This window comes from Mobula hypostoma, chromosome 1 (genome assembly GCF_963921235.1).
Source record: "Mobula hypostoma chromosome 1, sMobHyp1.1, whole genome shotgun sequence".
In the NCBI taxonomy this organism is placed as follows: Eukaryota; Metazoa; Chordata; class Chondrichthyes; order Myliobatiformes; family Myliobatidae; genus Mobula; species Mobula hypostoma.
In genome coordinates, this window is record NC_086097.1 from 113691715 (window position 1) to 113763803 (window position 72089).

The 72089-nt window shown below is 42.3% G+C and overlaps 1 protein-coding gene across 1 annotated transcript; it reads right to left on the bottom strand.

The window, feature by feature from the left end:
• Positions 1 to 6563: 6563 nt before the first annotated feature.
• On the bottom strand, positions 6564 to 42678 carry LOC134350073 (brain and acute leukemia cytoplasmic protein-like). Its single transcript, XM_063055002.1, has 3 exons — positions 42335 to 42678; positions 22342 to 22523; positions 6564 to 6973 (listed from the first exon to the last, which is right to left on the bottom strand). Exons 1-3 carry the CDS (start codon positions 42519 to 42521, stop codon positions 6860 to 6862), a joined length of 483 nt encoding a protein of 160 aa, XP_062911072.1. The 5' UTR covers positions 42522 to 42678; the 3' UTR covers positions 6564 to 6859.
• Positions 42679 to 72089: the final 29411 nt, after the last annotated feature.

A 72089-nucleotide genomic window follows, 5' to 3' on the forward strand; every position in this document is an offset into this window, starting at 1 on the left:
GAGTCTAGGACCAGAGTGCACAGCCTCAGAATAGAGGACTATCCTGTTAGAACAGAGATCAGGAGGAATTTATTTAGCCAGATGGTGGCGAACCTGTGAAATTCGTTGTCACGGATAGCTGTGGAGGTCAATTCATTGGCATATCTAAAGCAGAGGTTGATAGGTCCATGATTTGTAAGGGCATCAAAGGTTATGAGGAGAAAGCAAGAGAACGGGGTTGAAAGGGAAAAAGAATTGGCCATAATGGAATGGTGCAGCAAACTCAATGGGCCGAATAATACTGCTCGTATGCATTATGGCCTTCTGGTCTAAACTGGAAAGCAGATGATAATGAGGGGTTCAGATGGATGACATACATGTAGATGATGGGAAATCATTGCTGTTTGACAGATTGATTAATGAGCTGACTGGCTCCATTAAATGGAGTCATATCTGTCTTGCATAGTAGGAACAGAAAATAGTTTCATAAAGCTGTACAGTGTCATTGATCTTTATAGAGTTCGTAATCAACTCAAACATCATTTTGATTAGAGTGTTCTGACATTTTAACAGTACTTTGTAAAAGCATTAAATGATTTATTTTATTCAGTTGCAGACTCCTTAAGTGAGAGGCTTAGCAGACTGAAACATTCTTATTTATAGCTGTCTCTCAGTATTGGGTGGATGGAGTGTGAGTCTAGTTCCTTGTCACTGTGGGTGATATATTGCCTTTTTTTTGCATTTTAATTTACAAACCACCTCTATCTCTTAAGTTAGTTGCTGCAGTGATGTTTTCCACCCTACAAATCTTTTATGTAACTTATTGCATTCAATGTTGACAAAAGAATACCTTGCAATTCCATTTTTCCCTTGTCAATCATCATTTTGAAACCATTTCAGTAAACACCTGGCAGCCTGAATTGGCATAACAGAAGCACGAAAGGGACCTGCCGCTCCATCTACCAAAAGTGGAACTTTCCAGTGCCAATCATTTTAATTCCCATTCCCATTCCTGTTCCGACATGTCGGTCCATGGCCTCCTCCTGTGCCAAGATGAGACCACACCTTGGTGGAGGAGTAACACCTTATATTCTATCTGGGTAGCCTCCAACCTGATGGCATGAATATCAATCTCTCCGTCTGGCAAAAAAAAAATTTCCCTCCTCCTCCTGTCTTCCTCTATTCCCCACTTTGGCCTCTTACCTCTTCTCACCTGCCTAGCCCTTCGCCCAGACTCCATCCTCCTTTCCTTTCTCCTGTGGTCCATCTTCTCCAGCCCTTGACCTTTCCCATCTACCTGGTTTCACCTATCACCTTCCAGGTAACCTCCTTCCCCTCCCCTCACCTCTTTATTATGGCGTCTTCTCCCCTCCATCTCAATCCTGAAGAAGGGACTTGGCCTGAAACGTCGACTGTTCGTTCATTTCCACTGATGCTATCTGACCTGCTGAGTTCCTCTGGTACTCTGAGTGTGTTCATTTGGATTTCCAGCATCTGCAGACTTTGTGTTTATGAAAGGCACATTGATGTCCTGATGAAGGGTCTCGGCCCGAAACATCAACTGTTTATTCCTTTCCATAGATGCTGCCTGATCTGATGAGCAACTGCAGCATTTTGTATGTGTTAGAAGGTATATTGATGTGGTAATTATTGGCCAACTAATTTCAATAATGATTTCTGACATGAATGTCAAACTCAACTTTTAACAAGGAATTTCAAGGTGCAGGAGGGAATAAGCTACCTTGCAGACCCTCACTTCAGTACCTGTGTGATGTTTTTGATATTTTTGAGTTGGTTGCTCAAGCCAGGTTTTGAATAGCCTCCTCATTTTGAAATAATCCACAAAGAAACAAACACACCACTGAACTAAGCAGTTTATTCTGAAGTAAATATCCATGAATTATGGTTGACAATGAAACTATCCTTTGCTGGGGATCAGTGATGAATTTATGCAAAGTCACTCTGCAGTTTAGATGAGTCAATGGGTCAAATGGTTTGCAATCTGTTTTGTTGACATAGCAACTTACACATAAGGAAAAATGCATGGGAAAAAATACTTGGTCATTTCAATTTTATTTACAAATTAAATTTTGTTTTATGCTATCACAGTCAAAGTTGCATTCATAGTCATAAAATTATTCACAATCTTTAAATGTAATATAGCATTATAATCAATGGACAATTCACCATTATGCGTGTTGTGCATAATTTACTTGGGAACATATTAATATAACAGTAACATAAATGTAGGTAGAAAGATCATTAAATAAATGAGACATCCCTTTCCAGGAACAAAGAACAAACTAGATAAACAACCAAAAATCCAAACTTATCTTGTTGATTCCGTACTTTAAATGACCGATCTGCTCTGGAGTGGCTCTAGGAGATCTGTCTGAGAAGCCTCGGGTATTAGCATTATGCTGGATCTGTATTTCTTCTCTTTACCTTCCATTGTTATTGATTGCCTCACTGCAAGGTTCCACTACTGCAGGGCCATTTGAAAACCCTGACTGTCAGATTGTTGAGAAAACAGCCTTCAGAATAAAAAGTTCACAACAAGTTTGTATTCTAATCTTGCTTGGACATGGCCAAAGTGCTGTTTTGCTTTCATAATCAAAATCTCATTTTCTTGCAATTGCAGCTTCTCTAGCAGTTGACGTGTAGTTGTAAAGTTAATGAGTTAGGCTGCAAGATATTAAATTCTCTATCAAATTAGTTTTGATAAAATAAGCATTGTTGTTTCAGTATATTTGGACCTCTTTTGTAGCATATATAACCATAATGCCATCAAGTTACAGGGGGCCTCATATATATTAAAAACAGTTTATCTTCAGAACCAAATATAAAATATGAATAATAAGGTAGAAGCGACACAGAAATATTTCAAAGATCACACTGACCTAAATGTACTCTAAACCATATAACTAAATTACAGAAACTACACACAAAATATCTCAAAGAAAGTGTCCATTACTGAATAGATATTCACTTGAATAAGACTGTTGGATTCTTTTTTAAACATTTGGTACATGACAGGTACACTTGGCAGGTACACTTTTCAAATATCAATATTTTCATCAATCCATAAGGAAATGAGATTGACATCCAAAATTAAACAGTATTATGTATTCCCTCATGAGGCATACCACTTTATGTATTCTCTCAAGTGAAGCATACCATTTTATGTATTCGCTCAAGTGAGGCATACCATTTTTATAGTTTTTTGTGATGTCTTAATACTTTCAATACAGATTAAGCAAATGTAATGAGAATAAATTACCATCATCCTTAGCTGTTACCAAAATAATTTGAAAAATGAAGCATATAGTATACTGAAGTGATAGGTTTTAATACAAACGTTTGTACTTGGCATGTTTCAATATAAAGTTGTGTATAGGCACTGGGACTGACACTGAAAGGTGATCAATAAATATTACAACTTCTGGAGATGAAATTGTATTCAATGCACTCCGAACCAAATCTTGTCTGCATTTATGTTTTCTAACCACCTTAAGGACATCTTAATGCTGTTTTCCAGTTATGTTATGATTCAATAGGCCAATTACATGGCTGTTCTCTTTTTAATAGACATTCTACTTCCATTAAAAATTGAAACAAGTTAATAAAACTACATATGTAGATGATTTAAGTGATCATTTATAGACAACCTTTCCTAACTGAGATTCAAAATTCATCTTCAAATATATGGTCCTTAAACAATGCAGAAAGAAATAGGACAATCTTCTTAATGTATTAAATAAAATATGTCCAATGTATTATCAAAGTGCTCTTGCAAAATTAGGTATTAGCATTCATGGGCACTGCATCAGTGCATATTATAAATGTGTTTGATGATGATAACGGGGAGTTATACCACTGATCTATGCTAATTCATAACACATTCAAAATTACATATACACTCACTGGCAACTTTATTAGGTACACTTGTACACATGCACATTAATGCAAGTATCTAATTTGCCAATCATGTTGCAGCAACTCGGTGCATAAAAGCATGCAGACATGGTCAAGAGGTTCAGTTGTTGTTCAGACCAAACATTAGAATAGGAAGATTGTTGGTGACAGATTTGTGTATCTCAGAAACCGCTAATTTCCTGGGATTTTAGGTCTCTAGAATTTACAAAGAATGGTGCAAAAAACCCCAAAAAAAAACACATCCAGCGAGTAGCAGTTCTGTGGGGGGATTAAAAAACACCTTGTTAATGAGAGAGGTCAGAGGAGATTGCCAGACTGGTTGAAGTTGACAGGAAGGTTACTGTAACTCGAATAACCATGTGTTACAACAGTGGTGTGCAGTGGAGCACCTCTGAAAGCACAACACATTAAATCTTGAAATGAATCTGCTACAGTGGCAGAAAACCACAAACATGCACTCAATGGCTACTTTATTGGGTACAGGAGGAACCTAATAAGGTAGCCACAGATTGTGTATTTCTTTCAAATAAAATATTGATTATTTTTCCACATTGGGTTTAATGTACAATTCAACACATGTTCAAAATAGTGCAAGTGTACAGTCCAAATGTATGAATTTTGTCGCATGATTTAAAATAAACTTCATTTCCTAGCACGTTGAGCTAGTATTTTAAAAAACATGACTGGTTATATTTTTCTTGTGTTCAAAAGTATGGGAATGGCATAGTTTCTTAATACAGCTGAAAGATGATTTCTAATAAAAATGAACATTTTTGGTAAGAATTTATAATTAATCTCCTCTGAGTAAACATATTTTGAATTGCTCAAATCAATTTAGCAGCTATAAGGAACTATATGTAATTTTTGCTGTTTGGTAGTCAATATGTTGAAAATGATTTTTTGAATAGATTGGAGTTTTTAAATGATGCCAATGAATGCTCTTCTACCTAAACAAATATAACTTAAAGACTCCCTTTGAAACCCCACATAAGGGCAAAATTAGTAGAAACCTGCTGTGGCGAGTAATTCAATCTGGGAACATGAACCTTTTTTTTGGATGAGCCTAACTTCCAAAATAAAAGTAAAAAAAAAGAGATTAAAATTTCTACTGACCAGACCTTATCTTGGAAATTCCTTAAAAGTTTGACCAATTTTAGGTGTTTCACATTAATTCAGAAAAAGAAAGCTAAGCTGCAAATGTTTGCAGATAAAGTATTTATTTTGTTGGATGGTGTTTCATGGAGCAGGAATGTTTTAAACAAATGCCTGAACTACCTCTCTTTGATGTCTTAAGTATGTAATACTTAATGTAGATTTGAGATTTCCAAACAAAACCCGTTATTTGATATTTGTTCCAAATGAAGTATTATAATTTATCTTTATATCCCTGGAAAGGTCAAAGCTAGATGAAATATTTATGGGGAACCTGAGTGGGATCTTCTTCACTCAGAGGATGGTGCGAGTGTAGAATGAGCTGCCAGTGGAAGTGGTGGATACGAGTTCAATTGCAACATTTAAGAGAAGTTTGTATTAGTACATGGATGGCAGGGGTATGGAGGGCTATGGTCCAGGTGTGAATCAATGGGACTAGGCATAACAACAGACCAGCATTGACTAGATGGGCCAAAGTACCCATTTCCACTCTGTCATGCTCTATGATTATGACTCTAGTTTAACTGATATCCAGTTATTTGCAATGAAAACTACAGAAATGTGGATTAGTGTTGTGCTTAGTATTGATGGTTCAATAAAATATTTTGTTGAAAGATAAGGAAACATTAAAAAAAGGAACTGTTTACGTTGGATTACAGATCATAGTACAATGTGATGGAGATGCTTAATGTTATGGATTGGTTTATAATAGATCATTTCACATATATGAGATGCACATCAGAGTCTTACATCCTTGTGTGAGATACTAAATGTCATCTGATGTCTGTGACACTTTCCATGTGCACTTCAACATCAGACACTTTCTAGAGTGAAGGGGAGTAAATTCAACAGTCAAAATCCTTACGATTCTAACAAAGTTAATGACATGAAGCCAAATAACACACACAGTACAATGAATTCATGAGTAACAGGACAGTAGGATACAGAAACAAAGTGTGAAAGAGTTAAGAAATCTCATTTTGCTAAATGACATAATTTGTATTAAAACCACTTTGCCACATGATGGGCAAATTGTGCATTTCCACTGGAAGCCTTACCTATGGAATGTTGGATGATGGCAAGGTATTCTGATTCAGGAGGACTTGTGATAAACCCTGTACTTCATAGAGAAGTCGTACAGAGTTACTGACAATGCCCATTCAATCATTTTTATACCACCGTGCTGCTTGTGAAACATCAAGTCATGGGCATTAACTGTTATGTCAAAGAGAAGAAGATACTAACATAATTTTGGAGGACGAACCAGATGGAACAGAAGATACTGTGGTATAATTATTTTACAGTTCTGAGGGGCAATACCAACTTTATGGAGTGGAATCTGTTGCAATTGGTTCTAATCATGAAAATGGAATGTTATGTACCTGGGCAACAGAAAAGCAATGAAGAATAAGCAAAAATGTTTTAAAGAACTTAAGAACAACAATCCAGATTACTAAGAAATGAAGTGTTCTTTATAATTAGTGTAAAATTATCCATCTGCAATAGTTTTATAAGAAAACCTACATGCATATTTCAGATTACTTTGATGTTAAGTGTATTCAGAATTCCAGTTAAATCATACATATATTTTGGCTTATTGATTACAACTCTTTTTTTTTTGAAGATCTAGTCATTGGATGAATCTTCAGATATTGGTTCTCAAGGCACAGCACAACTTTGACAGCTTTTAAGCATTCTGTTTCTTCAAGTCTTCTTCAAGTCTGGCAAAGGAACTTCTGTAAAGTGCAAACAGCATTGATTTTTTCCTGTAAGATCCTGGTTAAATTGATTGTTACTTCACAAAGTTTTCTAATTTTCTTTCTTCTGACTCAATTGAACAGATGCTTTTGGTGACATGAACGTTAACTTCTTTTGCTAATACTTTCTTGGTCTCCTGTTTTTTTTTCTATATAAGTAGAAAAAAAAAGGTTAAATTCACAAGAAATTAAGAAAATCAGGTTACAATATGGAGCAGAAAAGATATGCTAAAAATGTTGGAAGCTGACCAAAGACTGTCCAACGTTTTGATAGACTTGACATTCATACTGATAATATTTTGAAGAAAATGTTTGTCTAAGAATATGTTATAAGCCTTCATTATCTAGTTGAAGAATTTGCAAAATCTATGGAATCAGAAGGTAGAGTTCAACACCAGTCTTGGATTAGGTGACCTACAGGTGAAATAATAAACCATTCCTATCAACAGGAAACTGACTCAATTTTGACTGGGCCTTATTAACTTGACTATATGCTGTAACTCACTGTAGTTTGTCAAGTGTACATAGAATATATAACATTACAGCACAGTAGAAGCCATTTGGATCACAATCTTGTGCCAACCCTTTAAACCTACTCTAAGATCAATCTAACCCTTCCCACCTACAGTACCCACCATTTACCTATCATCCATGTGCCTATGTAAGAGTTTCTAAAATGCCCCTAATGTATCTGCCTCTACCACCATCCCAGGCAGGGCATTCCACGCACCCACCACTCTCTGTATATAGAACTTACCTCTGGCTTGCCCCCTCCCCCACCCCCATACTTCCCTCCAATCACCTTAAAATTATGCCCCCTGGTATTAACTGCTGGATCTTTGTTTATATTCAGATCTTTAGGGCTCTTCCAGGAGTCAAGAGTGATGAGTAGCCTTACTTCTAAGATTTCAGTTTATTTTAAAGTACAAACAAACATAAGCAAACTAAATAAAGAGCTGAAAAATGATGCTAAGAATATAAATATAAAAGAAGCAAAGATGGCAGTTCTGAAAAATCCACTTTTATAGATAAGATATGAAAGTCCTTAGATAAGAACAAACTAGTTAATAGGCTACATAATTAAATCAATTACATCACATGGGTAATGTGCTCATACTTAGCCAATGAAAAATGAGAAAGGTGATAAACCGTTAGTTTAGCTGCTGTACTGCTTTCTGCCGGTAAATGGGGATGAACTACCTCATACTGTGAAAAGTACATGAGTTTGTTAAAAAGCACAAATTTTATAAAAAGTAATATTTAAAAAGAACAGTGGTTCCTAACATAGCCATTTCTACCCTGGGAAGAAGTCTCTGGATATCCTCATCATCTTGCACGTCTTTATCAAGTCACCTCTCATCCTCCTTCATGCCAAAGAGTAAAGCCCTAGCTCGTTCAACCTACCTTCATGAGACATGCCCTGTAGTCTAGCCAATATCCTGGTAAATCTCTTCTTCACCCAATCTAAAGCTTTCACATCCTTCCTATAATGAGTCAACGAGATCTGAACACAATACTCCAAGTGTGGTCTAACCAGGGTTTTATAGATTTCCAACATTACCTTGTGGCTCTTGAACTCAGTACCCCAACTAATGAAGACCAACACACCATTCGTCTTCTTAATCATCCTATGGCAACTTTGAAGGAACTACGGACGTGGACCCTTAGATCCCCTTATTCCTCCTCACTGCCAAGAATCCTGCCTTCAAATTCGACCTTGCAAAAGTGAATCACTTCACACATTTGAGAAGTAGACTCCATCTGCTACCTCTCAGTTCAGCTCTACATCAGTCAATATCCAAAAACAACCCTGCACAATTTATTATCCACACAATTTCACCGACTGTAGGGACAATATAGAGCCATAGAGATCCCAGTCATGTTGGCAGAGAGCTTGGAACAATGTAAGATATTGTTATGGAGGTGAGAATGGTTTTTGATAAGTCTGGCGGGGGGGAGGTAACAGCGTTTCTATATTATTCACTGAAGCCTGTATAAGCACCAGTGTGTGCCCATCCCCCACACAAATATTTTATTATGCTAAATGCCCAGATTAACTTGGTTGTGTATGCAAAACTCAATATTGAGCCCTGTTATCTATCAAAATCATGATTAGCCCAGTTCACACTTTGGAACTCCAGTTTGCCTGTCATAACGAGCCTCCATCACATTCTGTAACGATTGCCAGCCAGGCTGATGCTGGTACAGGAACAGCCCAGTGCCTGACCACAGTTACCTTAGCTTCACTATAGCCCTGTTTTTGACAAGCTAGTCCAGCAAAAATTGGCATTGAGGAGAGCAAACACATGCTGCTTCAAATCAACAGCAAATCATGCAGCTCAATTGCAAAATAGAATACAATTTGTGGTATTTTTTGATGACTTACATTTGAACCTTTGAGGTTGATAGCTAACATATTTCATCACTACTTTCATGACAGATTTCTGTAGGTATCGTCATTTTGGCATAAAAGTATGAACTTATTTTAATTTGTTTAATTTTGAATAGGGCTGGAGCTGCTGAATTGTTGTTTGCACCTAGCACAAACTGTTTCACTAACTAAGGTAGTAAAATCAAATAATCTTGAAAATTACTCATCCTCTGACTACAAAAGACTTCTTGTGCAGGTAAATGGAACTTAAACACAAATTCTTTGTATTGCCACATTCACAATGCATTTTTTGCTGGAAATTACACGTAATATATAATTACTAAATTAAAGATAAAGGTCATCTGTCATCCCTTGGTCCTCTCAGTGTGTCTGCAATCCTTGAGAGTTAACCAGCCTCCTCCATTCTTTTCCCAGATGAGGTCTGAGAGTGATGATGTGGAATTAAGGAATAGGTTCTGAGAATCTATCCCTGGACTGGATTTAATGATCAGAAACAATGGGAAACTGCTTAAATAGGAAGGAAGGAAGGAAGGAAGGAAGGAAGGAAGGAAGGAAGGAATGTTGACTCAGACCATGAGAGGCCTGTGTCGGGCATTTTCATGCCTCACAAGGCGCAGATTGGAAGTCTGTGTGGGGCGCCACTCCTCGCACAGATATTACAGCAATGTGTAATTAAGTGCCTTACTCAAGGACACAAACACGCTGCCACAGCTGAGGCTCAAACCAGCGACCTTGAGATCACTAGGCGAACGCCTTAACCACTTGGCCACATGCATAAATACATTTGAATAATTCCTAAAAATTTAAAGAAAAAATCATTTAAATAAATGTTGGTATACATGAATAGTATAACTTCTTATTGCTTGAGGTTGGCCTACGTTTGTTTTTAAGTATATTGCCAGGGATGTGTGGGCACATGGCCAAGTGGTTAAGGCATTCGACTAGCGATCTGAAGTTCGTGAGTTCGAGCCCAGCTGAGGCAACGTGTTGTGTCCTTGAGCAAGGCACTTAATCACACATTGCTCTGTGATGACACTGGTGCTAAGCTGTAGGGGTCCTAATGCCCTTCCCCTAGACAACATCGGTGTCGTGGAGAGGGGAGACTTACAGCATGGGCAACTGCTGCTCTTCCATACAACCTTGCCCAGGCCTACGCCCTGGAGAGTGAAGACTTTCCAGGCGCAGATCCATGGTCTCGCAAGACTAACGGATGACTTTTACTTATTTTTATTGCCGGGGCTGCATTTCTGATTTGGGCCCTGATGAAGGGTCTGGAGACCAAACGTTGACTCTTCGGTCTTTTCCATACATGCTCCTTGACCTGTTGAGTTCCTTTAGCACGTTGTCTGTGTTACTCTGGATTTTCAGTGCCTGCAGAATCTCTTGTGATTTACTTAAAATACCCTTACAAATCCTCCTCAGGTCATGAATGGCAAACTAATACTTTATTAATTAATTTATTTAGAGATACAGTGCAGAACAGGGTCTTCCAGCCCAATGAACCATGCTGACCAGCAACCCACCCTTTTAACCCTGGCCTAATCACAGGAAAATTTGCAATGACCTTTTAATTTTTTAATAGGCATCTGTTAGTCTCGTGAGACCACGGATTTGCGCCTTGAAGGGTTTCCAGGGCGCAGGCCTGGGCAAGGTTGTATGGAAGACCGGCAGTTGCCCATGCTGCAAGTCTCCCCTAAAGTTGTCCAAGGGAAGGGCACTAAGGCCGATATAGCTTGGCACCGGTGTCGTCGTAGAGCAATGTGTGGTTAAGTGCCTTGCTCAAGGACACAACACGTTGCCTCAGCTGAGGCTCAAACTAGCGACCTTCAGATCACTAGACGGATGCCTTAACCACTTGGCCACGTACCAACACTTACAATGACCAATTAACCTACTAACCAGTACGTATTTGGACTGTGGGAGGAAATCAGCGCACCTGGATGAAACACACGTGGTCACAGGGAGAACATACAAACTCCTTACAGAAAGCGCCAGAACTGAACTCCAAACTCCAACACCCCGACCTTCTGTAACATTGTACTAACCACTACACTACCATGGTGCCCTATACATACAGACTGTAGATTGAAATGAGCACTTGGGAGAAGAATTTGTTGGCTGCAGAGGGCAGATGGTATCTTTTGCTGTGTGGGAGCTCAGTCTGCAGCAATATCTGAAAGACTGAGTTTTATACCGTGGTATAACTACACATTGCCTATGGTTAGCTTACGTTGGTATTTATGTATATTGTCAGGCAGCTGCATTTCTGAGTTGTGAACTGTTTGGGTTGTGAACATCTCTCAGGAATGGAACCCTTGATGTTGTCCATGAAGAAAAAATCCGACTGGAGTGAGTCAAGGACAGTGAAGTAGACAAACCAAGTGCCGATGTTCTTGCCATGTAGTTGAAAGAATGGAGGTTGCCATTCTGTGAAACTGTTCTGGAAACTCCAATCTGTGAACCGTGTCTGCTCAGGAATGGCTGAATCAAAGCACTTAGAAGTGGACACTATGATGCCACGTTTGCAATCTGCTGAACATGAAATCATTTTGAATAAGAAATTATTCGTCAGGTGTTCTTTGGTAGGATAGAACATGCAGCTTCATGAATAGGACGGTGTATGACCGGAGAGTAACCTAAGCCTAGCGACTGACTAATCTGGTTGAACTGCCTTGTTTCAAGGAGAACAAAGAGACATTAATTCCAAGTTGTCACTTGTGAGAAGGGCAGTGAATTGATGCTGCTTTGGAATAAAGCCAGTGAAAAGTTGATACACATTAGCCAGACAGGCAAATGCCAACGCAATTGAAAGACAGCGTTTTGAACGGATAAGGAAAGAGAATAACAATGAAGGGCTTCAGATGCAAAACAGTGAGAACCTCCAGAGACTAACTATCGCAAGGAGGGTGTGCATGCCAGGGGCTGGAAAAAGGATCAATTGGCTAACAGGAGAACCCTTATTTCAGTGTTATAAATTGGAGAGGCGGTCTGAGTGAGCATTGATACAAAGAGGACAATAGAATTCATGACTTAAGTGGTTAGCCGGGGTCATCATAGTTACGTTGATATTTGTGTGGAGACAAGAAAATGCAATTGTCTGGCCTCTAGAGGCACAGCCGGGTAGTAATCAGTGGGAGCACATTTCCATTGGCTCTTCTGAGTTTATCACCTGATACATTGAAACCTATATAATACATGGACAACATCATGAATATAATACATGAATTTTGTTGCTTCATTAAATAAGTGTAATGCCCTAGTTAAGATTTCTATTGCTATGCTGTAGGTATTTCATTTCAACATCTGTCTGCAAAAGCAGAGTGTCCTGCTGGAAGATGTTTTGATTTTGGCTAAGATAAGAAGCCCTGCGGTTCAACTTCGGAATGTGAGTCAGCCAATCAGGATTGACGGGAAGAGTTTTCTGAAGGACAGTAGTCTGGTTTGGGGGCTTTTGGCAGGAGCTGTGGAGTGGGACAGAAGGGAAGATGGGGTAGAGTGCCGTTGGAAGGAGCATCCCCATTGCACGGGGCGTTTTGTGCAGATGAATGGCTCCTAGGAGGAAGGGCCAATACTCCTGAGAAAGAGTCAATTTGTTTAAGTTGGACTTCAAGGGAAGTTCGGAATGTGGCATGTACTTTCCTGCAGACTGTGGGTCCACTGTGTGAGGACAAACGACACCAGTATGCTCATTGGACTGGTTTGACTGTAATGGGCCCTTTTACTTTCTTTTTCTTTTCTTTTTCTGATTAACTGTTTATTAAGGCTGAAATTTGTAAATATATTTTCTTTATAATTTTATGGAGTGTACAATCTGTTATTTCTGGTTGACCAACAATTCTGTATGGGCAGCATTTACACGGTATTCGCTCAAATCAAGGTTTCTTTGATCAGAACATCATGATGTTCCTTTTTGGTTGAACCCCAAATCATACAGACCCAAGTCATATACTGTTTATGAAAGGTGGCCTGCTCCCCGCTGAGTTACGTGGCTGTTAGCAGAGCTAGCTAACAAGCCATGTTTGTATACGAGCCCCATGAGGGGGTTACGTATATAACCAAGCACAATCTTGCTGTCAGTAAAAAAAACTTGATATGGTCTAGTTCTGTGTCCAGATCATTGGATATTATCTCTGCCATCTCAACTGCTAGAACATCAGCACCAAATTCAAGCCTTGGTATAGTGAGATCTGGCTTGGGAGTAAGCTTTGCCTCACCTAGGATGAATCCACCTTCACTCTATCCAACAGCACCTGTGACCTTCAGGTAAGCAGAAGCTGCAGTTCTCTTTCGTATGGGCTATAGATAGTGGAAATGTTTGGTAGGTTCTTGGATTTTTGAAGCTTTTAAGATCCTGAAGGGAAGGACACCACTGCTGCAACTGCTCTGTTTCGGGAGTGGGACATCTCATCCACAAGTGTCTAAGGTCAACTCTCTTAACATGAAACATCCCTGGATACTGACTGGAGCAGCAAATCCCAGAGGGTCAAATAGACTACTGATAGTCAATAGCATGCCAAGATGCACAAAGGGTCTTTCAGTATCAGTGACCTGGAAAGTAAGGATGTTGCTAATGAGGTCCCATCCAAAGTCCAGATGATGCTGCATAGGAGGGAGGTCTTGTACAAGATCTTTGGCCAGATCTTTGATGGGAAACATTGCATGACCTCTGAACTTTTGGATGCAATCTTATGCAGTCTGAGATTGGACTGCACCAACTTGTCTGGTGCTGTTTTCATCATGCTGACTGCTCCTTCTGCACTAGAAATTGATTTAAGACCGTCATCAACATAGAAATGTCTTTCTACGTACCTCTGTGCTTCAGTATCAAATTCTTTCTCTCTCCCGATAGCTCTCCTCTTAAGGCCATAGATTGCCACAGCCGTAGAGGGACAGTTACCAATACATCAACTCTCATGTGGTACTCCAGAATCTCATTGTCCAGTTGGTAGTCATGACACCACAGAATCTGAGGTCCTCTTGATGATCTCTCACTAGGAAGCTGCAGAACATTTGTTGGATGTCTTCCGTCACTGCAATGGACTCAGTTCTGAAGCACATGAGGACCCTGAACAGACTGCTAATGAGATCTGGACACCGCAAGAGCATATTATTTATGTCTTTGACAATGTGTGTAAATCAAAGACAATTCTTATTTGTGCATGTTTCTAGGGATGGTAAATACCGAAGTTGGGGAAATACCAGTTTTCTTTGTTGGGATCTGGTGGAGGAGCTAACACTGCATGATTGTTTCTGGAGAATCTCTCCATGAACTCCATGTAATGATCTTTCATTTCTAGTTCCACTCTCAATATGTGACTGAAGGACATGAGCTGAATCAGGGCCGCCCCTCTGTTGTTTGGTTGAGGTTGTTATGGAGACTGGAAAGGAAGGGGAGCTACCCAAATGTTTGACTCATCTTTGCTCAACTCTCTGTCCATGATTCGAAGGAAGACCTCATCTTCGATAGAAGTTGCCAGCCTATAATCATCTTCGGAGTGATAGAAGACAATCTTGCCTAAATCCGGTTGAGCAGAGGTAAGTACAGTGTGTCAGGGCACTTGGTCTGGTTACCTACAATCTTCTCTTTCATACAGATTCTGTTCTCACAGGGACTGAAATTACTTGGGCTAATGTTCTCCAGGACATTAGTCTTTAATATGCTGACAGTGGACTGATCTTGCAGACTTCACCCACTGTGACTCAACCTAGCTCCAGTCATTGGGCACAACGTGTATTGTGCTGACCATTGCTCTGTTCATGTGGCCGAGTAGCTAGCTCGATGCTCAACCCAACATAGATAGAAAGTGTGCAAGGAGCTGTCTGTATTTGAACCCAGGACCACTCACCTCCAAGTTTGGTGTGGATGCCACTACACCACCGGCCGGCTCAAAAGTTTTTAGAGCAAATGGGGAATTTGAATACTGAATATGTCAAAGAATGTTCACTTTGCCAAAGACATAATGCTCTCATCATCCAATATCACATATGCCTTTATTTTTTGCTCAGCATGTCCTTTTGGTTAGATGCTGGCTAAACATATTTTAGAGCAGGATTTGCTTGGAAGCCTTTCCCCGCATACCTCTGCATGAGGAAGCAGCTGCATCAGATGGATGCAGCTGACACCCCACTGTGCTCTGCTGTGGGAGTGCTGGAACCAGCAGTAGCCCAAGGTACTGGCCATGAATGAAGTGCTGATATGTACTGGTCACTGTGGCACTCCGGAGTGTATGATAGCTTTACAGTCTTTTGCTTAGTGTGCCATTGAAGCACAACTTTTGAAACATATAGAGTGCTCTTTAAGAAAACAACTTTGATCTGTAAATGGTTTATCTCTGAATCCTTTGCATTTCTTTAAGGGGTGATTTTTCTTATGGACAGGGTATTTGTATTGGGGTTTACAATGAAGTTTTCTACTACAGTTTTGTTGATCCTGATAATTTTCCATACTTTTGCTGGAGACCTCTCTTTGAATGAAGTTTTACCAGAAGTTGAGAGCAGGAAACTAGGGTAATTTCATATTTCGGCATGGTGGCGGATGACGTCCATAAGGAATTAAAATGGTGGATAGGAAGCATGATGCTTCATTTTATACTTGAAACCTTTAGTACTTGGATATTGTTTGGTAGCTTTCCCACTATAGCCTTTATTCCTCTTGATGTATCTAAGAAGCTCAGTCCTAGTAGGTAACTTTCATTTTTTGGGGCTTAAAGTTCTGACAACAGATCTGCAAGCTCCTGTAGCATTCACAGTTCTTTGTGTGAGAGCTTTGTAAAATTATCAAATTTACTGAAGAGAAGTTCTTCAATTACCTCTGGAGAGCCACCACATTTGTCCAGCCTCTGCCACAGCATTTGTAAACCCGTAGTTGGATTATCGATGTGAACCACCCTAACCCTTCTTGCATTTTTGCAATGATTCGCCATCAAGCCACTTACAGAACATATAGCTCTTTGCTAGGTTTGAGACTTAATCATTCCATGGCATTGAGAAAGCTTGATTTCCAGAACAGACACTGGCAGATTGGTTGCTGAACACTTTTAGTCCTGCTGTGACTGTCCGGGCAAACCAGATACCAAGCCAAACCTAATGCATCTGATGCTCTTGAATGGGAGCATTGTGGTGATGTGTCCTGGCATGAAAGGAAGTTTAGTCTGTCCATGTCAGTCCAGATGGGATTAGCACCAATAGCAACTCTTGACTGAGGTTTTTGCTCTGGCAGAACTGCAGACTGGGATGTTGTCGGTCTTTGCTGCTGGTAGACCTTGACTGTCGATACTTAGACTATATAAGAGACATGTTGGCTGAGTGATGTGGACGACTCCTTGTAAGGTGGAAGCATTGTCTTTCCATAATCAAAAGGCTTTTGTGCATTTTCTTTAGAAAGATGCACTGGCTGTTGTGGATGCAAGTTGTGACTGGTCCATTATATACTCACAACTGTCTTAGTCAACTGCTGCTTTTGCCTCTGCTAAGACAGCCTCAGCATCATGCTTTTCCTTGACAGTATAATGTAGTCTCTATATATGCTCTCTACTTGCATCTCAATTTCATGCTTACCATTGATGGACTCAGGGGTCAGGCCAGAATGTGGCTCATCTACCACATCTTTGCAATGCTCAAGCAAAACCACAGCTAGCATATCTGCAGCATGAGTTCGCACCAAGACTGAAGAGGCAATAATGATCATGCCACAGGAGGGTTCCAAGCTAATTGGCTCACCCTCTTCTCATGGTTAAATGGTCCAGCATTTCTTGCTGGTGCACAGTCAGCAGGAAACTTTCGACTTAGCTGACCCTAAGGCAGAAGTCCTCAAGTATGGACCAACACCACTCATTTATCGTTGCTCCAACTTGGCAGTGCGCACTTTGAGATCTTTTCAAACTGGAAGTTGCTTAGTAGAGCAAATGTCCGTTTCTCACAGATTGCTCATTCCTTTACAGTGGCTGGCACATTTGTAAGCAACCAACTGAATTGGGCAAAGTTTAGAACCCTTCTTGTTGTTCAAAGACAGGTTTATGTAGAAGAAGTTCAGTGCATCACAAAGTAGGAACCTCTTGCAAAACGAAGCTCTCTGTCCCCTTCTTGACTCTGAGGGGCCACTAACAGCCGGAGTCCATGGCCTCCTCCATTGCCGCGACGTGGCCACACTCAGGTTGGAGGAGCAACACCTTGTATTCCGTCTGGATAGCCTCCAACCAAATGACATGAACAATGATTTTTCAAACTTCTGGTAATGGCCCACCCCATCACCATTCCTCATTCCCATTCCCCCCCTAACCTTATCTTCTTACCTGCCTATCACCTCCCTCTGGTGCTCCTCCCCTTTTCTTTCTTCCATGGTCTTCTGTCCTATACTATTAGATTCACCCTTCTCCAGCCCTGTATCTTTTTCCAGCTTTCCAACTTCCCTGTTCTTTACTTCACCCCTTCCCTGGTTTCACCTATTACCTTGTACTTCTTCCTCCCTGTCCCCACCTTCTTTACTCTGACTCCTCATCTTTTATTCCAGTCCTGATGAAGGGTGTTGGCCCTGATCATCAACTATACTCTTTTCCAAAGATGCCTGGCCTACTGAGTTCCTCCAGCATTTTGTGTGTGTTGCTTGGACTTCCAGCATCTGCAGATTTTCTCTTGTTTGTGATTGGACATATAAAGGCACAACTCACTCCAGAGCTAACTCACCCAATCATCATTCTGTGTAAACATCATGTCACCTCTCTGCTCATCACGAGAAAGAGTGTCATCCAAGTCAGTGTTTTCAAAGTGAGAATGGCTAAACCTGGTGTAGTAAGACTGTTTTCAAGATGAGTCTCTGAGAATATCCTTTTGCCAAAGACAGTGAAATGATCATAGAAACATAGAAACATAGAAAATAGGTGCAGGAGTAGGCCATTCGGCCCTTCGAGCCTGCACCGCCATTTATTATGATCATGGCTGATCATCCAACTCAGAACCCTGCCCCAGCCTTCCCTCCATACCCCCTGATCCCCGTAGCCACAAGGGCCATATCTAACTCCCTCTTAAATATAGCCAATGAACTGGCCTCAACTGTTTCCTGTGGCAGAGAATTCCACAGATTCACCACTCTCTGTGTGAAGAAGTTTTTCCTAATCTCGGTCCTAAAAGGCTTCACCTTTATCCTCAAACTGTGACCCCTCGTTCTGGACTTCCCCAACATCGGGAACAATCTTCCTGCATCTAGCCTGTCCAATCCCTTTAGGATTTTATACGTTTCAATCAGATCCCCCCCTCAATCTTCTAAATTCCAATGAGTACAAGCCCAGTTCATCCAGTCTTTCTTCATATGAAAGTCCTGCCATCCCAGGAATCAATCTGGTGAACCTTCTTTGTACTCCCTCTATGGCAAGGATGTCTTTCCTCAGATTAGGGGACCAAAACTGCACACAATACTCCATTTGACCCTTAGTTTCAGTAGTTAAGTTTGACATCCTATGAATACCATGTGAGGAGTGTTCTGGCCTCTAGAGATGCAGTTCATTCTGTATGCACATCACTTCCTCTGTACAAGGTGGTTTTTTATATCAATTGGTGCACTGTTAGTTTTTATTCTGATTTGAAGCACACAGTGGAAATACATTCTTCTCTGTCCAATCTATTTGCCCTTGAAACAGCAATATCTGTGAGTCATAAGTTTTTGGTAATATTGGTAAACATTTAGTAGATATATTTTTAATAAAGTGTTATGCTTAAGTTTATCTTTGCACCACAATGTTGACTGTTATATAGTTATAGAATTTTACATATATGTACTACCTTGGTTAACATCTGTTGTGTGCAATGATTCTGTATTGAATTTAATACCTATTTTACTTAACTCTGCAGTTTCACACAGAAGTAATCTCATTTAAACCCTAAAAGGGAGCTTCCATCTCTGGCGATTTTTGGTAAGTTGTTTAGCTCGCTGCGTAGCTGTGTCGACACATGCAGTGAGGGCAGTCGAGCAATCTTTGAATTAATTAATAATTGTGTAGTGAATTACCTAACCTAAGTCAGTTGGTGAAAGGTCAACAAGGGGGACCTATACATTCTGTACATGAACTAAAAACATGGTGTAAAATGAAGGGGAAAATGCAAACCACTTCTCTGCAGTTTCCTTTTCCATCAAGGTGAAGACACTATTCAAGTAAATGGGTCTGTGCACATTCATCATCAATAACATAGAACACCCAGCCCCTCAGCTCAGTTATGAGCATAGCAATCTTACACTCAATCCCACAGGTGGAAGAGGTATTCAGAAGCAGTGGTACCTCACCTCTTCCTCATCACTGGCCTCCATGTTGCATTGCATAGGCATGGGAGTCGGGCAAACAGACTCATGAAGTAGATTTTAAATGAAATTAAGCATTTACATAACTGAAATACAGTGGGTCATATTGTGACAACCATTATAAAGATGTGGTCACAATATGACCTGCAACCAACAGATCAAGACTCCGCACTTCTGCATCACCTAGTCATGAATAACGGTGGGCGAGTGAACAGCTAATAGGAAGAAAAGGTAGCAAGGAGATATCCAAACTCAGTTTTGGGAGTCCACCATGTGAGTGTAAAGGTCAGTTAAGGCAATTGCAGCCTTAGCTACATCAACATCCTCAGTCCAAGAGTCCAATCATTGCAAATGTAGCTACTCAACTTACACCACATGATGTAGAGAAAGACCAGGGAGCACAGGATGAAATAATCTCTATGAAATGCCAAATCCGCCAAGCGGACCATAACCTTATCATAGGGTTTGGAGGCTTGCATGCTTCAATGACCTGGAGAGCTGTTGGCTGCAATTAGGACCTAGTGCTTTGTTTCTTGGCAGGGTCACCTATCCCAAACAGGTCAGAGGGTAGAGGCAAATTTAAGAGTGGTCCACTGGTCTTCCAGGTTTAGGGGTTCAGCTCAGGGCTAAAAACCCTGACTGATCAAAAGAAAATTGTTTCTGAAGCAACAATGAAGAATCCTTCTATATCTGTGTGTGACTGCGTGGTCAGACAGAGATGGAGGACTTTCATTGCTGCCCTAAACACCAGCGGTGTAACAAGCAGGACAAAAAATGAGTTGCTGAATATCCAATAGGATTAGAAATGAACAAATCCAATCCATCTCTAGACTCGTTCATCAGTAAAGTGAAGAAGTTGTCAGTAACTCTGGAAATTAAGAAACAAGTAACCTAATTGCAGTTTTAGGCCCACTTAACTCCAGATTTCAACCCAGTCTTGATCTAAAGAAAACCCAATCACTGTCAGCTAAAGATGATTTGAGAGAAATATCAGTGATATCAAGGTAGCAATTGATCTGGTACCACATAAAGAACCCCGAAATGAAACTGGTCAATATGTATCAAAGAGAAATTACTGCAATATTTTGAGTCATACCTCATACAAAGGAGTTTTCTTGGAGATCAAACATCCCAGCCCTGGAACTTTACTGCAGGAGTTCCCAAGGACAGTGTCATTGGTCCACTATCTTTAGCTGCTCCAGCTAAAAGCACTCCCTGTACTATCAAAGGGAAGGAGATGAGCAGCAAGCACCTGCGAGCACCTCATTTAAAGGCACCCTTCAAGTAATTCATCATTATGTCTTGGAAATGTACTTATACCATTTCATCATCTGTAATCTAAATCCTAGAATGCTCTTACAACGACATTGTGGCCATACCTTCACTAGAGGGACTGGAGGAGTTTAAGGAGGAGACAGACCATCATATTTTTATCAATATCTGGGAATGTTTAATAAATGTTGGCTTTCTAGCAAGAAACAATATGAAAATGAAATCAGCTTTGCTAAACTGTTATAAATTTTGCTGGTGTTGCAGAAGCCATGATGATTGCATATTGTGTATTAACCTGTTTGATTTGCTCATTAACTGGATGTTAAAAGCTGGAATCCCTTTTTATTTTGGTAAAAGGCATTGATCTGCAAGCAAAAAGAAGTACTTAGCATAATGGGTAAGCCTCAAACCATGCACTGCCATGTTCTCTGTCCATCTACTGACTTTAGGCCAAAGAGACTGAAATCTATTTTTAACACAAGGCATTCTGCAGATGCTGGAAATGCAGAGTAACACACACAAAATGCTGGAGGAACTCAGGAGGTCAGGCAGCATCAATGGAAAGAAACAAAGAGGTGACATCTCAGGCCAATACCCTTAATCTGTTTTTGCTCTCATGTGTAAGTAGCCATAGTAGCCTTTCTAATGCAAAACTCCTTAAGCTTGTTCTCCATGCTATACTGCAATGTGCTCATGCCAGCAAATGACTTGTGCAGAGCCCTTCAGGTTAGCTAGTGTTTCAGCACATGTTTCACAATCCTGGTGAACTCTTGCAATATTAAATAACTACTGACAGCAGCAAACATGCATAATTTTAACTACGACCTGTACAAATATGGGCTGTGGGTGAAGCCCTTACAGTCCCCGAGTCTGTGGAAAAGTGAGAAGAGATTTGGAAGGCTGAGCTTCCAAGTGGCGGTATTAGCAACAATCGGTTTTGCACGAGTATCATAATCTGCCACCCCTGACACACATTGATCACTCGCGCACTAATGCCCTCAACAAAATGATAACACCTTTCAAATATCAACCTGCACCATAATCCACCATATCAGGTATGAAAGGAACACAAGAAACTAGTGAAAAGAAGAACTAGTGAGCCCAATTCTTCATCCTATCCTTCTTGAACACGGGTGAGCAGAGGGATCTGGTGAGGGCAGAAGAAGCATGTTGGGACCATGTGCACATGTGTACATGGGCATATTTAAAACAGCCTTCCAAAAATAGTCAAATTTACTTCCTACACACACCCTTGCTGCTGAAAATAATATTCAGATATTCCCAAGAGTGATGTGTAGACCTGCTCCCGAGAGGAATTCAAGTAATTCGGGCCCTGTCCAGAGTGAAGTTCAGATTCATCCCTGAGGAATTTTCACTCTGCCCAGAGATTTCATAAAGACTTAATGAGGCATACTTAAATTCGATATTGCTTGAATATATTGGACACATTGGAAGAAGGCTTTTGGGCTCAAATCTCCTCTGTATTTCCATGAGATTATGTCATTGAGTTAAAAACATAATAATTTCACAGAATGTGTAGCGTTGCTCAGGTAATGTAAACATACCTCATCTGTTCTAAATATATGCCTTTTCTGTACTGTTGCTCCTGAGACATGCGCCAGCTGTTGTTTTCCACTGCGTGTGTTTGTTCCAACTGTAGATGTCGTTTTGTTGGTGCTTACTTGTTCCTGTACATTAGAAGACACGGTTACGTGGGTATGAGTTTGAGTGCTTCCTTCCGAAGTGTCTGTTGAAAAGAGGATTATATGAACATACTATAATTCAGTGAATAAAAAGGAAGAATATTGTAGAAGATGAACCAATTTCACCCAGAGTTACTTCCGTGGAGTATCCCCACTGTAAAGTTGCCCTAGAAGCTTAATTCATTTTGCATTGCGCTGGTTTATTAGTGGTCATGACTGGAGGTCATGGGTTAAGGGTGAAAAGTGAAAAGTTTAAATGGAACATAAGAGGAAAATTGCAGTTCCCCAATTCGTGTTGGGTTTCACCAATGTAGAGGAGGCCATATTGAGAGTAACGACACAGCAGACGATCCCAATAGATTCGAAGGTGAAGTGTTGGCTCACCTGGAAGGACAGTTTGGGGCCCTGAATAAAGGTAAGGGAGGAGGCAATTGGGCAGGTGTAGCATTTTTATCACTTGCAGGGATATGTGCAGGAGGGACATTATGTCACAATGGCAGCAAGGGTGGACCCAAATGCAAGACACATTTTGTGAGGTTAACTTAATTGAGTTTATTGCTCGATACATGGAGGGCAAAGCAGAAGTAGGAATAGTGTATTGGACAAGGACTCAGGCCTTGGACTAGGCTGGGAATAAGGGTCTGGACTAGGACTTGGAATCACGGACCGCCGGGGCCAGGACTTGACACTTGGAGCCTCCGGAGCCAGGACTTGAGACCTGGATGCAGCCGGAGCCAGGACTTGAGACCTGGATGCCGCCGGGGTCAGGAACTCTTCTTATTCACGGGACAGACACAGACACAGGGCATAAAACATAGAGCCGGGAATCCTCCTAAGACATAGGACGGAGTCTTCTTGGCACAGGGTCAGGACCCTTCCAGACCCCTTTTAGACACACGACATGGATACGGAGACCACACAACAATGGACAGAGCTATAGCTGGGCTCAAGTACTCTCCAAGCCGTGGTGAGCTCTTGACTCACCACAGCGGGTTAACTTAGACTGACCCGTACTGACAAGGAAAGGCGACTTGCTGGCACTTGGTCTGGGAGGAGACTAGGCTTGCTTCGGCCAGATGACATTGGCTCGCAGTACCTTTGGTGACTTTACAAACGCTCTCGCGCCGAATGTCAGAAAGCCGGAGACTATAAACTGCTGGTTCAGCCGAGAGTAAATTGCCTCCAATCACCAAGCCCGAGGGACACGGGAGAACAGGGAAACAAAGGGAAACAGGGAGTCATCGGTCTGGATGATAACATAAACAAAGTAAATTTAAAGGGACCCCGATCCAGACCATGACACATTAGTGGGGTAGGATGAATGGACAAGGGAATCACAGAGGATGTGATCCCTGTGGAAAGTGGAGAGTAGGGGGTAAGTAAAGATATGTTTGGTGGTGGGATCCCATTGGAGCTTGTGGAAGAAGTTTCGGAGAATGATGTGTTGGAAGCAGAGGCTCATTCAGTGGTAGGTGAGGACAAAATGAATTCTAACCCTGTTAAGGCGGTGGGAAGATGCAGTTGGCGTAGAAGTCTGGGAAATGGAAGAGATGCGGATGAGGGCAGCATCAAAGGAGGAAGAGAAATCCCCTTCTTTAAAGGAGGACATCTCTGGTGTCTTGGAAAGAAAAGCCTCAGCCTGGGAACAGATGCACTGGAAAGGAAGGAAATGAGAAAAGGGTATAATGTTTTTGTAGGAGACAGGTGGGAAGAAGTATAGTCAAGATAGCTGTGGGAGTCGATAGGTTTATAAAAGATTTTGGGAGACAATTTATCTCCAGAGAAGGAGAAAGAGATCAAGAAACGGGAGAGAGGTGTCAGAAATGGACCATGTGAATTTAAGGGCAGGATGGAAGTTGGAGGCAAAGTTGACGAACTGATGAGTGCAGCATGTGTGTCTGAAAAACACCAATGCAGTCGTCAATATAGTGAAGGAAGAGATGAGGAGTTTTACCAGAGAAGGCTTGGAACCTGGACTGTTCTAGACAGCCAACAAAAAGGCAGGCATAGCTGGGGCCCATGCGAGTGCCCATGACTGTCCCTTGAGTTTGAAGAAAGTGGGAGGAGCCGAAGGAAAATTTGTTGAGGATGGTGTAGTCCTGCCAGATGGAAGAGGGTGGTGGTTGAGAAAAAATGGAGTGTTTTAAGGCCTATTTGATGGGGAGTAGAAGTGTATAGGGACTGGACATCCATGGTGAAAGGAGGACCAGGGAATTGAAGCTAGTGAGGAGATCGAGAGCATGAGAAGTGAATGGAGGTTAGTGGAAACCAAGGGGGATAGAATGGAATCAAGGTATTTAAACATGAGTTCAGTGGGGCAGGAGCAGGCAGAGACAAATGGCCTACCGAACAGTCAAGTTGGTGGATCTTGGGTGGGAGGTAGGTACGAGCAGTGTGGGGTAAGGAAACTATAAGTTTGGTGGCAGTGGGTGGGAGTTCTCCAGAGTTGATGAGGTCAGTGATGGTGTTGGAGACAATTTTCTGACAGTCCAGAGTGGGGCCTCTTCAAGGGGTAAGTAAGAGGAGGTGATGTTTTATATGTCTCTGTGCTACAAATTATTGGATGGGGCTGGCACTCTGTGCATTATTTTTTTCTTTCCATGCATTATTTTGCTCCATTCCAATTAACTGAAAGAAATTTGCAATTATTTTCATTGTTTGGATATCGGAAGCAGCTCTGTGTTGTCTGCGATATGCAAAGGGACACTCATGGTATGTACTTTCTGCATCTTTCTCACCAAAGTGGCGTGTGGAGAAGCATCAGGAAGGCAGTTAATATGAGAAAAAGACATTAGCCAAAGCCACCAAACTATTAAAATTGCAGACTTTAATCATTCACAGGAGAAATCCATCACTATGTTCAGTTTATGACAATGTGGGTTCAGATTCCCCGGAGGCATTTGCAAGCAGTAATTGAAATGACAAACACTCACTTTTTATATTGAACCAGATTTGTCTCTCACACCATCTGCATGCTGTTGGGTATATCTTGAAATGAATTCTGAAATGCTGTATGCTGCACCCAATCTTTCAAGACTGTTGACTTTTATTCTTGAACATCCCCCTTCAGGGCAATGAAATGAGCAATCACGCTTCATAAAAACTATAAGGTTTAGAGAATTTAATGAGCTTGTTAAGCAGATATTCCAGTGAGATAGTTATTAGTGGAGGCAACGGTTAGTGCAGTACAACATGCTTACTCAAAATATTAAAAATTTCAGAGGGTGCTTAGCATTGCAGTTGATGTGTCGAGAAGCAGACGGTGAGGCAATTGAAGGCACAACAAGTGCGAAGCTGCAGGTCTTTCCAGGACAGTGTAATCCTTTATGTCACTGAAAAGAGTAGGTGATTGAACCAAGGTAAAACTATACACAGAACAACATTTACTGAAGGCAATAATTCTCAACAGAACAGTGGAGTTTGATCCATGTCACATGGTGCACTCAGTTCTTAAAGGTAACCGTACACTTAGAAATACTGCACTGCTGCTTCTTTAAGATGAAATAAGACCATGCAAACCTCCAAAGACTTAAAAGTAGTAATATTTATATATACTAAGCTAATAGAATAAGTATTTACCTATACACTCAGTGGCCACTTTATTAGGTACACCTGTGCACCTGTTTGTTAATGCAAATCTAATTAGCCAATCATGAGGCAGCAACTCAATGCATAAAAGCATGCAGACATGGTCAAAAGGTTCAGCTGATACCTGGGCATGCTGGGATGGAGGGAAATGAAATTGTGGATGGTTTGTAAAGTCTTCCTTACAGAGCAGGCAAGTAGAAATTAGAGTTCCCCTAGGCAGAGCAGAATTGAGAAGTAGGATTAAAAAAGGTATAGAGAAGAAGTGGCAGGAGGATTGGAAAAATGAATAAAGGGGCAAGCATTATTTTTCTAGTCACCCACTAGTTAAAAAGGTCTCAGACTGTTACCTTTTAAGTCATAGAGATATGGTGAAATTAACAAGACTTAGGTTGGGGCATTGGGGGCTAAACTATTATTTAAAGACAATAGGAAGATATCCTACTGGATTATGTGACTGTGGTGGTCCAGAGACAGTCCAGCATGTTTTGCTGAGCTGTAATCGATACAAAATTGAAAGAAGCATGTTGTTCAAAAGGCTATCTGGCTTAAATTTATTTAGGTTTTCTATTAAATCTTTGTTTGGCCATCAAGAGAATCAACATCTGATTGAAGAGTCTATTATTCAGTTTATACGTGAGACTAGGTTGTATTCGAGAATTTGAGTTCCTTGAAGTTCTATAATTAATTATACATCCTGCGGAGGGCTGTAATGCACCTAGATGCGTCTAAACAGCTGGAAACAGAAGAAGAAGAAGAAGAAGAAGAAGAAGAAGAAGAAGAAGAAGAAGTTCTGTTGCTGTTCAGATCAAACAGCAGAATGGAGAAGAAATCTGATCTAAGTGACTTTGACCGTGGAATGATTGTTGGTTGTTGCCAGGCAGGATGGTTTGAATACCTCAGAAACTGCTGATCTCCTGGGGCTTTCACACACAAGAGTCTCTAGACTTTACAGAGAATGGTGTGAAAACAAAAAAAAAGACATCCAGTGAAGGGCAGTTCTGTGGGCAAAAATGTCATGTTAATGAAGAAGTCAGAGGAGAATGGCCAGACTGGTTCAAGCTGACAGAAAGGCGACAATAACTCGAATAGCCTTGCAGTGGTGTGAAGAAGAGCATCTTTCAATGGACGAGACATTGAAACTTGAAGTGGATGGGCTACAGCAGCAGAAGACACAAACATACCGGCAGTGGCCACTTTATTAGGTACAGGAGATACCCCATAAAGTGGCCACTGAGTGTACTTATAGAGTTATGAAATTAAACAATGAGAAATTATGTTCAGCTACAGGGTCTCTTATAGGACAAAGAAGCACAGTGGCATAGCAGTTAGCGTTACGCCTTACACCACCAGCTATAAGATCCAGGTTCAATTCCCACCACTGCCTGTAAGGATTTTGTACATTCTCCCGGGTTTCCTCCGGGTGCTCCAGGTTCCCCCCACATTGCAAAGACATACAATTTGGCGTACTGAGGTGTGAGCATGCTATGTTGGTGCTGGAAGCGTGGTGACACTTCCAGGCTGACCCAGCACATCCTTGCTGATTTGATTTGACACAAAGGACACATTTCACTGTATGTTTCGACGTAAGTATGACAAATAAAGCTGACATTAATGTTTAATCCCAAAGTGTCCACTCCAGATGCCCTCGTTTCTGGTAGATATAGAAACCATAGAAAAACTACAGCACAGAAACAGCCCTTTGGCCCTTCTTGGCTGTGCCAAACCATTTTCTGCCTAGTCCCACTGACCTGCACACGGACCATATCCCTCCATACACCTCCCATTCATGTATCTGTCCAATTTATTCTTAAATGTTAAAAAAGAACCCGCATTTACCACCTCGTCTGGCAGCTCATTCCATATTCTTACCACTCTCTGTGTGAAGAAGCCCCCTCTAATGTTCCCTTTAAACTTCCCCCCCCCCCACCCTTAACCCATGTCCTCTGGTTTTTTTCTCCCCTTGCCTCAGTGGAAAAAGCCTGCTTGCATTCACTCTATCTATACCCATCATAATTTTATATACCTCTATCAAATCTCCCCTCATTCTTCAACGCTCCAGGGAATAAAGTCCTAACCTATTCAACCTTTCTCTGTAACTGAGTTTCTCAAGTCCTGGCAACATCCTTGCAAACCTTCTCTGCACTCTTTCAACCTTATTAATAAATTTCCTGTAATTTGGTGACCAAAACTGAACACAATACTCCAGATTCGGCCTCACCAATGCCTTATACAACCTCAACAACCTCATCATAACATTCCAGCTCTTATACTCAATACTTCGATTAATAAAGGCCAATGTATCAAAAGCTCTCTTTACGACCCTATCTACCTGTGATGCCACTTTTAGGGAATTTTGTATCTGTATTCCCAGATCCCTCTCTCCTACTGCACTCCTCAGTGCCTTACCATTTACCCTGTATGTTCTACCTTGGTTTGTCCTTCCAACGTGCAATACCTCACACTTGTCTGAATTAAACTCCATCTGCCATTTTTCAGCCCATTTTTCCAGCTAGTCCAAGTCCCTCTGCAGGCTTTGAAAACCTTCCTCACTGTCCACTGCACCTCCAATCTTTGTTCTGCATATAACATGTCTTTTGATTGGTTCCTGCTCTGCTCTGCCACATTGTGCCCAGCAATGGCGGCACTGGAGAACCCATCTAGCAACTCAAATCCAAGCTCCTCTGCGACCTTCTGTTCTTCAGTCACAAGCTCTCTGAATTTCATGGGCACGTGCATCATCATGTGCCATGTCATATGATGTCATTATGTGCCATATCACATGACATCATCATTATGTGTTGTGTCAAATGACATGGACAATCATGGTCTTTGACCATGACTGTGCTTGGCAAATGTTTCTACAGAAGTGGTTTGCCATTGCCCTCTTCTGGGCAGTATTTTGACAGGACGGGTGACCCCAGCCATTATGAATACTCTTCAGAGAGTATCTGCCTGACGTTAGTAGTCGTATAACCAGGACTTGTGATATGCACCAGCTGCTCATACGACTATCCACAACCTGCTTCCATGGCCTCACATGGCCCTGATGAGGGACTGAGCTGGTGCTACAGCTTCCCAACAGCAACCTGCAGCCTAGTGGAGGGAAGAAGCACCTTACACCTCCTTTGGTAGAGGTGTATCTCCACTGCACCACAATGTATGTATTAATACTTCTAATATCTGTGCCCTTGCTTACTGTGCAGCTCCTGTCTCCCTGTACTTTTATAGTTTTCCCACAGTTCCATCTCACTGACATTCCATTGACTGGAGAATAGAGGACCCTCACACTATCACAGCTTGAAAACATCATTCCTGGACATGTGCTGCCCGTTCTGACCCCTTTTCCTCTCTCCTTCTGAATTCAGCAATAACAAATATATCCTAGTTCAAATAACCTGTGGTAAATTGAATGTTGGTTCTTAACACTGCCAAAAAAAAAATCTTGTTTAGTAACCATCACTTGGTAGTTTTTTAAAATCTGGGTGGGCCAATTTTGTTCAACTGCCCCACTGAACATTGGAGTGGCATGGAGACATTAAACTATATCTGAATCCATTGGCATGGAGGATTCAAACAAATTGTGCTAACTTGAATTTCCAAACACTGTAAGATACTAAAACATTGCACACAAAATGCTGGAGGAACTCAGCAGGTCAGGTAGCATCTATGGAGAGGAATAAACTGTCAATGTTTTGGGCCAAGACCTTTTATCAGGACTGGAAAGGAAGGAGGAAGAAGACAGAATACGAAGGTTGGGGGAGAGGAAGGAGTAGAGGCTGGCAAGTGATAGGTGAGACCCGATGAGGGGGAAGGTGGGTGCATGGGGGAAGGGAGATGGTGAGAACCTGGGAGTTGATAGGTGGAAGAGTTAAAGAGCTGAACAAGAGGGAAACTGATAGGAGAGGAGATTAGGAAAAGGGGAAGGAGGAAAGGTACCAGAAGGAAGTAATGGGCAGATGAGAAGAAGAGAATGGATAAGAATGGAGCCAGAATGGGAAATGGAAAAAAAGAGAAGGGGAAAGGGGGATAAATTGCCACTATTTAGATAAATCAATGTTCATGCTTTGAGGTTGGAGACTACGCAGATGGACTACCCAGTCCTCCAACCTGAGAGTGACCTCATTGTGGGAGTAAAAGAGACCATGGACTGACATGTTGGAATGGGAATGGGAAGCAGATTCAAAATTGGTGGTCAGCAGGCCAGAAAAAATCTAACCTCAGCATCCATGATAAACTCTACAGAGATGCATGACCAAAATGACAGCATTTCCAAAAACTTACATTGGCAATCAATCAGTAGGAGAAAAAATTTAGCTTCGATCTTTAAAAAATCCATGTTTTGTCTCTGGCAGAGATAACATGTACCACAGTCATGGGCAGCTGTACGCTGAAACCCTTACTCACCAAGCAAGAATTCACCAATTTCTCAATGCTGTGATCAGGATAAACATACAGTCTCTGCACACTACCAAAATCACTGTTTCCAAACATTTAGGGTCGACACCTTTTGATATTAGTTTCAGAAACACCGTGGTGTGACCCCACTTCAGGAAGGTGGTATTCACCAACAGCGTACTTAGCTTTCTCCTCACCCTTCCTTATTTCCAATTCAGTCCATCCAGACTCATCTCTATAAGAGGACATGCAACAATACAGGACGTGATTTAGTCCATGTCTAGGCTGGCTTCTACCACTTGTCTCATTGCCCTTCCTTCATCCCCACAACTGGTTCTTTCTTATGCCCATCAGCTCACCTCTCATTTAATTTTCCATCGGCTTGCATGCAAAGGTAACTTTCAGCAGTAATTAACCTACTTATCCCATCTTGGTGTTGTTAGAGGAATCCACAAAAGGTTCTTGCTACAACCATTGGGCAGATTGCACAGGAGCTTCATGTCACTAGTTTCAGAAACAGTTATTATCCTACAATCAGCATAGATAACTTCACTCACCTCAACACTGAACAGACTCCTTAACCCACAAATTCACTTTCAAGGGCTCTACAATTTATGTTCTCTGTATTATTTATTTACTTCTATTTGTACAATTTTTTTTCTATCACACATTGGTTGGCTGTCAGTTTTTGCTTGCGTATATTTGTTTTCATAAAATCTATTTTATTTCTTTATTTTCCTGTAAATGCCTGCAAGAAAATGAATCTCAAGGTAGTAAACTGTGACATAGACTCAGTGGTCACTTTACTAGATACACCTGTACACGTGCTTGTTAATGTAAACATCTAATCAGCCAATCATGTGGTAGCAACTCAATGCATAAAAGCATGCAGACATGGTCAAGAGGTTCAGTTGTTGTTGAGCCCAAACATCAGAATGGGGGAGAAATATAATCTAAATGATTTTGACCATGAAGTGGTTGTTGATGCCAGACGGGGTGGTTTGAGTATCGCAAAAGCTGTTGATCTCCTGGGATTTTTACCATAACAGTCTCTAATGGATGCAGAGAATGGTATGAAAAACAAAAAAAATTCAGTGAACAGTAGTTCAGTACGTGAAAATGCCCTGTAAATGAAAGGTCAGAGGAGAGTGGCCAGACAAGTTCAAACTGACTGGAAGGCAACAGCAACTCAAATAAACATGTGTTACCACAGTGGTGTGCAGAAGAGCATCTCTAAATGTACAACACATCGGATCTTGAAGTGAATGGGTTACAGCAGCAAAAGATCACACTGGGTTCCACTCCTGTGCTTAATAAAGCGGCCACTGAATGTATGGTACTTCAATAATAAATTTACTTTGACTTTGACCTCCAGAGAACTTACAAAGCTCCACTCAGGCAGTACTTGAGGTCAAGATTAAACCCTTGAGCCCTTGAGCTGTGAGGCAGCAGCACGGACCGATGTGCCACAAGTCATTCTCCAAGTCGCACAGGAAAATCATCAACACCAACTTGCAGTGGTGGAGTGCTCTGTTCCAGATTCAGTCATTGCCTTGCCATAGCACAGTGCATCTGCTGTGGCATTCTGCTTCGATGAGCAGTATTCAGTGAAGCAGTCCAGATGCAGCTGCCATCACTGGAATGATTGACTTTGGCCCAAGACTTACCACCACAGCATTATGGTCCATGACCAGAATGTAACTTTGAAGTCAAATTAACTCTAAAAAAAAAATGGATAGAATGTTTTATATGATCTTGGAAATGAAGTGTGGAAAATATCTCACAATGGTAGCTTATGGGCTGATCCAACTATGTGAGTGATGGATGCATCCGCCATTGCTGGAGGCTCATATGCTAGTCAGAATGGTTCCTTAATAGATAAAGTGAAGATTCATAATTATGTTTAGCCTCACATAACATATGGCCTCTGTTATTCTGCACTCAAGAGCCTGGGAATTCCTTTGTCAATTACAAAATGTGATGTAAATCTCAGAATAAACTTGTATTATTAGCATTGAATTCTCTCAATTTACAAGTCAGCTCTCTTTTAATCAACACATTCATCAGCTTTATCCAGAACAGGGTTTGTCTATTCTTTTCCAATCCCAGATGGACAGCTGTGGATTGCATAAAACCACATACAGTTCAGTTGTACGTTGCTTTTCTGAGGGCTCCTGAATCGTCCCCCTTATCTTCAATGATTATTTCTTGCTCCCTGTGGCAGTAAGGATATTATCCTGATGTCATTGATATTTCAAGACCTCTTTCAACATTTTATCCAGCCTTGATTGAAAAATCTTTGGAACTGAATAGTCATGTGGTAACTTGATGTAAGCATTGTTGGATTAGGGTGTAGAATTCATAAACATGAGAAAGTCTGCAGATGCTGGAAATCCAAAGAAACACACACAAAATACTGGAGGAACTCAGCAGGTCAGGCAGCACCTACAGAAATGAATAAGCAGTCGACGTTTCAGGCCAAGACCCTTCTTCGGGACTGAAATGGAAGGGGGAAGATACCAGAATAAAAGAGCAGGGGAAGGTGAAGGAGGATAGTAAAAATCTGAATGATGAAACCAGTTATGTTGAAAGATAAAGGGCTGGAGAAGAAGGAATCTGATAGGAATAGACAGTGGACCATAGGAGAGGACTGGGGTGGAGGGGGGGTGATAGGCAGATGAGAAGAGGTAAGAGGACAGAATGGGGAATAGAAGAAGAGGGGAGAGGCAGGGAAATTCTTTTTTACCGAAAGGAGAAATGTTCATGCTATCAGGTCGGAGGCTACCCAGACAGAATATAAGGTGTTGCTCCTCCACCCTGAGGGTGGCCTCATCATGGCATAAGAGGAGACCATGGACTGACATGTCAGAATGGGAATTAAAATGTTTGGCCACTGTTGTTTGTTCTGGTAACACTTCATAAAATGTCTGTAAGCAAGAAGTTTTACCCGATTCTTGACTTCCAAAGAACCTTTGGATTGCAAAAGCATCAGTATTGAACAGCGTAAACCTCTTGTACATATTCATGATTGGAAAGCTCTGACCTGCTGTGAGCCTGCTCCATCTGCTCCGGGCTTCGTGCTGCAGGCTTTCACTCTAAATGCTACTTGCTCACTTATATTGTTTGCACAACGTGTTTCTTTTCTCTCTGCACACTGGGCATTTGTTGGTCTTTTTTTTACTGGGTTCTTTTGGGTTTCTTTGTTTTGTGGCTGCCTGTAAGGAGACTGAATGTGAAGGTTGTATAATGTATACGTACTTAGATAATAAACGTACTTTGTACTTTGAGCTGTATGGAGCAATAGTTCGAGTATCACGAGCCTGCTAATTGCATGAATAAATCTAAGGTGGATAGTGGACACAGGTCATTATTCAGAGTTCTGTTTAGAACTTATCGTAGTGCCCACATAAGTGTACAGTTTTATCTGCTTGGGAGGCTACCGCTAACTGGGTTGCCCACTCACTATGTTGGATTTTGACCAACATTCCACTGTGTTTGAATTTATGCAGTTCCTCCTCCACCTGCAGTTGAAGGGCACATGAAACACATTTTGCTGATGATTAAGGGGGTTGACTCCTGTGAATAAGTACTTTCTATCTAACAATAACAGTGAAGTGATTGTTGTATTGAGCAAAAAAACACTTTTGCAGACCCGAATGTGCAACTGAACATAACCACTAGCCACTTTTACTCCATGCAGCCTACCAATGGGTGAATAACCCCTCAAATTCATCATGCTCCGATACAGGGGGATTCCCAGCTGTATCAATTGTTATCTTCAGTGGAAAACATTTAGTGTAACCAAGACTGTGTCACTGCTAAATGTTGGCCCACATGGAGAACAGCAAGCATAACAATAATTTTTGGGGCTTATCTGCAGAATGTACATCAATGACTGTTTTCCATTCGAACTGTACAACAGTTTCCTGCATGTTGGGGCCTTATTACCCACAAATTCCACTTCCTGGAATGATGTTACTCAGTGCTGTGGCCACAGGTGCCATTCTTTTTTGCAAGGCTGACATGTGCTTCAAAGTCACGATAAGGTTAGGTTTTCTACAGCCAGGTTGATATTGTTTATCCCCAATTACATTTCTACTCAAAGTACAAGACAATTAGCTTTAAAACATATTCACTGCCTTCCATCTTCACTATTCTCAGCAAACCCCAATCATTATTTTCTTGAGTCTAAATCACTCCCTTCTGCTACCCTCTCATCCAGCAGTATCTCAATCCCTACACCAATGTGAGTTTCTTAATGAAGGTGCAAGGTTGGGTGATTAGATAGAGGTAAAACGATAAACCGATCCTTTATTGAAGGCAATTCTCAACAAGATAGTATTTTGTTAAATAAATGAATCAGAATTATTCCATATGGTAAATCCACTTCGTAAGAGTCACTTTATACACTGCAATTCTGCCATTAAAGAGCTACCCACGTATTCATAAGACATGTGAAGGAGCCTGTACCTTTAATCTTATTTGGACCACAAAGACTGTTAATATTTTTGCAACACACATAAAATGCTGGTGAACGCAGCAGGCCAGGCAGCATCTATAGGAAGAAGTACAGTTGACATTTCGGGCCGAGACCCTTCGTCATGACTCAAAAAAAACCCGCCAGACTACAACAGCACCCCCCCCCGCCCCCCCATCAGCGGGTTTTATAGTAAGATTAGGATTGGTGCGGAGGGAGTGGAGAGCAGAGCGTTCGGATGGAGTGAGGTTGGAATTGGAACACGGTGTGGTGAAGTTGAGACGGTTGATGTCCCATCGGTAGTTAGCAATAAAGAGATCCAGAGCAGGCAAAAGACCAGAGTGGGGTGTCCATGAAGAGGAGGAAGACTGAAGGCGGGAGAAGGGGTCATCGGTGGGGGTGGGAGAATCCTTGCCGAAGAAGTGGGCTCGAAGACGGAGCCAGCAGAAGAAGAGTTCAGCGTCAGGGCGAACGCAGAACTTGCTGAGGTGTGGGCGAAGGGGGACAAAGGTGAGGCCCTTACTGAGGACAGAGCGCTCTGCCTCAGAGAGTGGAACGTCAGAGGGGATAGTAAAGACCCGGCACAGATGAGAGCTGGGATCAGAGGGGGGAGGTTGGTAGTGTCAGTGGAGAGGGGAGGGTTCGGGTGAGATTGATGATGGGATCTGAGGGAAACTGGGTTGCAGAGTGGTGGTGGGGGAAGGGGAGACGGGAGTCACCGTAGCAGCATGTGAAGACCCAGCCTGGAGTTCAAGGCTAGAGTAGCAGTTGGAGGTTGCGCAATCGCTTTGAAGGTGTCCTTGGTCGTTGGAACCCGCATTGATGGTGCTGGAGTCTGGGTTTTGAATATGCCCTGGGTTGGTAGAGCCGCTGAGATCGACGGCGGGGGCCGCAATCCGAAGTTCATGCCTGCTAGCGTCAGAGCCAGAGTGCTTACGAAATGTCGACTGTACTTCTTCCTATAGATGCTGCCTGGCCTGCTGCGTTCCACCAGCATTTTTTGTGTGTTGATTGAATTTCCAGCATCTGCAGATTTCCTCGTGCTTCTGCTGTTAATATTTTCCTGGCTTTTGTATAAAGTAGGAAGTGTTGTATTATATTTCCATTAATGAGTTATAAACCTGAGCATCACTCAATTGTATCAAGAGATTAAAACTTAGACTATGACTGTTTTGGCAGAGGGTAATCCATTCAGAATAAACAGGTTAAACCCATTTCCTTCTGTGGGACCATAAGATGGGAGCAGAATTAGGTCATATGGCCCATCGAGTCTGCTCCGCCATTTCATCATGGCTGATCCATTTCCCTCTCAGCCCCAATCTCCTACCCTCTCCCTAATTCCCTTCATGCCATGACCAATCAAGAATCTATCAACCTCTGCCTTAAATATTCTAAACAGAACCATGCATGGGATAAGAGGTTGGCTTTTAATGTCAACATCAAAAAGTTATAGTTAGAAACTTCTTTACACCATTAATTAAATAAATATTATTTCACACTATTGTTTGAAGTAACTGAAGACATTGTTAATATATGCAAAATATTTTACCAAACCGGTATGTTATAATAGTTGCTCAATCACATTTTCCTTTGGTTTTATACATCTTGAATGGCTGGCCTTCTCAAACTAAAAAATATTAGCAATAAAGCCCAAGAATGGCACCAGAAAGTACAGCTGAAGAATACATGATGGTGTTATATGGATTTCTGTTCAAGAATTTGACTTAAAATTCTCACAGGTCATTTAACTGGTCCATTTTCCATGGGCCCAAAACCTCTTCCTTCTATAGATGCTGCTCAACCTGTTGAGTTCCTCCAACAGATTGTTTGATGCATCTATCTTGTATACATTTAGCATTACACTCAGTGGTTACTTTATTAGATACAGGATGTACCTAATAAACACTACTGAGCGTATATTCATGGTCTTCTGCACATTTGTAGCCTATCCACTTCAAGGTTCGAAGTGTTGAGTATTCAGAGATGTTCTTTGTAACACGTGATTATTTGAATTATTGTCGCCTTTCTGTCAGCTTGAACCAGTCTAGACAGTCTCCTCTGATCTCTCTCATTAACAAGATGTTTTCACCTACTGAAATGCTGCTTGCTAGATGCATTTTATTTTCACACCATTCCCTGTAATCTCTAGAGACTGTTGTGCGTGAAAATCCTAGATCAACAGTTTCTGAGATACTCAAACCACCCCATCTGGCACCAACAATCATTCCACAGTCACAGTCACTTTGATCAACTTTCTTCCCCATTCTGATGTCTGGTCTGAACAACAATTGAACCTCTTGACCATGTCTGCATGCTTTTATGCATTGAGTTGGTGCCAAATGTTCGGCTAATTAGATATTTGCATTAATGGGGAGGTGTACAGACGTACCGAATAAACAGACCACTGATTGTATTTTACATTACTAAAAGATTTGGGTATTTCTCATTTTCAAGTTAGAATGGTTAAATGATAAAGCAAACTCCGAGAATGAATTAAATGCCTAAACAACATAAATGTCAGTATTATAAATTAATTTTAGTATTCATTAATTTGAATAACCTTATGCTTCATTCATTACCAGGCTTGCATTTTTTTTTTACTTGTAATTGAAATCATTGTGTTTAAGTCAGTGCTGGAATAATTGATTTAAGATACGGCTGAAACACAATAATAATTATGCAATGAAGGATTGCCTGCTAAACCCAAATTTCTTCCTGTGTCTGTTTCCCAAAGGAGCTAGGATAACAATACAATAAAGAAACAGCCTCCAAAATTTGAGATGACAGGAGATGTGTCCTGACTGTCTCCATGCTATAAGTAAGAGTAAGCTTGATGGAAAGGCTTTCTAAATGGGGCTCAGAAGTCTGGAGCACAGAATGTGACCACTGGCCCTTTGGGTGAACAACCCACTGTGTCATTCTTTGCCAATAGCTCAGCTGCAAATATTTATACAATTCTCCTTCGAAGGTAGTGAAATTTAACCTTTGCTGGCAATGCAGAGTGAGTGATGGTGAATCAGCAGCCTGCTCTCAATGCATTCATTTCTTTCCACTGATATCATTGCAATAGAAACCCTACAAGCACAGCGCAGATTCATTATCGCTTGTTTTGTACTGCTACACACACAATCGTTTCTGCCTCAACCATTTCGACAGTTTCAATTTGTAGAATATTCCAATAACTCTGCAAGTAAAATAATTTTCTTAAACATTTTCTCTTTTCCGAAATGACAATTACACAATAATTTCATAAATAGAAGAAATTATCTTTTCTAAATTTGTTGAATAGATAAGGTGAAATAACATAAATTTGTTACTGTAATTGCATATGATACTTGATCCTTTATGGGAGTCATAGAGGCATAGAGCACTACAGCACAGAAGCAGGCCTTTTGGCCCATCTAGTCCATACTGAACTAATAATCTGTCGAGTACCATCGGTCCGTACCCTGACCATACTTCTCCCATCCATGTACCTATCCTAATTTCTAAAAAATGTTGAAATCAAACCCACATCTACCACTTCCATTAGCAGCTCATTCCATACTCTCACCACCCTCTGAGTGAAGAAATTGCCCCTCAAGTTTTTCTTAAACATTTCACCTTTCACCCTTAATGCGTGACCTCTAGTTCTAGTCTTGCCCAACCTCAGTGGGAAAATTCTACTTGCATTTGCCCTATCTATACCCATCGTAATTTTGTCTACCTCTGTCAAATCTCCCCTCATTCTCCTATGCACCAGGGAATAAGGTCCTAACCTACTCAACCTTTCCCTATAACTCAGGTGCTCAAGTCCTGGCAACATTCTGGTAAATTTCCTCTCTGCTCTTTCAATCTTTTTGTTATCTTCCCTGTAGGTTGCTCACTAAAGCTGCATAATGCAGATAACCATGGCTCAAGACCTATACCTTCTAGGAGTTACATCCTCTGAAAGGCTGCAGTGAAGATTTGGCAGAGCATTTTGTTATGGGTGGTCTAAAGCAACCATTTACTTGAAGTAGTTTTATCTGTAAGAAATTAGCAGTGGTGTGCTAGGGAGCTTTACTTGTACAAGAACAAATACATTTCTAGCTAGCAAAGAACACCAACTAAGATATCAGATGTTGAGAGAAAGGTAGTAATGCACCATGCGAAGAAAGGGTGGCACGGTAGCACAATGCTTCACAGTACAGGAAACCCCGGTTCAATTCCTGCAAAACTGTCTGTGAGGATTCTGTATGTTCTCCCTGTCAGCATGTCGGTTTCCTCCCACAGTGCAACGACCTACCATTGGTGAGTTCTCTGGCCACGGTAAATTGTCCTGTGGTTAGGCTGAGATTAAATCGGGGGATTACTAGGTGTCATGGCTTGAGGAACCTATTCCGTGCCATATCTCAATAAGTAATTATAAAATTATTGGCAACTAAATCAAGTCTTGCATTCATTGAATATAGAGAAGAAGAAATAGTTATTTTCATGTTCTATGATATTAAGACAGTATTTACTACCAACCCCAATTAGCATTTGAAGTGAACTCAACTGCTGCAGAACATTCTTGCTCAGTGCGACCCTTTGAGAGTTCCAGGGTTCATGGCCAGTTGTAATGAAGGAATGTGGGAATTGGAAGGGAACTTGTACATGGTGATGTTCCCATGTGCCTGTATTCTGATCGCTCTAGGATGCTGAAGACACACACTCAGTGCCAGTTTATTAGGTACACTGATTGTTAATGCAAATATCTAATCAACAAATTATGTGGCAGCAACTCAGTGCATAAAGGCCTGCAGACATGGTGAAGAGGTTCAGTTGTTGTTCAGACCAAACATCCGAATTGGGAAAAATCTGTGGTCCAAGTGACAATCACTGTGGAATGATTGTTGGTGCCAGATGGGGTGGTTTGAGTTTCTCAGACACTACTGATCTCCTGGGATTTTCACATACAACAGTTTCTATAGTTTACAGAGAATGGTGCTAAAAAAAAAAATCAGTGATTACCAGTGTGTGACAGTGTTGTGTGCAAAAACACTGTGTTAATGACAAAGGTCAGAAGAGAATGGTCAGACTGGTTCAAGCCGGCAGGAAGGCAACAGTAACTCAAATAAGCATGTGTTACAACCGCGGTGTGCAGAAGAGCTTCTCCAAACACACAACTCATCGAACAATGAAGTAGATGGGCAGAAGATCACAGACATACACTCAGAGGCCAATTTATTAGGTATAGAAGGTACCTAATAAAGTGGCCACTGAGTGTAGGTTTGGAAGTTGCCATGGAAGAAACATTGATAATAACCAGCAATGAAAAGAAACTAAAATGTGAATACTAGTGAAATGGGATTTTTTCCTTTTAATCTTTACTCATCTGAAGAATACGTGCCTCACTGAAAAGGAAGCTCTCTAATGTTCATCTCTAACCTGTCCTCAGATTTTCAGAAACTTTCTTTTTAAACTTATGTAATTCTTTTTGGTGAAGGTAGTCTCATGCTGCTGTTATTTCAGAATCAGTGTCTCACCATACTCTCTGAAACAATGAATATGGATGATCAAAAATTTGAAAGCCTTTTACTCAGTGACTTACCTATTCAAAACAATCCATACAGTGTTTCATTTATCATTCTTTATACAAAAGAACTATTTAAAAATAATCTCATACTTTATCATTCATACATATATTGTCTTTGTACATATGCAGCATTAGCTTGAAGACGCCAGGTGTTGCTTGAACTTTTGACATCCTACCCAATGTATTGTTCTATGTCCAATGGAAGGAAAAGTGGAGAATGTTCTAGATAGAATTGGTTACCAAAACGTCTTTCACTTCAGCATGTTGGATTGCTTGGCTGAGTACCCTGGGGCTCTGATTGCTTACCATTTAATTCTCAATGTCACATTCACACTGAGTTTTCTGATGTTGGCCTTCTATGCTATCCCTACGAAGTTCATTTTAATCAAGCACCTTAGAATCTTCCAAAATTTTAAATCACGTCCACCAGTCCCTTGGACAGGAGGTTCTTCATTTTCCCCGTTGCACTATCACTAGCTCCAGCTTTTGTTTCTCTGCTTGTCTCCTTTCTGTTTGGTTTGCACTATTTGCTCACTACTGCATTCCAATCTAGTGTGTACCTTGCCTCTGAGCCTTTTTCCCTCTCCTGGACTACTATTCCCTATATCACTAATTATTACATCTGACTGATTGATAAAGTGAATCGCTTTAATGACCTCTAAATCATTATTTCTTTGAAAATGACAAATCTGAGATACATGTAGTTAAAAATCTAACTATGTTTGTGTGTAAAGGCATGTATCCTACACCAATATTTACAAAGAACATCATTCTGAATAATCAACCCACCATAAGGTAAAACTTAAAAAAACAAAAACAACAGACTACCTGAATCTTATGCTGTCGTTCAGAACGTATCACAACTGTAAATCAACAGTATTCAATGTCTAAGCGAACATCGCTTATAGACTTAAAGTTTTGCCCATGACAAAAAGGACTCTGTCTCCATGTTGCCCGCTATCCCTTCCTCATTTCCAAGTATGGTGCAGTAACCAAGTACAGGGACTAAATTAGTAAACTTGACAGCAGATGCCCAACAGGAGCGACTGCTGTGACAGACCCAGGAACATTCTAGTAGGAAAAGAACGGATTTTGTGGATAGCTCTAATAAACAGCCCAGCCCACACAGCGGCACTTTAAAACTTCTTTCCGCTGGTCAGGTTCGGGCTCTGGGGATGATACCAGTGAAAGGCAGATGGAAAACTAGTCTGGAAGTGTTGCTACAGCAACCGGGCACTTCAAACAAGCTGTGTTTCACTGGGCTTCTTTCAGTCTTGTCGTAAAATTGTCTGCCCGCTTTGACTTAGATTCTCAACAATGGCCAAAAGCATCAGAAACAGAAAGGGTGTTGGTGTAGAATTAATTCAGCACTAACCAGCCTCCACCTAGACAGATTTACAACGTTCGAATACAGTGATAAGTGGAAAACTGGAAAAAAAAACGGATTTCGCGTTACATATACTTTTAGAAAAAGAGGCAGCCGTGGACATAAACAGGGCTGCACTGCCCACCCCAAAACCGAACCGAGTGCTTTGTCAACCACAAAACCCACACCAAGCAAATACTAAATGTTGAACCAACCCCTCCCAGACTAAACCCACCCCCAATCCCAAAAGTAAGCGAAACTTGAAAGTCAGTTTAAATCCAACACTGGCCCCAAAGCAAATAACTAAATGCAAAACTAATACAGAACCAAACCCAAACACAGTACTGATACCCCTCTATTGTGATCAAGCGACTGTATTCTTGCTGCCCACGCAATACTGGCAATGTTTAACGTAATTTGCAGATATCTGCAACGCAAAGATAAGGCTTCTCGACAACCCAAGACCGTAACGTAACGGATTTCTGCTTACTGGTGCACACATGCATGGACCCCCTGTCCGATGCATTGGGTTCGTTCGCGTTGTTGCACACGTTGGGCACTACTGGCAAAGGTACATCCGTGTCGGTGTTGGTGAGCCACGTTGATTCTGTCTCCCTGGTCCAGCTTTCATAGTACCTGGGCTCGATAGTGTCAGCCCGGCTTCCGCCACAACCCATCCCTTTGTGTTTTCCTTCTGCCCCCTCTCAAACCTCGCTGGTCCGTCCAACCTGCAGATCACCAGCAAAGCGGACGCTCTCTTCTTGTTCTCGGGACTACGGTGCGGCTGATTACGGGACGGCTAAATCATTTTCCGAAAATCGGAAGGTGATCACCATCGTCCATCGGGGCCTTGATCTGATGGTTATTACTTTGCAGGAGTCGCTGGGGGAAACAGTGGGAGGCTTCAGACACGCTTCTGCTGTCAGTTTGAGCAGTCTGACGTCAGGGATTGCGTGCTCATCTGGCGAAGCAGAGAGGGTCATCTTAAATCTCAGGATATTGCGATCAGGCGCTTGCATTCTTATACGGACTGCTAAATAAGCCAAGCTGACAATTCTGTCATTAGATTCCTCGGAACTAGTAACAAAATTATGAAGTGCTGAGCGGACAGAGATATCAGGAGGAGGGGTTCGTTTTCTTCTCTGTGACGATATTAGAATTTAATTCTTGTTTTGCGTAACTCATTTCCCGCATAATAACTCCGAAGCCCAGAGTGTATACCTGCTGGGGGGCGGGGAGGGGTGATAATTATAGTTCTACATATAAAATATGTTATTTAAAGGAAATTATCTTGCAATTATATAAGTTAGAAAACAGCGCGGGACGTTTATGTGGAACCCTGTCAAATGTTGACTCATTTTGTGTGCGTAAATAGCATGACTTCAGTTGAGGAGACAAAATATTGTTCTTCGCGAAGAATTGTGAATAATGAACGATTCTCTTTAATCTGTAATTCTTTCGTCTTGTGCATAGACTAAATCTCTTGGATTCAAAAGAATGAATTTAGTAACTGCTCATTCAGTCAACCCCAACTATCTTTTACGATTGCGCCCACTAATGTTTTAGACCGTTAATATAAACTGAGTGGCCACTTTATTAGGAACCTACTTCGGCTACTGCAGTCTATCCACTTCAAGGTTCTACGTGTTGTGCGTTCAGAGATGCTCTTCCGCACGCCGCCATTGTAACGCGTGGTTATTTGAGTTACTGTTGCCTTCCTGTCAGCTTGAACCAGTCTGGCCATTCTCCTCTGACCTCTCTCATTACCAAGACGTTTTCGTCCACAGAACTGCCCCACTTTGGATGCTCTGTTTGGTTATCTTTTTGCACTATTCTCTGTAAACTTTGGATTCTGTTATGTGTGGAAATCCCAGTGTATCAGCAATGTCTGAGACTCTCAAACTGCCCGTCTGGCACCAACAATCATTCCACAGTCAAAATCACTTGGATCACATTTCTTCCCCGTGCTGATGTTTGGTCCGAGCAACAACGGAACCTCCTGACCATGTCTGCATGCTTTTATACTGTGCATGGAGTAGCTGCCACATGATTGGCAGATTAGATATTTGATCAGATATTTAGCTATAACGTGCAGGAGTACAAGAAGTAACTAATAACCTGACGGCTGAGTGTATATATGGCTTTACTCTTGCATTCAAATCGTTTTGCAGGAAGGACCTACATCCTGTTGCATTTCTAATTCCTTGCATGTCAGCATGTTAATTTCCAGTGATTCTTGTACATGGAAGTTCAGATTTCTTTGAAAACCAATACCTCTCAGTCTCCCAGCATTTAAAAATTTCCAAATTTTCTACCCTTTTTTCTGAAATTGATGTCCATATATTTTTCCACTCTACATTCCATCCATCCTCTCCTTGCCTATTTACCTAGCATGTCTGTATCTCCTTATAGAGGGATAAGTCAGCCATGATGGAATTGGGGGACAGACTCAATGAGACAAATGGCCTAATTCTGCTACAATGTCTTATGGTCCTGAAGACTCACTACACCCGTACATCCGCTCATTACTGCAAATATCTAATCAGCCAATCTTGTGGCAGCAACTCAATGTATAAAACCATGCAGACAAGGTCGAGGGGTTCAGTTGTTGTTCAGATCAAGCATCAGAATGAGGAAGAAATGAGATCTAACTGAGTTAGACCGTGATATGACTGGTGGTGTGTGTATCTCAGAAATTGGTGATCTCCAGGGATTTTCATGCACAACAGTCTCCAGAGTTCACAGAAGACATTGTCAATATGTCCATTGAGGTTTCCTACTGGATGGACCTACAAGAATGGATAGATTTAAAACCTTCAAGATAAAGGTCTTCTTGAGACCTGCCCCGGTTGCACCACACTGCATCCAATAATAAAGGTCTTTGGTGAGACCCAATCAAACATGGACCATGTCCTACACCGCAGAAGCAGGCATTCAGTATCATCTTCAGTGCAACAGCACACCATTTGTCATTCAGGAAAGGAGGATTTGAAGATTAAGTCATCAAGCCTGGTAGAATACCCAGGCTCTGTCAGGCAGAGATTATCTCTACCTTTTGTGTATACTTGAGAGGTGAACCACCTACAAATCACACTTCAAGGTTTTGGACAAATACCATTAACACTCCCTCAGCGAAGTCTTCCAAATGGACCAAAAGCATAAGCAAACCAACATTTTTATCTTGTCCCAAGCCAACGTCCCCTGCGTTAAGCTCCATTTATACCCATGCATCGGTATTCTACTGGTCACGTTGTTTACAAACCTGACGCCTGAGTCTCAAAGCAAATTCTCCATTCATGTCCAAGGTGGCATTCCAACTTCCTCACTGCAAAATTAATGCTCCCTGGGAAAACAGATCAACCAGGATCAAGTGGCAGAGCAGACTCAATGCGCTAAATGATCTAATTCTCCTCCTACATAATGTACTGGGTGGGCACAGGAGTACATTCAGCCAGAGACTCATTCCTCCGAGATGCAGCACAGAGCATCATAGGAAGTCATTCCTGCCTGTGGCCATCAAACTTTACAACTCCTCCCTTGGAGGGTCAGACACCCTGAGCCAATAGGCTGGTCCTGGAACTTATTTCATAATTTACTGGCATAATTTACATATTACTGTTTAACTATTTATTACTATTTTCTATTACTATTCTATTACTATTTATTATTTCTATTACTGTTACTATTTACTAATAGTAATATTACTATTATTATTTCTATTACTATTTATTAATTATGGTGCAACTGTAACGAAAACCAATTTCCCCCAGGATCAATAAAGTATGACTATGACTATGACTATGACTCATGGTCTATAGGTCTCATCACTCCCTCTCTCTGCCTTACACTGGCCAGATTCCCTTTCCACTCAGTCCTGAGATGCAGGGTCTCAGCTTGTTCCACAGATGCTGCCTGAACCACTAAGCTCCTCTGCAGATTGTTAGTTCCAGCTTCCAGCAGTTTTCATCAATGTACCACAGAAAACATTCCATCAATGTGCAACACAACTTGCTATAGTATTGCTCTGGTCATGACCACAGTTCAGTATGCCATGGTAACCAGCCTCTCTTCTAAACACTCTGTCTGCATTTCAAACATGAGTAAGTCTGCAGATGTTGGAAATCCAAACCATCTCACACAAACACTGGAGGAACTTAGCAGGTCAAACAGCATCTATGGAAAGGAATAAACAGTCGATGTTTCAGGGTGAGGTGCTTCTTCAGGACTGAGAAGGAAGATGCCAAAATAGAAAGGTGGGGAGATGGGAAGGAGGCCAGCTGAATGGTGATAGGTGAAGCCAAGTGGGTGGGAAAGGTGAAGGGTTGGAGAAGAAGGAATAGGACAAGAGAGTGAAACATTGGAGAAGGGGTAGGAGGAAAGCATTAGTTTGGCACAACGTTGTGGGCAAATGGGTTAGTTCCTGTGTTGTACTGTTCTATGTTCTAAGTATGAGGTAATGCAAAGTCTGATAAGAAATAAAGAGTAAATGGCAGGGAGCTTAGGAGCAATGATATACAGAGGGACTTTATGGTATAGGTCCATAGCTCACTGAAAGCAGTGACACAAGTGGATAGGGCAGTGTAAAAGGAGTTTGATATGCTTCTTAACAGTCAGTCCGTCAGGGCAGCAATGCCTCTAGTCCTGTTACTCTGAGCACTGGCGCTCCCCAGGGCTGTGTGCTCAGCCCGCTGCTGTTAACAATGCTGACACATGACTGTGTCGCAGGACTCAGCTCAAACCATGTCATTAAGTTTGTGAATGACACAACAGTGGTTGGCCTCATCCACAACGATAACGAGTCGGAGTACAGAGGGGAAGTAGAGTGGCTGGTAGACTGGTGTGAGAACAACAACCAAGAAGCTTGTTTATTTCTGCTTTTTTCTTAAACAGGTGCTGGACACGCTCCGGCTACCACTGCACCCCTGCAGTACCCTCTTTGATTTTGTACCATCAGAAAGAAGACTCCATTAGGATGGGAAACAGCTTCTTCCCTCAGGTTATTAAGCTTCTGAACTTCCTGCCGAATCGCATTTGAAGTGTCACTGGTTAATTTGTTCTGTACCTTACCATATTTAATTTATGCACTTTACTTTGTTGATATGTAATTCATTTGGAGATTTAATTTTTACTTTCCTAAGTTATTGTGTCTTATGTGTACGACTGTACTTTACACCCTGGTCTGGAGAAATGTTGTCTCATTTGACAGTATAAATGTATATAGTTAAATAACAATAAGCTTGACATGACTTGAAAACAGGCCCTGAGGGTTTATTGCCTTTAAGTCCAATTAATTATTCCAATATTAAATGTTTTACAAATGCTAATTTCACTGTGCTCCTCATTTCCTTTAGATCGGTCTCTCTTGGTACATTGATACTCTTTTGACAAATTGAATTTTTTCTACTTTTGTCAAATTTCTAGCATTTTACTTTTTTGATAATATTTGCCAATCTTATATCAGCAACATAAGGATGTATCCTATAGTGGGGGGAGTTTAGAACCAGAGGAAACAGCCTCAGAATATAAGGATATCCTTCCTATGAGAGATGAGGAGTAATTTCTTTAGCCAAAGGATGGTGAATCTGTGGAGTTCATTGTCACAGACGGCTGTGGAGGCCAAATCATTGGATATATTTAAAATGGAGATTGATAGGTTCTTTATTATTAAGGGCGTCAAAGGTTACGGGGAGAAAGCAGGAGAATGGGGTTGAGAGTGATAATAGATCAGCCATCAGCAGAGCAGACTTAATGGGCTGAATGACCTAATTCTGCTCCTATGTCTTATGACTAACAGCAAAATTGCCAATACTCTTTGAAGTTTTCCCCATGTTTAGTTGTTGTGTTGCAGCCTACAGTGTGAAAGAAATTGTCATTAATACATCATTGGCAAGTAAAATGACACAATAAAAATATGCATTTTTAACATTTTTAAAATGCAGATTTATAGCAATATGTTAATAGAATATATCATGCATGAGTTTTCACAATCTGAATTTATCAATTAAATAAATAACTATGTAATGTCAGCAGTAACTTGACTGAGAAAAATAGTTCTGTGGTAATTCTTGGAACATTCCTAAATAAGCTGCATGCCTGCAGAATGGGAACATCAAGACGCAACCATGCAGTGCAAAATGTTGGTGGCGTGGAGGGTGATACAAATTTCATTGGTTATATCACTTGTGCAAGTTAGTCATGGTTCATGATTAATGAGGCTTAGTGAAACAGAGAGACAGCATCTAAGCCCTCCCACACACTGTATTCTCTTTGTCTCCTACTTCACTGGCAAAACAAATACAAGTAACTACATTATCACTGAACTGCACAGATCATCGTGTAAATGCAAACACAGATTGCAAATGATAAACAAATCTCCAATTTAAATTTTATAATAATTTTTGAAATGTTCCAAATTTATAATATACTAAGGTGCAGAGTAAACAGAATATTTATTCAGGTGAGTACATGGCTATCTGGCTGAAGGACACTAGTATGAGAAAAAATATTTTTCAGAAATCATTCACAAGGTAACCGACCTCTAGCAATTTAACTTAACTGCTCATCTGTTCATCCAAGTTACTTATTTACCATCAATATTGCAATATAACATTATAAATCTAAGTGCTGTAAGGCAACTATCTTCTGTACAGTGCCTTAGTGAGAAGCGGCACCTCTAGGAAGAGGTACAGTCGACGTTTCAGGCCGAGACCCTTCGTCAGGACTAACTGAAGGAAGAGTGAGTAAGGGATTTGAAAGTGGGAGGGGGAGGGGGAGATCCAAAATGATAGGAGAAGACAGGAGGGGGAGGGATGGAGTCAAGAGCTGGACAGGTGATTGGCAAAAGGGGTATGAGAGGATCATGGGACAGGCGGCCCAGGGAGAAAGAAAAGGGGGAGGGGGGAACCCAGAGGATGAGCAGGGGGTATAGTCAGTGACAGAGAGAGAAAAAGGAGAGTGAAAGAAAGAATGTGTGTATAAAAATAAATAATGGATGGGGTACGGCGGGGTAGGGCATTAGCGGAAGTTAGAGAGGTCAATATTCATGCCATCAGGTTGGAGAACAGCGGTCAGCAAAGCGGTCTCCCAGTCTGCGTCAGGTCTCGCCAATATATAGAAGGGTTTGCTGAACACTTACGCTCTGTCCGCCAGAGAAAGCAAGATCTCCCAGTGGCCACACATTTTAATTCCACATCCCATTCCCATTCTGACATGTCTATCCACGACCTCCTCTACTGTAAAGATGAAGCCACACTCAGGTTGGAGGAACAACACCTTATATTCCATCTGGGTAGGCTGTGTTGGAGTACCATTGCTTCATGGAGCCTTGTTGTTGGTAGTCAGAGCTGTCTTTGCAGTATGGATTTGGCTGTTTCCTGGGCCTGCTGAGTGGCTGCCAGCCACTCTGAGCAAGGTAGGGATCTGGCTGTTTCTGTTGCCAGCTGAGGTTGCTGGCTGTAACTGTGACTTGGAGCAACCCTGAAGCAGAGATGGAACTGTCTGTTGTTCTTTGGTGTTTGTCTCTTCTTGTCCTTGCCTCTGGGGTAAGTCAGGCTGTTCTACTGTTGCCCTGTGGGGGGGGATCTGTCTTGGCTTGTCTTTGCCTCTGTTGGGTAAGTCTGGCTGTTCTGCTGTTACCCAACAGGTGGACCCATCCCATCTTGGTGTGGAGATAAAGTTGAGTCCTGGCTTGTCTATGGATGAGTCCCAGCTCTATGTCTATGTACTGTCTAGACTCATGTTAGTGTCCAGTTAAAGATGAGTCCTGGCTTTTCGAAGATAAGTCCCTGCTCTCTGTTGATGTACAGTTCCCAGTCTGTCTCTGAGCTCCAGCCTCTGAGTTATCAGCCTGCAGCCTCGAGCCAAGACCCCAGCCACGTCTTGCCTTGTAGCCATGTCATGTCCTTGCCTGGTTCTGGGAGCTGAGCCTGAGGCAAGACCCAGGTCTTGGGTCCTTGTCAAGTCTCTATCTTGGAGTCCAAGCCCAGACTTCTAGTTCATAGTTCCTTGTCTGGGTTCCCTGTGTCTTGTCCATGTCCTAGCCCAAGTCTATGTTCTTGTCCCTGCTCCTTGTCTGTTTCCTGTTGCGTCCCTACTCAAGTCAAGTCCTGTTCCTTGTACTTCAGTGTCTGTCTTGCATTTGGGTCCATTCCCATTGTGACAGGAGGAGAAACTGACATGTCTTGAGGAGTGTGACAGCTATTTTCTGAGCGGCAAGAACAGTTGGAAGAACAGATGTCAACCCTCACAGCAACGGTTTGGCAATTCACCACGGACAGCCAGAATCAGATGTTAGTGATTACTGCTCTCACAGCTAACCACAGTTCAGTAGCTTACTATGCACAGGCAGAATCAGGTGACAGACACAACAGCTCTCGTTGTCATGATTCAGTAGCTTTTAGTTATGTCTTTCCCATTCCCAGCATCTCCCAGATCCTCCTCTTCAACAGCATCATCAATGTCACTAAAGTTCCGACTCCTGTAATCACATCCAGACTGAGTATTCCTCCATCAGGTAGATACCCTGGTGACCCTGACAACCTGCAGGAATTTTATTACCCAGTGTGAGCTGACTTTCCAAGCTTAGCCTGGTCAGTCTGGTGATGATGAGCTAAACTGGCTTACGTGGTGAACCTCTTAGACAGACACTCAATCAGCCTGTTCAGTGCTCTATGGGAATGAGGATTTCCTTGTAACCTAATCATTTTGGCAATTTGCTGTCGAGTTCAAGTGAGATTTTGATCTTCCAGTATGGGGTCAGGAGGCTGCCCAACGACTTCTAGACCTGCATAAAGGTAGAGGGGCAGTGAGGGACTACACGGGGAAGTTCCACATGCTTGTGATGGAGACGGGGAAGAAGAAGAGATCCCACATTACTACCTTCCAGCAAGGACTGATGCAGGGGTCCGGTGAAAGATCACAGTGCATAACGAGCAAGACAGCCTGGATAACTAATTAATCTAGCCATTCAAATTGACAACTGGATAACTGAGTTGTGCAGAGAGAGAATGCCCTGAACTACCTATTCCTGAGATCCCTGTTTGTCTGTACCGTCTCTTGTATTACCCAGTACGCAGTCTGTGGAGGAGCCTCTGCAGGTGGGGCGCATGATCCTAGCTCAGGAGGAATGAGATTGGCACAGGAGAACAGTTTCCTGCTTCCATTGTGGTGGTCCAGGACTCTTCCAGGCTTCAAGTCCCAAGCACCCAGTAAAGGAGGATACCCTTCACCAGGAAGGGAGTTCTGGTGGGTGTGTTCTCCCTGCAAGCATCTTCCCATAATTGTTTAATGCTCCCAGCTTCCTTGTCATGGGGGTGTCAGACCCACAGGTTTCACGTGCTGACTCCTGGGGCAGCCAGGAACTTCATGGCTACATTCCTGGTTCAGAAATGGAGAGTTCCAACTGAGAAATTAAGAGAAAATATTAATGTCAAGGCCTGGATGGTTGGCCTCTGGGCATGGGAAAAATCCACCTTTCCACAGAACCCCCTCCAACTTGTGCTAGATGACAACTATAGGGAACTACTCTCCTTTTAGCTGGTTGATTTGCCTGAACTGCCACTGGTGCTTGCCCTTCCCTCGTTATATGGACATAACCCATGGATTGATTGGTCCCTAAAGGCACTCCAAGGGTGAGGGCCCTCTGTCTGGGTCCAGTTCCAGTCATATGTCAGGTCATGGCCATTTACCTCTTACCCGATACTAGTCTGCTCCGAGCTGGCTCTTTTGCCCCTCTCATCCTGAAATGGTGGCCATGGAGCACATGAAGGAGGCATTGGTCTGAGGGTTTATCGTTAGCAGGGGCAGGCTTCTTTTTTGTGAGAAAGAAGGATGGTAAGCTCTGTTCCTGCATTGATTATTGGCCCGTTAAATAACACCACAGTGAACAGCCGATACTCTCTTCCCCTGCTTGCTTCTGCATTCAAACATCTCCAGAGAGCAACTACCTTTTCCAGGATAGATCTGTACAATGCTTGTATCATATCAGAGAAGGAGACAAGTGGAAGACAGCTATCAACACCTCCGATGGCCTCTTTGAGTACCTTATGATGCCCTTTGGTCTGGCCTACGCCCCTGCTGTTTTTTATGTCCTGGTCAATGATGTGATCAGGGACATTCTGAATCAGTTTGTTTTTGTGTATTTAGATGACATTCTGATCTATTCCCACTCTTGTCAGGAACATGCCCAGCATATCCGGAGGGTTCTCAGATGTCTTCTCGAGAATAACCCTTACGCCAAGCCAGAGAAGTGTGAGTTTCACAAAGAACGGGTGTTGTTTTTGGGCTACACCTTCTCTCCTTCCAGTGTTCAAATGGACCTGTGTAAAGTTCAGGCAGGCACAGAGTGGCCCAAACCATCTATGATCAAACAGACATGGAGCTTAATGAGGGTTGCAAACTTTAATCATGGCTTTGTTAGAAACTTCAATTCCATCCCCCATAAATGCATTCTTCAAGAGGACCTATGCAAGATTCCTTTGGACAAGTGAAGCAGATGAAGCATTCTCAAAACAAAAGTGAGATTCACCACTGCCTCAGTGCTGCAGCACCCAGACCCATCCCCATCCATTCATCATTGAGGCTGATGCATCAGATGTCACCATTGGAGCTGCACTCTCCCAGTGCTCCTTTGCAGATAACCAGCTCTACCCCTGGGTGCCCTTCTTCCCCATTGCTTGACTCCTACTGAGTGTAACTATGATGCTGGGAACTGAGAACTGCTAGCTGTTGAGGAGACCCTGGAAACACGGTAACATTGAAGTAACTTGTTTTTAGCATAGACAGATCACAAGAACCTCTTCTACATGCGGAAAGTCAAGACAAGCAACTCTCATCAAACCTTCTGAGCTCTATTCTTCGCCCAGTTTAATTTCACCCTCATCTAATATCCTGGCAGCAAAAATACCAAGGCTGGTGCTCTCTCCTGGCAGCTCAACATCCTTCCTTGCTTATGCATTGTTGTGCTGGTGATTTGGGGAATAGAGGCAGAAGAGGGCTGCCTAACAGTCAGATCCAGGCCTAGATGGAGGACCTCTTAACCAGCTGATTGTCTCTGCCATGGCATGCCTCAGAGTGTTGGAATGAGATCATTCCTGCCTGGTTGGACATCCAGGAATTCAATGGACCCTGGAATTTATCATGAGATGAACTTGGCAGCCATCTATGCCACAGGACATCCACGAGATTGGTTCTGCCTGTCCCACGTGCCCAGTACAAGATGTCCACCAGTGTCCTGCTGGTTGGTTGTGTTACTAGGTTTGCCCTGCCACTCCAGTTCCATCTCTTGGTGGATTTCATCACTGGTCTAACCCCATCTGATGGAAACATTACCATATTGGTGGTTGTGGACAAATTCTCCAAGACTGCCCACTTCATCGCTCTCCCAGAGGTCCCGTTGGCTTGTGAGACTGCCATCCTCATGGTTCAGCATGTGTTCAGGCTGCACGGCTTTCCTCAGGGCATAGTGTCTGATCGAGGACCACAGATCATATCCCATATTTGGGAGCTCTTCCATTCTCTTGTGGGAGTCACAGCCAGCCTTTCATCTGGTTTCCACTCCCGATCTAATAGCTAGACTGAAAGAGTGAATCAGGAGCTGGAGACAACCCTGTGCTGCCTTGCCTCTTCCAGCCCATCATCCTGGAGCTCCCAGTTGGGTTAGGCAGAGTTGGCCCACAATAACCTCCAATCATCCTCTGCAGGCATGTCCCCTGTGAATGCCAGAAAGGATTCCAGCCACTGCTCTTCTCTGGCCAAGAGATTGATGTGGGAGTTGCTGTTGCTGAACAGTTGGTTCAATGCCAGAAGCACATGTGGAGGTGGGCCATGGTTTCTCTGCTGCGTGCTCGGGAATCGTATACTCAGCAGGCTGATTGGCTCCGCTGACAGGTGAGACCTTTTAAGCCAGGGAAGAAAGTCTGGCTGGTGTCCAGGGATCTTCCCTTGAAAGTCAAAAGCTGCACAGTGTCCCTATGATATGTGGAACCATCTGTAGTGGAGAAACTATTAACAAGGTCTCATATAGACCGTGCCTACCACCATCTATGAAGATTCACCTGGTGTTCCATGTTTCCTAGCTCAAGCCGTTGACCATCTCCCCACTTGCTCCAGTCACCCCTTCCCCCTGTTTGGTGGATGGGTCCATGGTCTATTCTGGGTGGTGCCTCCTGGCTTCTTGTCGATGTGTGCCAGGGTACGGTAGCTAATGGATTAGGAGGGGTATGGCCCTGAAGAATGTTCTTGACTTGTAGCCCATAACATACTTCTTGTATAGGACTTCTAGCAGGCACATGTCTCTGGTGCCTTGGAAACTGCGTCTAGGGAGGGAGCCCTGTCACAACCACAGACTCTGCCACGAGGTCTGCGCACCCTTGCAGGCAGGTGGTACAGCAGGATCAGCCATCACGCGTGTGAGTATGCACATTCCAGACAATTAGTGTTTCATTCTGGTGCTGTTTAACTTCCAACCTCACATTTCAGTCTTCTTGAGACTTGACCAAACACAGAGCAATGTCAACATTGCCTGCTTACCATTGTCCAGATTCCAGGAAAGAAGACTACCATTTAGATTGACACTGTTAAGGAGCAGTACTTAATATTAAGCTACTGCTACCGAGCTGCTATATCTGCATTAGCTTTAATTTGACAGTTCTAATTATCGGCCCTGTTGGTTGAGTGTTTATTGTTTTTCCTTTATTTCTGCACAGCTCTCATTAAAGTCAATGAACTGTTTGTCCACTTCAGTATCTCCTTCTCTGTCTCGGCACTTGGGAAATAACCCCAAACCCATGTCAACACTGTTGTAAAGCATGGTTATTTGAATTACTATCACTTCAATCACATTTCCTCCCCATTTTGATGTTTGGTCTGAACAACACCTGATTGGTTTATCAGATATTTGTTGTATAGGTGTTCCTAATAAATTGGCCACTGAGGATATGCTGCTTTAATCGCAAAGCAAACCTTCAGTTTACTTCCACAGAAATGCCATTGTCAAAGTAGACATTGTTCAGCAGGTTGTTCATTTCAAGCAGCAGATGATGTTATTTCTGAATAGTAGACAAGAAGTTGTCAATATAAGGTCTTGTGCAAATAACCTGCAAGTCCAAACTGTCACCTCTATGGTTAAATCATTGTTGGTCATCTTCAGCAAAAGTCATCTTTGGAGATAGAGTACCTTTTATATGTTTCCCTCTGTTAATTGCTGAACCTTCTGCATGTGCTAAAACTGTTCAACACTCAGCAATACACCTCACTTTCTTTGGGGACCAGTATTCTAGAGGAGAAATGTGCTTTTGCCACCAGAGAAGGCTTAAACTAGATTGGTTGGGGGGAGGTGTTGGTGGGACTCAAGAAAGTGATGTCAGTGAGCAAACATTGTTCAGGACCAGTTATTACCCATTAACAACTAGGGGTTCCTGAGCCAGTGTGGATAGCTTCACTCACCACAACAGTGAGGTACCAACTGATTCCACAATCTATATTCTCACTTTCAAGGACTCTACAGTCTTGTTCTCAATATTACTTCTTATTTATCTACTGTTATTATTTTGGTTTTCTTTTTGTATTTGTACAAGTTGTTGCCTTTTGAACATTAGCTGTTTAACTGTCTTTGTGTGTTTGTGTATTTTTTATTGATTTTATTGTGTTTCTTTGTATTTGTGCTGAATGTCCACAACAAAATTAATCTCAGGGTTGTATATGGTGACATATATAAACTTTGATAATAAATTTACTTTGAACTTTGAAAACAGGGGTATGTGCAGCAGCATAGCCACCTTCATGGCAAAAGGGCAGATAGGATCTTTGCATTTTTTTCAATGAATGAGGTTTAACTGGTAAAGTGAGTGAACTGTTGGCATGGATTGTCTCTAGGAACTGGGATATTGTAACCATAACACATTTGTATAGAATGTAGAAATAAGAAGGGGATTGTCACCTCAGTAGAGCTATACTATATACCCCCAATAGTCAGCAGGAACTCAAAGAGCAGATGTGTTGGGAAATTGTACATACTTGTGATAATAGTAGGGCAGTACTAATGGGAAATGTAATTTTTCCTTGTACTTGTCCTGTCCAAGACTGAAAGAAGCTGCAGAAGATCATGAGCATGGTGCAGCACATCATACAAACCAATCTTCCGTCCGTGGACTCACTTCACTCTGCACTCTGTCGGAGCAGTGCTGCCAGGATAATCAAAGACAAGACCCACCCAGCCAACACACTTTTTGTCCCTCTTCCCTCTGGGAGAAGGTTCAGGAGCTTGAAGACTCGTATGGCCAGATTTGGGAACAGCTTCTTTCCAACTGTGATAAGACTGCTGAATGGATCCTGAACCGGATCTGGGCCGTACCGTCCAAATATCCGGACCTGCCTCTCTGTTTTTTTGCACTACCTTACCTTCCATTTTTCTATTTTCTATTTATGATTTATAATTTAATTTTTTAATATTTACTAATTTTAACTATTTTTAATATTTTAAATATTGAATATTTGTAATCCACGGAGTGTGAAGCACAGAATCAAATATTGCTGTGATGATTGTACGTTCTAGTACCAATTGTTTGGCGACAATAAAGTGTGAAGTATAATGTATAAGTATTGAATAGAACTGGATTGAATGGGATTTGAAGAGTGGATCTGAGACAGTTTCCTCATACAATATTTAGAGGAACCCAATTCGTAAGGAGCAAAACTGGACCTTCCCTTGAGTATGAATGCAGGCCAATTAACTGAAGAGCAATTGGGGAGCACGTTGAGTCCAGTGACCTCAATCCCTCCACCCAGCTGAACTGCTTCTCAAATCATTTGGCAGCTCCCACTTCCTCCAACATCATTGAGTAGCCATGGACTCCTGCATAGGACCTGGCTATGCCTGCTTTTTTGCTGGCTACATGGAACAGTCCATGTTCCAAACTTTCCCTGGTAATGCTCCCCAACTCTTTTTGTGCTACATTTGATGACTGCATTGGTGCTGCTTCATGCACCCATACTGAGCTCATCAATTTCACCAACTTTGCCTCTAGCTTCCAACCTACCCTTAAAACCACTTGGTCCATTTCTGACACCTCTCTCCCCTTTCTTAATTTCTCTATCTCCATCTTTGGAGAAAAACTTTCTACCAGTATTTTTTATAAACCTACCAACTTCCATGGCTATCTTGATTATAGTTCTTCCCACACTTTCTCCTATAAAAATGGCATTCCTTTTTCTCAATTCCTTCATCTCCACCATATCTGTTCCTAGGGTGAGGCTTTCCTTCTCGTAATATCAGATATGTCCTCCTTCTTCAAAGAATGGTATTTCCCTTCATCCACCATTGATGCTACCTTCACCCATATCTCCTCCATTTCCTGGACATCCATCCTCCCACCGTCTTAATAGGGATAGAGTTTCTCTTGTCCTCATCTACCACCCCACGAGTCTCTGTATTGGGTATATCATTCTCAGTAACTCTACCATCTTCAATATGACCCTACCACTTTTACCTTTCCCTCCACTCTTTGCTTTCCACAGGCATTGATCCCTCTGTAAGTCCCTTTTCCATTTGTCCCTCCCCACTAATCTCCCTCCTGGAACTTATCGCTGAAAGCAGTAAAGGTGCTACACCTGCCCCTTCAACTGCTCCCTCACCTCCATTCAGTGCCTGAAACCATCCTTCTAGTTGAGGCAACATTTCACCTGTGAATCTGTTGGAGCCATCAACTGAATTCCAGTGCTCCCAATGCGGCCTCCACTATATTAGTGAGATGTAACATAGCTCAGGGGACCACTTTGGCAAGCACCATTGCTCCACCTAGAAAAAGCAGTATTTCCTGGTGGCCACCCATTTTAATTTGAATCCCTATTCCCAATGCAACATGTTAGTTCATGCGTCACAATGTGGTGCTGGAAATGGACCCAAATGCAAGATACAGACACTGAAGTACAAGGAACAGGACTTGACTAGAGTAGGGACGTGACAGGATACAGACAAGGAGCAGGAACAAGAACGCAGACTTGGGCTTGGACCCTGAGACAGAGACTAGACAAGGACCCAGAACCTGGGTCTTGCCTCGGGCTTGGGTCCTAGAACCAGGCAAGGATATGACATGACTACAGGACAGGCGGCTGGGGTCTTGGATCTCGAGCTTGGACACAGGCTGGGGTCTTGGATCTCGAGCTTGGACACAGGCTGGAGTCTTGGATCTCGAGCTTGGACACAGGCTGGGGTCTTGGATCTCAAGCTTGGACACAGGCTGGGGTCTTGGATCTCGAGCTTGGAGACAGGCTGCGGTCTTGGATCTCAAGCTTGGAGACAGGCTGCGGTCTTGGATCTCGAGCTTGGAGACAGGCTGCGGTCTTGGATCTCGAGCTTGGAGACAGGCTGGGGTCTTGGATTTCGAGCTTGGAGACAGGCTGGGGTCTTGGATCTTGAATGTGGAGGCTGATAACGAGGAGGCTGGAGCTCAGAGACAGACTGGGAACTGAACATCAACATAGAGCCGAGACTTATCCTTCGAAAAGCCAGGACTCATCGTTAACGCGACACCAACATGAGGCAGGGCAGTACATAGACGACAAGCCAGGACTCAACTTCTTCTCCACACCAAGGTGGGACAGGACCATCCATCAGGTAACGGCAGAACAGCCAGACCTACCCCACGGAGGTGAGCTGAAGACAAATCCCCCCACAGGGCAACAGCAGAACAGCCTGACTTACCACACGGAGGTGAGGACAAGAAGAGACAAACACCGAAGAATGATGGACAGTTCCATCTCTGCATCGAGGTTGCTCCGAGTCTCAGTTCGGCCAGCAACCTCAGCTGGCTGCAGAAATAGCCGGATCCCTAACTAGCTCGAAGTGGCTGACAGCCACTCAGCTAGCCCAGGAAACAGCCGAATCCATACCGCAAAGACATCTCCAAATACTGATAGCAAGGCTTCATGAAGGGATGGTTCCCCAATGCGGCCTAAAGATGGCAAGTGGCCGCTCTAGCCTTCCACTGGCAGGTCGCTCCCAGGGGATCTTGACAAGACAAACCAGCAGCTCACACTCAACCCCAAGGCTACTTGTATTCCAAGCCCCAAGATGGGAATCAGGTGCCTATGATTAACTCAACCAAAACAAGGGACAGCTGGAAGACTCAGAGCCCTGAGTCCATGGACTGGACTGTGTACTGGAATGCTGTTTTCACAGACCAGGCCATGACATCATGGTCTTCTCTACTACCACATAACGGCTGTTCTCTGGCTGGAGGAGAAACACATCATATTCTGTCTGGGTAGCTTCTAATCTGATGGCATGAACATTGATTTCTCCATCTTCCAGTAATGTTTCCCCCCACCCCCCATCCATTCTCCGATCTTCAATTCTCCACTCTGGCCCTCCTCTTACCTCTTCTCTTCACTTCATCTGCCTATCACCTCCTAGTGCCCCTCCTCCTTCTCTTCTTCCTATGGTGCACTCTCCCATCAGATTCCTTCTTTTCCAGCCCTTGACCTTTTCCACCTATCACCTCCTAGCTTCTTACTTCATCCTGGCTTCACCTATCACACTCTAGTCTGTACTCCTTCCCCTCCCCCCCCCACCCACTACCTTCTTATTCTGGTTTCTCCCCTTTTGTTTTCAGTTCTAAAGAAGAACCTTGGACCAAAATGTTGACTCTTTATTCATTACCATAGATGCTATCTGACCTTTTGAGTTCCTTTAGCATTTTGTGTGTGTTGCTCTGGGTTTCCAGCATCTACAGAATATCTTGTGATTGTGACCACAATCCTATTACTTTTAAAACAGTTATTGATAAGGGTAGACTTGATTCACAGATTAAAGTCCTGAAATGGACTAGGGCCAAATTTGATAGCATTAGGCAGGATCTAGTTTGGGTTGGCTGGATGACTCTATTTAAATGAAAAAGGACAGTAGGTAAGTGGTCTTTTCAAGAGTCCAAGGGCAGTATTTTCTGGTTAGGTTGAAGGGTAGACATACCAAGTTCAGGGAACCTTGGCTGACGAGAGATATTGAGGCTCTGGTAAGGAAAATAATGGAAGTGTATATCATGTTTAGACAACTGGATATAAATGAATCCCTCTGAACATAAGTTTAAGACCAGGTGTAAGAAAAGAGGGCAAAATGAGGGCATTAGATGGATTTAGCAGGCAATATTAAAGATATTCCCAAGAGGTTCTTCAGGAAAGAAATTGTGGAAGTCTTTGTAGAGATATTTATTTCATAGTATACACTACTGGTGATACACCAGAAGACTGGAGGATGGCTAATGTTGTTCTGTTATTCGAGAAATGTAACAAAGACAGGCCAAGGAACTACAGGCCATAGAAATTGACATCAATTGTAGGGAAGTTATTGGAGGAAATTCTGAAGGACAAGATCTACTATCGTTTTGTTTGTTAAGACCCGATCAGGAATAGTTAGCATTGTTTTGTGCGTGGAAGGTCATGTCTGATGAATTTTTTTTTTGAGTTTTTCAAAGAGGTAACTAAAGGGATAGGTGAAGATAGGATAGTGGATGTTGTCTATAAGGATTTGACAAGTTCCTGCATGGCAAGCTGACCTGGAAGGTTAGGTCACATGGGATTGAGAGGAGCGAGTGAGGTTGGATTCAGAATTGGCTCAATAATAGGAAGTAGAGCATGATGGTTGAAGGTCGATTCTCTGACTGGGTGCACTAGGGGTCAGCGTTGAGACCATGGTTACTCATTGTTTATGTAAGTCATTTGAATTTATATGGCATAATTCGCAAGTTTTTTGACAATACTAAATTAGAGGTTATTGTTGATAGTGAAGCAGGTTACAATGAACGGTAAAGAGATCTTGATCAGTTAAAGGGGTGGGCTGACAAATGGCAAGTATTTTAACTTGACTGAGTTGCTGAAACCCTGGAGAATGAGGGGAGATCCTATGGAGGTATACAAATTATGAAAGGAATAGTTAGGGTGACCGTATCTAGGCATTCTCCCTTCAGGTTGGGTGATACTAGAACCAGAGCTCATATGTTTAGGGTGAAAGATGAAATATTTAAGGGGAATCTGAAGGGAATTACTTCTTTCAGAGGATGGCGCAAGTGTGAAACGAGCTGCCAGAAGTGGTAGATGCGGGTTCAATTCTAACATTTAGGAGAAGTTTGGATAAGTACATGGATGGGAGGGGTTTGGAGGGATATGGTCTCGGTGCAGGTAGATGGGACGAGGTAGAAGATCAGGTCAGCATAGACTGGATGGGCTGAAGGTTCAGTTGCTGTACTGTAGTACTCTGACTCTGTGTGTCATAGCTTGCGGGAGAACTTTGGGCTTCTGGGTTTCTCAAATACCTACATTTACTAATTATTACAGCGATTAAGTCCAGGTGCTTTCTGTCAAGTTAATTGCAAATGGCATGTGCTTATGCATTCTATGATTATTTAAAGGAGACTCTTGGTGGGCTCTGTCAGCAATTTGTCTCACAGTATTGCTCTGTTATGCCTCCAATGCTCAGTTATTATTCCTACGTCTAACCTCTTGTTTCCGTCCCATCATGGGGAGTCTGCTCCTGGGTCGAGTTGTTGTCAGCGCTTACCGCGGCTGAGGCTGCCATATGCCACACCTGTGTTGATCTGTGCCAGTGACTACCATGACAGTGTGTGCTGTTCCTCTGCACTTGGGTCCCCGCCTGTGAGTGTACACTATGATTCTAATTGTGGGGTGATGCATTTTGTCAGTCAAACCAGTGTAGGTCTTGTACAATAAATGGCAAGTCACTGAGCAGTGTTTTGGAACAGAGGGACCTGGGAGTACAAGCTGAAAGCAACTGTGCAGGTAGATTGGGGGGCGAAGAAGGAATTCAGCATGTCGGTTTTCATCAGTCAAGACATCAAGTTCAAAAGTATAGACATTATGTTGCAGTTATACAAGTGAGACCACACTTGGAGTATTGTCTAGCTTTGGTTACTCTGGTCTGGGGAACTCATTGTCAAACTAGAGAGGATGAAAAAGATTTACAAGGATTTTACTTGGACTAGAGGATTGTGGCCCAGGGGAGGATGGCCACACTGGACCTTTATTCCCTGGAGCACTGTAGGATGAGGGGTGACCTCACAGAAGGTTTATAAAATCCTGAGGGTGTGGCTAGGTGGACAATCATAGACTTTCCCCCAGGGATGTGGCATCCAAAACTAGAGGGCACGAGTACAATATAAGAGAGGAGAGATTTAAGAGACCAGAGACACAAGGTAGTGATGAGCTGCTAGAGCAAGTGGGCAAGGGACATACGACTACCACATTTAAAAGGAATCTGGATCGGTACATGGAAAGGAAGGCTTGGAGGGTTGTGGTCTAAATACGAGCAACTGGCACTAGCAGGGGGATCTGTGGTCAGTATTGATCAGTTGGGCCAAAGGGCCTGTGTCTGTGATGTATTACTTAATAATTCTAATTTCTCTTCATTGCTTATCGCACTTAGAAATACTAATCTGCTATTCCCTTTTTTAATTTTAACTATTATGTGCTCTGTTCTCTTTAACTTGATTATTATGAATACAACTTAAAGAATCTGATCATCCGAAGGAGTCTGTTTCTACCAGCCCTAGGTGATCAGTCCTGCCTGAAAGTTTTCAACCACACCTTTGGAATGCAAAATCACACCTGTGGCAATGAGATGGTTGTAGACCAGTACCAGTTCCTAATCTTTGACTGTACAAACTTCATTTTAATCTTGTTTGCCATGAACCTGTGAAATTGCTTCTCCTCATTCCGGTGTGAGTGAATTAGTTCAGTGTTCTCTCATGCGAATTTTATCCTTTTTGACGTTGGAACATTGTCATGCATAGATGCATTGATACAAAAACTGTGATTTTTGGCATTCTGAAAGACTAATAAATGGGATTCACTTCAGTAATTCATTGGGCAGTAAAGTTTAAGACCATAAGAAATAGGAACTGAATTAGAAGCAACACACATAAAAAACGCTGGTGAACGCAGCAGGCCAGGCAGCATCTATAGGAAGAGGTACAGTTGACATTTCGGGCCGAGACCCTTCATCAGGACTAACTGAAAGAAGAGATAGTAAGAGATTTGAGAGGGGGAGGGGGAGATCTGAAATGACAGGAGAAGACAGGAGGGGGAGGGGTGGAGCTAAGAGCTGGAAAGTTGATTGGCAAAAGGGATATGAGAGGATCATGGGATGCCCAGGGAGAAAGAAAGGGGGAGGGGGGAAGCCCAGAGGATGAGCAAGGAGTATAGTGAGAGGGATAGAGGGAGAAAAAGGGGAGAGAGAGAGAGAAAAAGTAAATAAATAACGGATGGGGTACGAAGGGCAGGTGGGGCATTAAGGTAAGTTAGAGAAGTCAATGTTCATGCCATCAGGTTGGAGGCTACCCAGATGGCATATAAGGTGTTGTTCCTCCAACCTGAGTGTGGCTTCATCTTGACAGTAGAGGAGGCCATGGATAGACATATCAGAATGGGAATGGGACGTGGAATTAAAATGTGTGGCCACTGGGAGATCCTGCTTTCTCTGGCAGACAGCCATTTGGCCCATCGAGTCTGCTTTGCTATTTCACCATGGCTGATCCATTTTTCCTCTCAGCCCCCATCTCCCTGGATCCTTTCATGCTCTGACTAATCAAGAATCTATCAACCGCTGCCTTAAACATACCTAATGACTTGGCTTACACAGCTGCCTGTGGCAACAAATTCCACAGATTCACCATTCTCTAGCTAAATAAATCCCTCCCCATTTCCTTGTAAGGGGATGCCCCTCTATTCTGAGGCTGAATGCTGTGGGCTTTGGCTCAACTACCACAGGAAACATCCTTGCCATGTCCACTCTGTCAAAGCTTTCAACATTGGATAGGTTTCAATGAGGTCAGCCCTCATTCTTCTGAATTCAGCGAGCAGAGACCCAAAGCCATCAAACGCTCATTTGACAAGCCTTTCAATCTTGGAATCATTTTTGTGACCCTCCTTTGAACCTTCTCCAGCATTAGCACATCTTTTCTAAGATAAGGGCCCCAAAACTGCTCACCACTCACCAAGTGAGGCCTCACCAGTGCTTTATAAAGTCTCAACGTTACATCCTTGCTTTTATATTCTAAACCACTCAAAATGAACGTCAACATCGCATTTGTCTTCCTCATCACTGACTCAACCTGCAAATTACCTTTAGGGAATCCTGCACAAGTACTCCCAAGTCTCTTTGCACCTCAGATTTTTGAATGTTTTCACCATTTAGAAAATAGTCTACACTTTTATTCCTTCTACCAAAGTACATGACCATACACTTCCCAACACTATATTCCATCTGCCACTTCTTTGCCCATTCTCCTAATCTGTCCAAGTCCATCTGTAGCCTCTCTACTTCCTCAAAACTAATTGCCCTTTCACCTATCTTCATATCATCTGCAAACTTGGCCAGAAAGCCTTTAATTCCAACATCCAAATCATTGATATATAACGTAAAAAGAAGAGGTTCCAACGCAGACCCCTGTGGAACACCACTAGTCACTGGCAGTCAGCCAGAAAAGGTTCCTTTTCAAAGGCCTTTGGCAATGAATCCAAACTTGCTGGAATTATGCTTGGCAATTATCTGCTCCTTTACAAGTTTTCTGGGGATAAGTTCACTCAGGGACTTGAGCTATATTAATATTTTTGTTACTGTATGTTTTTCTGCTGTCATGATTACAGTATATCTGCTATATGAGGTGCGTGCTGGGTGTGAGTGTTGGTTCTGTGTTTTGCACCTTGGCCCTAGGGAACCACTGTTTCTTTTGGCTGTATTCATGTGTATGGTTGAATGACAAACTTCAGCTTGAACAAGAAGTCAGAATGAAATGAACACGTTTTACTCTTTTTATTTCCTTTGGTTGGTGCTAATCTGTTGTGTTTGTGCCTCTGCATAATAGTTCTTAATATTTCCTTCAGCTCACAGCCTGTTTAAAAATTAATTTAAAAGCCCCTTGGTTCTTCACATCCTGTAGTGATATGAAGCTTAGTTTTATGTGACGACCACAAAACTGTATATGGTAGTGGCACGGTAGTGTAGTGATTAGTGTAACAGTATTACAGTGCCAGTGATCCAGGTTCAATTCCCATTGCTGACTGCAAAGAGTTTGAACGTTCTCCCCATGACCGCACAGATTTCCACCGGGTTCTCCAGTTTCCTCCCACAGTCCACAGACATGCGAGTTAGTAGGTTAATTAGTCACATGGGTGTAATTGGGTGGTGCAGGCTTGTTGAGACAGAGGGGCCTGTTACCATGCTGTATCTCTAAATTAAAATTAGATTAAATTAAAACCTTCCCCTTTAATGACGCACACAAAATGCTGGAGGGACTCAGCAGCATCAATGGAGAGGAAGAAACAGTCAATGCTTCAGGCTGAGACAGTTCGTCAGGACTGGAAAGGAAGGGGGGAAGAAGCTAGAATAAGAAGGTAGGGTAAAGGTTGGAGTACAGACTGGATGGTGATAAGTGAAACCAGGTGAGGGGGTAGATAGGTGGGTGGGGTGCAGGTTGAAGTAAGAAGCTGGGAGATAAGTGAAAAAGATAAAGGGCTGAAGAAAAAGGAATCTGATAGGAGATGAGAGTGTACTATGGGATGAAGAGAAGGCAGAGGAGTCAGGGGGATGATAGGCAGATGAGAAGAAAAGGGGTAAGAGGGAAACCAGAATGGGGAAAGAAAAAGGAGAGAAGGGGAAGGGGGAAGAGATTACCCAACGTTGGAGAAATCGGTGTCCATGCCCCAAATTCCAGTAGTTTCTCCTTCAATGTTACCCGTCCTTGTTGATGTCTGTCTGTTGTTCAGGAAGTCATGGATCCAACTATCGAGCAAACTCGTTACCAAGCTCCAGACCCTTGGATTTAGAATTAATTATAGTATTGAACGTAGAACTGTAGTCAATAAACAATGATAGTCTGACATTGGTGTTTTTACTGTCCAGATGCTCCAGAGATGAGTTCAGGGCCGGTGAGATGGTATTTGCCGTGGACCTGTTTTGGTGGGATGTAAATTGCAGTGGGTCAACGTTGTCTGGAAGGCTGGCCTTAATGTGTGCCATGACCATTCTCTTTTTTAAACATGCTATTTTGTTTTTCTTAGGACCAGGATGATAGCTGTCTTAAAGCAGGTAGGGATCACATAATGGAGCAGGGTGAGGCTAAAAATGTCTGCAGATACCTCTGACAGCTGATCTGCACAAGATCTAAGGACACAGCTGGTGACCCATCCATGCTAGTTGCTTTCTATGGATTCACCGTCTGGAAATTGATCTCATGCCTGCAATGGTGACTGTGGGTTTAGGTGCACTGTAGACTGTTGAGCTGGGTAGTGACATACCCATTTCCTTTGTTCAAAATGTGCATAGAGTGCATCAAGCTCATCAGGGAGGGCTGTTCTGCTGACAGCAATGCTGTCTGACTTAATTTTATGGCCTATTATAGCATGCAAACCTGGCCAAAACTGTCCGCTGGTTTGGGACTTGATTTTGGACAAAGCTCCTATCTCCATTTCTTGAAAAGGTTAAGGTCAACTGATTTGAATGCTGCAGACCTAGAATTCAGTAGGGAGTGAATCTCCTGGTTCAGCCACAGCTTCTGGTTTAGGAATACCCAGAAGTATTCCTAGGAATACCCAGAAGTTATACCCAGATATAACAATGTTAAATATTGCAAGGTACTTGGTATTATATCCTCACAACTGAAATTTCAGTGTTTTATAATATTTCCGCTTGTCCTGTGCTACAACAATTGAAAGTCCTCACCATGCTATTTATAAGAACATTATGTCCCTATACCAAACTGCTTCTGTTAAGCTCGTCACCCTAACTGGGGCATAGGCCGCCAACAGAAGCTCACCAGGGTCCTCTGCCCTGGGCCACACTTTCAGTCTTTCATGATATATCCCATCGAAGATCCTTTCTCTCCCAGGGATGAGTCTTTGGAGTTTTTATTGGTGTGTTGGTAGCAATGAGTTTTTACAGGAGGGGGTTGCTAGCCCCATGCCAAACACTCCTCCTTTCACAGCCAGGCTTAGGACTGTCTATGGAGGAGTTGTACCAGACTGGTTACAGAGTGCATTATACCATCAACAGTATCTTCAGTTTGTCTATTAAAGATCAGAAAAGAAAAATGGTCGTTTTCCTACAATAACCAGGACACATTTAAATCAACTATTATTGTGGAATTAGGACAACAATGTGTTCTAAGAGATACATTTATTCAGTCTTACAGCATATTAAATCCTACAGATCTCTCAAATGCCAAATGTTAAAAAGTCTTGTAACACTTCCATTCATAAGTTTTTCTTTTAAAAGATTTCATATTAATAAAAAGAGAAAATCTTGAAAATAAACACAGCAGATCATACACATTCTTTAGGTAGAGAAGCCATCAGTATCTTGGTCTGCAATTGTTCAGCAGAAACAAAGTCAGATTCAAATTTATTATTGCTGACAGACAATATGTGGGATTTATTGTTTTGTAGCAATAGCACAGTGCAAAGACATACAATTACAATAAATTACAAAAAAAAACTAAATTGTGCAAAAAGGAATAATGAGGTAGTGTGCATGGGTTCATGGACCATTCAGAAATCTGATAATGGGAAAAAATTGATTTGAATCACTGAATGTGGAGCTTCAGTCTCCTGTACCTTCTCCCTGATGGTAATGAGAAGAAGACATTGTGAATGGCGACGGTCCTTGCAGATGGATACCACCTTCTTGAGAAACTACTCTTTGATTCAAGATGAGTGTTTCATCACCAAAAACTGAGGAGTTTTTTTCTGCCTCTTCCTCTCAGCTGTTGTTTAATCTTTCAAAGTCTCTGCCTCAGAAAACTGTATACAGAGTTACTAAGCATATTCAAAGCTCAGACTTCAGCTAAAACGAATTCATCAAAATCAGGGAGGAAGACACAGAGTGGATTAGCCATGATGTTATTCAAAGGTTGAGCAGGCCCGCTCAAGGGCTTTGTTCAGAATTGTTTGTGGTCTTGAAAACAATCTGATCTATGAAGTGCTCGAAGAGATGAGAATGGTGATCAGATCGGCAGCAGAATGAGATGGCAATGTTTTAGATGGAGGGAGCAGCTGCAAGCTGTCAGATCAGTGGTGCAGAGCCCAGATCTTTGATGGCTGGTTTGGGGAAGCAGCAATCATCCTTGGGGGACAGTAGTCTGGATATTTAGGCTGGGGTAGCGGTAGGTTTTGTGGGCTGATGGGTGAAGAGTAAAGCCTGTGACTTTGAGAATTGGTTTGGGGAGATCAGGTTGTTCTGTGAGTGCATTTCTGCAAGGACACCTGGGACAAAGGAGCCCTAGTTCTGCTGTAATGTTCCAAAATAAATGCCTTATGGAATGGCATCATTCTGTTAATCCTTGGCTCAGAAATTCTGAGTGCAAGTGTGAGTCATACCTGAAAGTGCCTGGTCAAATTTGCAGTGTGACAGAAAATAGTCAGTATAACATTTCACTCTGGGGGTGGGGTGGGGGGAGAAACAGTTTTATTTGCATAATACTGAAGTGTGGGAACAAGTATGAAGACCATTTAATGTAATGGCTCACTAAATCACCTGAAACCTAGTTACTTCCTTTATGTAAATCATTATTATATGATATTTAATCTCTTCCAAATCAGAGGACACTGATATACTTATCATAGTTCATCTATTACTGCTCATAAAAAAATTCTGTGCAATTTGTTTGTTGGTAAATTTTCTTTAAGATTTAGGGAAGAGTACTAAATCTAGAAAATAGAACATAGATTATGGAACATTACAGCACAGTAATGTGTATTCAGGGTGGGGCAGGATGATATGCTGAGATTTTAACATGTTCTAAAATCAATCTAACCCTTTCCTTCTACATAACCCTCCATTTCCTATCATCCATGTGCCTGTCTAAGAGTTTCTTAAATATCCCTAATGTATCTGCCTCTACCACCATGCCTGGCAAGGTATTAACACAATAACCATTGTGTAAAAAGAAAGAAAATCCTACTCTGACATCCTCCCCCACCCACCACCAAACTTCCCTCCAATCACCCTAGAATCAATTAGTTGACCTCACTTTTAATCTGAAGAGAAAACAATAAAGGAGGGAGGAGAAGATGGCGGCGTGATGCAGCGCACGCGGCCGTTCCGAATGATATCGTAATGTGTTAACTAGGGGCTGTGCACAATCCTGATTTGATGGAGACAGACGTGAGAAGCATGGAGGAACACCTGGAGAAACTTCTGAAATACCTGCTTCGCTGCTGCTGCTGCTGTGCGATTGAGAATCTCCGGAGGGGAAGGCCCCAAATCCTCAGCTTTGCCTATCGCCTGTTGCCGGGGCCGGGCTCGAAGCGCTCGGTAGAGATGGTGCTCGGTGCTTGGTGTCGGAGAGCTGGTCGGAGGCTCAGAGTTTTCAGACGGACTCAGAGTCGGACTGTGGTCGGATGCTTCCAGGATGCTGCATCGGCAAGTTTGCGGCGCTGGAGGTTCACCGTCTGTGTGAGATGATGGGAATTTTGGGAGACTTTGAGACTTTTTACCGTGCCATGGTCTGTTCTTAATCAAATTACGGTATTGCTTTGCACTGTTGTAACTGTATGTTATAATTATGTGGTTTTGTCAGTTTTTCAGTCGGTTTCTCGTGTTTATGTGATATCATTCTGGAGAAACATTGTATCATTTCTTAATTCATGCATTACTAAATAACAATAAAAGACTACCGCGTGTCCTCATAATCTAAATCTGTTCTAAGTGCATAACCTAAATCACAAACAAGAGAAAATCTGCAGATGCCGGAAATCCAAGCAACGCACACAAAATGCTGGAGGAATTCAGCAAGCCAGGCAGCATCTATGGAAAAAAACTACAGTCAAACTTTGGGTGGAGACCCTTCGGCATAATCTAAGGCTACGTCCACACTACGCCAGATAATTTTGAAAACAAAGCTTTTTCTCTTCGTTCTGACCTTCTGTACACACTGAAACAGCATTTTCAGCCCCCGAAAACGGAGATTTTCAGAAACAGTCTCCAGAGTGAATAAATCTGAAAACGCCTAATATCCGTTGCAGTGTGTACAGGGTAACCAGAGCTTTTTAAAACCGCCGTCGTGACGTGCCAGAATAGATGGTGACAGCACGGCATTTCACTGTTTTCTTCTTCTTATTCTTATTATTATTACTACTTTATTGTCGCCAAAGAATTAATACTAGAGCGTACAATCATCACAACGATATTTGATTCTGCGCTTCGCAGAACCTAACAATTTCAGAACAGACAGCAACAAGACTGAAGCCAGAAGAGTTAGAAATGTACTCACCAAATACTTTGACCCACAGCTTACTGAATAAATAAGTATACTCACTTTGTCCTGTTGTCTGTCCTTGCTTGTATCAAGGTGCTTTACCTATTTATGCAAGTACTTCTCTGACAATAGATGTGTAATAGCCTAATGTAACATTGTATGGAAATACAAGATAACACTGATGTAGACATGTTTTATACATTTAACAAGGTGCTTTATTAATGCAACAGAGTTGGTCAGTTTTTCAATGTTCGTCGTCAGCCGGGTCATACTGTCCGTGAACTCCCTGTCGTTTGCCTCCATACGCTCCAGTATTTGTGTTTTTTTAGTTTTAACTCCTCCTGCGTGAGAACCAAGAGCAATTCCTTTTAAGTTTTTCTACTCTGTATCTAGACAAACACGCACCAAGTATATCGTTTCCTCTTCGCTTGTTTTCTGTAGATGTGTCCTGCGCGTGCCCAGTAGGAGGAGATTCGCCCAAATAGCCATCTAATGTGGACAGAGATATTTTGAAAAATGCTTAGTGTGGACGCCTATCGTTTTTACTCGAAACTGACATTTTCAAAATTATCCAGAGTAGTGTGGACGTAGCCTCAATCTTTGGATTATTTGTGAGTCTAATATCGTGATAGAAAGTAGTCATTTGGACAGTGAGAATGAGGGATAGAATTTAATTTGCTCCTGATGATGTGAGTTAGCTATGATAGTTTCACGATTGTGATATGTTGCAGTCAGTTTTCTCTGTTCATTCACAGAAACATAGAAAATAGGTGCAGGAGTAGGCCATTCAGCCCTTCGAGCCTGCACCGCCATTTATTATGATCATGGCTGATCATCCAACTCAGAACCCTGCACCAGCCTTCCCTCCATACCCTCTGATCCTCCTAGCCACAAGGGCCATATCTAACTCCCTCTTAAATATAGCCAATGAACTGGCCTCAACTGTTTCCTGTGGCAGAGAATTCCACAGATTCACCACTCTCTGTGTGAAGAAGTTTTTCCTAATCTCAGTCCTAAAAGGCTTCACCTTTATCCTCAAACCGTGAACCTCGTTCTGGACTTCCCCAACATCGGGAGCAATCTTCCTGCATCTAGCCTGTCCAATCCCTTTAGGATTTTATACGTTTCAATCAGATCCCCCCTCAATCTTCTAAATTCCAACGAGTACAAGCCTAGTTCATCCAGTCTTTCTTCATATGAAAGTCCTGCCATCCCAGGAATCAATCTGGTGAACCTTCTTTGTACTCCCTCTATGGCAAGGATGTCTTTCCTCAGATAAGGGGACCAAAACTGCACACAATACTCCAGGTGTGGTCTCACCAAGGCCTTGTACAACTGCAGTAGTACCTCCCTGCTCCTGTACTCGAATCCTCTTGCTATAAATGCCAGCATACCATTCGCCTTTTTCACCGCCTGCTGTACCTGCATGCCCACTTTCAATGACTGGTGTATAATGACACCCAGGTCTCGTTGCACCTCCCCTTTTCCTAATCGGCCACCATTCAGATAATAATCTGTTTTCCTATTTTTGCCACCAAAGTGGATAACTTCACATTTATCCACATTAAATTGCATCTGCCATGAATTTGCCCACTCACCCAACCTATCTAAGTCACCCTGCATCCTCTTAGCATCCTCCTCACAGCTAACACTGCCGCCCAGCTTCGTGTCATCCGCAAACTTGGAGATGCTGTATTTAATTCCCTCATCCAAGTCATTAATATATATTGTAAACAACTGGGGTCCCAGCACTGAGCCTTGTGGTACCCCACTAGTCACTGCCTGCCATTCTGAAAAGGTCCCGTTTATTCCCACTCTTTGCTTCCTGTCTGCTAACCAATTCTCTATCCACATCAATACCTTACCCCCAATACCGTGTGCTTTAAGTTTACACACTAATCTCCTGTGTGGGACCTTATCAAAAGCCTTTTGAAAATCCAGATATACCACATCCACAGGTTCTCCCCTATCCACTCTACTTGTTAC

Coding starts and splice junctions, on each gene's coding strand:
- LOC134350073 (XM_063055002.1), bottom strand. CDS start 42,521: ATGGGTTGTGGCGGAAGCCGGGCTGACACTATCGAGCCCAGGTACTAT. Junction 22,524..42,334: donor GTCCATGCATGTGTGCACCA/GTAAGCAGAAAT, acceptor TCTTTTCAACAG/ACACTTCGGAAGGAAGCACT. Junction 6,974..22,341: donor ATATATTTAGAACAGATGAG/GTATGTTTACAT, acceptor CTACTTATATAG/AAAAAAAAACAGGAGACCAA.